We start from the raw sequence: 72,089 nt of genomic DNA, 5'->3' as shown, positions 1-72,089 counted from the left end.
CAGCCTCTTGAGGGTAGGTGAACCTTCTCTGACTGAACCCAGACCTGGGAGTCCTCTGCTGTACATGTGTTGGAGGCCTCATCTCCGCTAGTGTTTACTGCCTGGTTGGTGATCCAGTGTCTACAAGATCTCAGGGCTAGACGCTAATTTGGTCTGTTGGTCTTTTTGGTTTTTTTAATAATGACTAGTTGCTCTGGTATGAGGATGATTACCACACTTATTACCTGTCTTCCTCCTGTGTGCTACAAAAACTTTTGTCTCTGGCAGGTCTCTAGTAAAATCATTCCTTCCATCCACCTCCCTACAAATACATTACCCCTGCTTTACACTGTGACAGAGATTTCATGAGCAAAGTCCATGATTCATGACCAGAGGGTCTCAGTTCTCCTGAAAGAGGGAACTTCCACCCTACAGGAGCCTACTCTTGAGAGCTAAGAAAAGAACATTTTAGAGCACCTTTCCTGCAAAGGGGTGTTTGCACAGTGATCGTCTACAAGCATCTCAAATGTTAGAGTTTTCAGGGGATCCTCTTATTGTGGCCCCAAAAACACCAGATACAGTCACTGATGCTCATAGTTTGAGATAAGTCTAATCCAGAAATAAAAAATAAAAATCAATCTACTATTGAGAGAAGCAAACTTGGAGCAAGATATACAGGAGAGCCAGGAGCTGCTGAAGTGATTGAATCACTGAAATTGTTTCTGTGTCTTCTATGCTGTGAATTCTCACTAAGACATGACAAACTAGAGAGAGGAGAGACCTAGGTAGAATTTTACCTGTCACTTTACATAAGCACAAACATCACAAACCCCACTCTATGATATCTGTTCAATATATGCTGCAGACCTTGGAAAACAGAATACTCTCTCCCTTTCAGGACCAACAGAGCAAGCACTGCAGTTCCAAGTCTGAAGAGGTCAGAACTCACCTGAAGAGTATGCAGACTATGAGGTACTGATGAGCTGAATCCTGCCAGTTAAAGTGATTGAATCGAAAAGCACTTAGGATATTCCTAAACCACATGCTTAGGTGAATCTGGGAAAGGATTTTTAAGGAAGATTTCCTGAGAGGGAATTACAAGACCCCCAATCAAATTTGGGAGAGTCACCACAGGGCCTGTGGGTCTGATTGGATTAATATACAAGATAGAAGAAAGCCACCTTCAGAGGTTTGGGGCTGTGCTTTCTTCCCACCATGTAGGAGTTCTTCCACCTGCCCTCCATTTTGTGAACACTTAGACTTCTGACAAATTAAGACCCCTTCTCTGATGATATTTGTGGGAGGAATTAGTGTAAGACCACCACAAGAATAAATACTACCTGTGCAGAAAATGACATGATCCCTTCATTTATGGATGATTGACCACAATTCCCAAAGTACACTGATGATGGCTACTCTTAGTCCCATCTGGAGTAACACTGGAATTAAGTCAAGTCCCATACTAGACTGCATACTTAACTTTTATTTTTTCTCTTAATTTGAAGAACATAGAGCCAGTTCACTTAGAGACTCTGGATAGAAAAAACACACCTTTAATCTGATTCCTGTGTCAGGAAATTACACACCTTTAATCCCGATTTTGAGACCAGAAGACTGGGCCACACCTTCTGCTGGAGGTCTATATAAGCTCATGGAAGAAGGAAGCTTTGTATTTTTGCCTGCTTGCTTTCATCTTACTAGCAAGCCCATTTTTCATAGGTGTTAGAGCCCACTTCTTCCGAATTCCAGCATATACTGAAGAACGTGAATACCACAGACTTCAAACCTTGTGGACTAAGTAAGTACTGGCTTTAGACATTGTTGGTAGCTGGACCCCACCCTTAAGTTTTTCTCATATATCCAGTTTCTATTCGTGCAGAGGAACTTATTCTGTACATTCTCTATAGGCCCCTGACTAATACAACATGTTTGAAATCAGAATGTTGAACATTATTGAAACTAATCGATAGTTTGATATTATAACTCTTTTATTTTATGAAAAGAGAGCCAGGATATGGTTGTTAGAACTAGGTATGATGTGGGTGGGAGGGGCTATCTGTTGTCAGGGCCATTCTGAGGCATCACTTCCCCTGGGAGTATCACCCATTGTATAGAATATAGTTTATTATATAGTTTAGAATATAGTTTATTTATGATATAGATAGTATAGATAGATGATAGATCAGTAGATAGATGAATATAGAAAAAATATATATATAGCTTTAGTATAGAATCAAGGTTATTTTGAGCATAGGAAGGGGAGTTAAGTAGGGAAGAGCAGGGAGTAGAGGCAGAAAAAGTCATACATACAAATAGAGTATAGAGAGACTGTGTGACTCAGAGAGAGAGAGGAAGAGAAGAGAGAGAAAAAGAATCAGAGTTTGTGGCCAGGAACACACGGAGAAAGAGGGGCAGTGGGGAAGGTGACAGAGAGACAGAGAAAGGGGTTATAATCAGGGAGAGGAAGAGGAAGAGAGAGTAAGAGAGTAAGGAGGGGGCAAACAGCCTTTTTTACAGTGAGTCATGCCTATCTGGTTGTTGCCAGGTAATTGTTAGGTGAAGCCTAGGAGGAATGCTAAAATTCCATCATTATGAATTAATTTAAAATTAGAGGAATAATTTGATAGAGACTATGGTGGAACAGGAATAGGTTCATCATGATCTTTAACTACTTCTTGCTGATTTTGAGGTGATGTGTCTCTGGGAAACCAAAGAAAATATGGATGTTGTTGTTGATCCAGTCTTAGGAGAGTTGGCTGTTTCCTTGCTATTAAGGGTCTGTGGAACCATCTGTAGGTAGAAGCAGTAGGTCCAGTAGAAGCGTCTGTGTCTGTGAGAGTAGATTGGAGTATGTGGGTTGCTTCTCTGGAACTGACATGGATGTTGATTTGAGTAAATTCCTGGAACTGACAGGATGTTGAAACATTATGTGTGTGTGGGTGGGGGTGGAGGTGGGTTTAATAGTAATAGTAGTATTAGTATATGATATATAGTAGAGAACAAAGTTCAGCGTGTTTGGGAGGAAAGAATTATTCTTGGGTGTACATTTGAAACCCTTAGGGCTTGGCTGTTTGGATGAGGGGCATTCCAATCCCAGGAAACAGGAGAGGAATCCCACCCTCTGGAATAGGTCCCAAGAGGGAACTTAGGCTATTGATTGATAGTTTACTTATGCAACTGGCATCTGACTGACCCATGGGAGGTGGGTCTGATTGTGTTTCTTGGAGCTTATAAGTTTACATAAGTGATAGATACATTTGTTGCCAGAGTGAACAGTCTATAAAATGAGCATAGGGATTACAAAAACCTTTCCTGGAACAGAAGGAGCAAGAAGGGCTTTCACTTCTGTTTAGGAAACTGAATATATATAAATTCATTATAATGAGAATCATTTTGAAGTATATATTGAAAAGACAATTTAAAAACTGGAAAATTTGAGAACTTTGTGAAGATAATTGATCACATAATTTAGCCTGGGAAACATCTTAAGTCTGTAGTTAAAAGGTAACCAAAAAAGGATACTTATATTTGTAAATATGTCAGCTGATAGTATAGATTTAGCACAAGACACACTTTATACTTGTAGATTAAAGACAGTCAAAGGAAACAAATTTGAACTTGAGATATACAATTTAGATTGTATCATGGAATGTTTTATTAGGATTAGGCTAATTTATAAGAACTCTATTGGTTCATGTTAGGACAGTGGCATGACAAGCACAGGAAATATGAAGCATTAGTCACTGGAATCTGAGTTTAGAAAAGAAAGTAAGAGAAGGTTATATCCGTGAAAGGTTACATTTGAACATGTGTACCGTTCATCCTAAGCCTGTGACTAAGGCAAACCTGTCTGTTTTTGCCAAGAGATCTGGTAGTCTTAACCAGTTAATGAATTGACTACTGAGCTAACAAGGTGGTAGATTACCGTGGGGTGAGGAACTAGATATCTGTTTTCTAGCTGTAGTTATCTTAGCTACCGATGTAGTCAGAAATTTGGGGAAAATAAATTTTAACCCAGATGTCATTAACTAAAATGAGAGTGGTTGGTCAATACTCTACTACCTAGACATTTTTCCCAGGTCCACGTGGTCTCCATCACAGCTCGGGCAGATCAGTGTGGTCATTAGGCCGAGAAGAGGAGAAGCTTTTTCCTGTGGAATAGGAACTTTGGAAAAGTGACTCACCCTGTCCTAGGCAATATGAGACATTTAACTCTCTGGGTATCCTCAGTTTGACAGCAGTGTAGGCTGAGCCCTGGTAGCAGCAAGGCAATGGAGTACTGTTTCTCAGTGGTTATCATACCACAATCTAGGCAGTCTTATCACTGTGCCTATTTCTTCTCAGAGACCTTGGTAGGTAGGGGTGGGGGTAATTGTACCTGTTATGCTTTGGGATTCTCTGTCCTAATAACTTTAAATATGTGAGGTCACATTTATCAGATTTCTGAAAAGATTGAGAGCTAATGAATATTAAACATATCTGAGTTATGCAATCATTAAGGCAGTGATCTTTAACTTTTTACTGTTGTAAATCTTTAAATTAATATTAAATAATGACTTACCAAGTCAGCATAGCAATTAGAGACTCGAAGATTGTTCTAAGGTGAGAAGGCTGTGTGTTTGTAACTGTCTATAACAAATATGGCGGATGGTTGTGGGACTGTCATTAACTAAGATGGCAATGAAGCTACAACCAGTCATGTCACCTGCCTTAAGCGAAGATGATGCTGAAGCAATAGCATAGGCAAACCTCATCTGCCCATAACAAAGATGGCAGTCATTCAGAAAACTGACCCCAACCAAGATGGTGCTGAAGCTACAGCTCTGTCTGAAGGAAAGTCAAATGTTTGTTAGATTTTGCAATGGCAGAAATGGACATAAAAAAGACATAAAAAAGCAGAGAAAAGACATAAAAAGAGAAATTATATCTGTCTAGGTAGAAATTATTTAGTGAGATAAGTGGGCAGGTTTTGTCTGAGGGACAAGTGGTCCTTGCTTCCCTGAAGTCATTCACCCTCTGTTCCTAAATGCAGGAGCAGGTCTGAACTGTGCATGGAGCAGCTCAGCTGTCTACCTGGTATAGAGCTACTGCAGACTTTGTAGTGTTCTTATTGTAAAAATAACTATTATTCATCTGTATTTATTGTCGTCTCTGAGGCTTTCTGCCTCCACTTGATAACATATGCCTAGTCCTGGAAGCTTCTAACCTTTTAAAATCTATTCTAGGCCTAGAATCATTTTAGCCTCTGGCACTTTTAGGTGCATGATTCACTCCTACCTACTTCTTTCTGAAGTCTGGCTGGGTGGTTTAAAACCCCTCTCCATTGTAACTGATTCAATCTGTGTTCTTTCAGTTTTTCCTGAACTGCTCTGCCTTGCCTCAAACTAACTTAACCAACTATTGTACTCTTCTGGCTCCTTTTTTGTTCTCTGAATCATTCTGTTTTCCCCCCATATCTCCATTTCTCTCTTTTCAACCTATCTCTGAAAAACTCTCCTGGAAAAACTGCATCCTCTCTTACTTTTCTCTCTGTACTTGCTTCTTTTTCTTCATCATTTATTTGTTTATTTACAACACAAATGTTGCCCCACTCCAGTTTATTCTTGCAGAGCTCCCCCCACAAATAACAGTTAGGAGCCTATCTGACAAATCTCATAGAAGGGTCTTTAATTTCTTTTCTAGATCAGGCACCCCCCACCCCTCCTGACAGCCCAATGCACCACAGTCATGAAACATCACTTTGGTGGTGAAGGAGTACTGAATTTCTTCATGTTTAGACTATCTGTCGACTTAAGTAACCTAAAATACTGGAGGGGATGCATTTTAACATTTTGTGACTTATGTTGAAGTAGATAGATCCAGTTAAACTACAGACTGTTTGGGTAGAAAAACACACTTTTAATCTGAGTCTTGAGGCAGTAAAACACACACCATTAATCCAGATCTTAAGACTAGAAGACATTCACTTAACTGGGCCCCACTTCTATTGCAGGCCTATGTAAGTATATAGGAGAAGTCAATTGTGAGTCTTTGCTTGCTTGCTCTCATCTTACTAGCAAACTCATTTCTTCACTGGCATCTGAATCTAATTCTTCAGGATTCTGTTCGATACTGAAGAAGACCTGAGACTTCAAACCTTGTGGAATAATTGCGTATTGACTTTAGCCATATTTATATTAGCTCAACCTCTGCGTACAGATTTTTCTCATACATCCACTTTCTATGTATATAGAGAAATTCATTCTTTATGTTTGCTACAGGACCCCAATTAATACTACACAATTGAAATGAGATTGTTTGTACACTTCCAAACTCTTCCAACGTTAGATAGAATAGTCAAAAGTAGTTACAATTGACATAAGATTCAATAAACACACACAGAGTCAGACGCATGGCTGGGATGAGTGAGAATATTGGAGACTGAGAGAGACACAAACACAGAGAGACAGACAGAGACAGAGACAGAGAGAGAGATATTTATCAGTTGTAGTGAGTCTGTTTTATCTTCAGTAGAACAAATATGGAAACCTACAGAAACTGAATAGAAATACAAGTTTCCAAGAATATAAAGGGACAATTTAGCAGACAGAGAAAATAAAATCTAAAGGGTATCTATAATTGTATCCTACAGAGTGAATAGTAACTTCTATTACTTCTTTCAGATCAACTTTAACCTCCAAACTACCTCCAGAAGACATGTCAAGGGACCTGGAAGTCAAGAGCTGTGGCTACACACACATCAGTGTTCAGAATTTCTGCTATGAGTGGGCCATTAGAAACTTTTCATTTTGCATGGATGGAATTCGGGAAAATATTACAAGCCCAGGGTTCTCATTAGAGGCCAGTGAAGAAGTACAATGGTGTTTGAGAATATACCCAAACAGTGTTGATGAAGAAAGCACAGATTACCTGTCTGTTTACCTGGGTTTGCTCAGTCGTCCAAAGAGCGCAGTTTGGGCAAAGGTACAGTTCTGGGTCATAAATGCCCAAGGAGAGAAATATATTATTACAAAGATCTCAGATGTTTTAAGGTTTCTGCCAAATCGATACTGGGGATGCAAAAATTTCATCCTTCGAGATTTCCTCCTCTACCATAGTCATTGGCTTCACCCCGAAGACAAGCTTACCCTGTGTTGCAAGGTGAGCATATCAGGACCCTTCTTTAGCAGGCCTGGACAGAACATGATACCTGCAATCAGGGATCCAATGCAAATATTGGCAGAAGACCTAGGAGAGCTGTGGGAAAATTCCCTCTTCAGACTGCAGCCTGGTGGAAGCTGGCCAGGAATTCAGATCTCACAAGGCCATCCTAGCAGCTCGCTCTCCAGTTTTTCAGAGCCATGTTTGAACATGAAATGCTAGAGAGCTTAACAAACCGCATTGAAATCCATGACATTCATCTGCAAGTCTTTAAGGAAATGATGCATTTCATTTACACAGGGAAGGCACCACACCTCCACAGCCACTCAATGGCCACTGGTTTGTTTGCAGCTGCTGATAAGTATGCCCTGCAGGGCTTGAAGGTCATGTGTGAGGATGCCCTGTTCAGCAACATCTCTTTGAAAAATGCTGTACCCACTCTCATCCTGGCTGACCTCCACAGAGCAGAGAACCTGAAGAGTAAAGCTATGGATTTCATTATACTTCATGCTTCTGAAGTCTCTGAGACCGTGGGGTGGAAGTCAATGGTGGAGTCACATCCCTACTTGGTGGAGGAAACATTTCGCTCCTTGGCTTCTATACATTGTCCTTGCTTGGAGCCCTCACTCAAATGCTGAAAGATATTTTAGGAGCTTGACAGCTATGACCTACACCTGTCTTCCAACAGCAACAACCACTCATTTTACCAATGATTTCTGTTTCGACTACAGTATTGCTGGAGCATTTACAGTGAATCTGGGCAAAGGCAGCCTGGATTTACAAGAGCTGTAATATGTCAAAATGGTGTGTGGGGAAAGGGCAGCACTAGGGTCTTGGACACTCTACCGGATATCTACCCTGCTGATGTTTTATTCTTGTCTGATGTCTTGAACCTGGGATTCAACTGGCCTGAAACACAGCTCAACTGACTCTTTGGAAAGACCTGTCTGCATTATACTGGGCAGAATAGATGACCTAACTTAACTGGCATGTAAAAATTTTCACCTAATTTATGTGTATTATATATCTGCAAATAAAAATCTTTCAACCTTAATGTATTTATCCTGTTAATTACCAGTTGCCTTATTGTTCTAATTAAGACTTCAACTGCTGTATTGAGTAGATTTAAGAGAATGAGAAACCACTACTTGCCTTTGCTTTTGTACAGTGGCTTTGAGTTTCTCCCCATTTAAGTTGATGTTGACATGGGCTTCTTCTATATTACCATTATTATATTTAGCTCTATCATCTGTGTGGCAACCTCTGAAGAACTTTTATCATTAACGGGTCGCTTCTTAAAGACCTTTCCTGGATCCAGTTTAATGAGCATGTTTTTTGCTTTTTTTGTTTGCACTTGATTTGCTGTTTTTTCTGTCAGTTGGTTTACATGGCCAATTAAAGTTTGATTTTTGTATATCGAAGCACCCCTATTCACCTGAGACAAAGCCTACTTTGTTTTTGTACATGATATTTTTTATGTGTTCTTGGAATATGTTTTTAATTATTTAATGATTATGTTTGTATGAGAGTCCATAAGGGAAATTGATTTTTGTTTTAGATATCAGGGTAACTGTAATCTCTCATAAAATAGAGTGGGAAATATTCCTTCTGTTTTTGTTTTATGGAATGATTTGAGGAGTATAGGCCATAACTCCTCTTAGAATGATAGAATTTTGTGTGAAAATTATCTGGTTCTGGGCATTTTTTTTGATAGTGAGAATTTTAATGGCTGCTGCTATACTTACATGCCTTTGATTTGGTGCACACACGGTAAGATCGAAATGGCATCTTGGGCCTTTTTCCTTTGATGAGTATTGTTGCCCTTACCTAATGTGAGTCTAACTCACATTCAGACTATTTTGCACAGAGGAATTGACTCTACTATGTCCATACTCCTCTCCTCTTCTGAACACCCAGATGTACAGGGGAGACAGTTATGTCCTATGTACCATTGGCCAGTAATGACCTTTATAATTGGAAGTTATAGACCCCTCTCTCCATTTTCAAAAAGACCCTCAGATCTCCTAGGTCTTTTAGATTCAATCATGTTGACTCATAAACCCGTCTGTGATGACTGTCAACAACTGCTTCACGTTCTTTTTCACAACTGAAGAATGTAAGAGAATTGTGGGAGTAGCTTAGAAATTGGATCTAGGGGTAATGGACTGCTCACACAGGTACAGCCTTTACTTTGAACATTCCCAACTGGTATTGTAAGGCTGTTGAAGGTAGGGAGAGGATATGTGCCTACCTTCAGATTCTGTTGGGTGAGCCTAAGAGAAGCTTCTATCAATTTGGCCTATAAATTTATCTAAGGTAGACAGGTGAAATAATGAGAGTCCTAGAGTATATATATAAAAAGAATTTTTTGAAGACTATAAAACCTACATTCTTTTGGACCCAGAAACAAGAGAACATTGTCAGTGGGAAGTATGGCATTTTAAAAACAAACTGCACCTGATATCTGTCAGGAACTTCAGTGCCTGGATGGTTTTGTTGGTAAGCAACTTCCTATAACTTTATATAGGAAGGATATATGACTAAGAGCCTTGGAGTTCAGCTACATTCCATGCCCTGGTTAAACCTAAAGGAGGAGGGGAAAGCCAGACACTTTTGGTGGACATAGGGCACAAAATTCTTGAAACAAGCACTGGGGCCAATTTCAAATAAAAAACATGGGTACAGGGGAACAGAAAGCAACAGAAACCAAGATTACTTGGCATCATCAGAGCCCAATTCTCCAATCAAAGCAAATACTGGATATTCAAACACACCAGAAAAGCAAGATCTAGATTTAAAATAACATTCTATCATGGTGATGGAGGACTTAAGAAGGTCATAAATAACTCCTTTAAGGAAATACAGGACAACACAAACAACTAGAAGCCCTTAAAGAGGAAACACAAAAATCCCTTAAAGAATACTGGGGAAAAAATGAAAAAGGACAAGGAATTGACCAAAAACATCCAGGATTTATAAATGGAAATAGAAGCAATAAAGAAAGTATAAAGGCAGACAACCATGGAGATAGAAAACCTAGGGAAGAGATTAGGCGTCATAGATGAGAACATCACAAGCAGAATACAAGAGATTGAAGAGAGATCTCAGGAACAGAAGATACCATAGAAAACATCGACACAACTGTCAAAGATAATGGAAAATGGAAAAAGCTCCTAGCCCAAAACATAGAGGAAATCCACGACACAATAAGAAGATCAAACCTAAGGATAATAGGTATAAAAGAGAGTGAAGACTCCAAACTTAAAGGGCTATTAAATATCTTCAACAAAATCATAGAAGAAATTTTCCCTATCCTAAAAAAAGAGATGCCCATAAACATATGAGAAGCCTACAGAACTCCAAATAGATTGGACTAGAATAGAAACTCCTCACACCACATAATAGTCAAAACACCAAATGTGCAAAACAAAGAAAGAATATTAAAAGCAGTAAAGGAAAAAGGTCAAGTAACATAAAGGCAGACCTATCAGAATTACACCAGACTTCTCACCAGAGACTATGAAAGCCAGAAGATCCTGGACAGGTGTCATACAGACCCTAATAGAACACAAATGCTAGCCCAGGCTATTGTATCCAGCAAAACTCTCAATTAATATATATGGAGAAACCAAGATATTATATGAGAAAACCAAATTTACACAATATCTTTCTACAAATACAGCGCTACAAAGGATAATAAATGGCAAAGCCCAAAAGGGGGAGGCAAGCTATGCCATAGAAAAAGCAAGAAAGTAATCTTTTAGGAACCAAACCAAAAGAAGACCAAACACACAAACATAATCCTACCTCCAAATTTCAAAATAACAGAAGCAACAGTCAACATTCCTTTATATCTCTCAAAACAATGGACTCAATTCCCCAATAAAAAGACACAGATTAACAGACTGGATATGTAGAGAGGGCCCAGCATTTTGCTGCCTACAAGAAACACACCCCAGAGAAAAAGACAGATACTACCTCAGAGTAAAAGCCTGGAAAACCACTTTCCAATCAAATGTTCTGAAGGAGCAAGCTGGAGTATCCACTCTAATATAGAATAAAATCAACTTTTGAAAAAAGAAAGTTTCATAGATATGAGAAACAAAGTTATGAAAACAAGGTTTTGAGAAATACCTCTGGTGGTCAGGATGCCTATGACAAACTTGTGACTTTTCTGAGAGATACATCTGACATCAGGATGTCCAAGTGATATGAAATAAGTTTTGGTGATCAAGATTCTGACTAAGTTAATTAAGACAAAACAAAAAAAATCTGTTCTCAGAAAGAGCCTCCCACCCCTTCCTGTGGTGAATCTGGAGAACAATAAGAACTTCAAGTCTCTGAAGAAAGAAATTGAAGAAGACCTCAGAAGATGGAAAGATCTCCCATGCTCATGGATTGGCAGGATTAACATAGTAAAAATGGCCATTTTATCAAAAGCAAGCTACAGATTCAATGCAATACTCATCAAAATACCAATCCAATTCTTCAGAGAGTTAGACAGAATGATTTGCAAATTCACCTGGAATAACAAAAAACCCAGGATAGCTAAACCTATCTCAAGAAGAAAAGGACTCCAGGGGAAATCTCTATCCCTGAACTCAAGCAGTATTACAGAGCAATAGTGGTAAAAACTGCATGGTATTGGAACAGAGACAGACAGATAGACCAGTGGAATAGAATTGAAGACCCAGAAATGAACCCATACACCTATGATCACTTAATTTTGATAAAGGAGCCAAAACCATCAAATGGAAAAAAGATAGCATTTTCAGCAAATGGTGCTGTTTCAACTGGAGGTCAACATGTAGAAGAATGCAGATCGATCCATGCTTATCACCCTGTACAAAGCTTAGGTCCAAGTGGATCAAGGACCCCCACATCAAACCAGATACACTCAAACTAATAGAAGAATAACTGAGGAAGCACATGGGCACTGGAAAAAATTTCCTGAACAAAACACCAATGGCTTATACTCTAAGATCAAGAATCGACAAATGGGATATCATAAAACTGCAAAACTTCTGTAAGGCAAAGGACACTGTGGTTAGGACAAAACAGCAACCAACAGATTGGGAAAAGATCTTTACCAATCCTACAACAGATAGAGGGCTTATATCCAAAATATACAAAGAACTCAAGAAGTTAGACTGCAGGGAGACAAATAACCCTATTAAAAATGGGGTTCTGAGCTAAACAAAGTATTCACAGCTGAGGAATACCGAATGGCTGAGAAACACCTAAAGAAATGTTCAACATCTTTAGTCATAAGGGAAATGCAAATCAAAACAACCCTGAGATTTCACCTCACACCAGTGAGAATGGCTAAGATCAAACACTCAGGTGACAGCAAATGCTGGTGAGGATGTGGAGAAAGAGGAACACTCCTCCATTGTTGGTGGGATTGCAGACTGGTACACCATTCTGGAAATCAGTCTGGAGGTTCCTCAGAAAATTGGAGATTGAACTACCTGAGGACCCAGCTATATCTCTCTTGGGCATCCAAAAGATGCCCCAACATATAACAAAGACACATGCTCCACTATGTTCATAGCAGCTTTATTTATAATAGCCAGAACCTGGAAACAACCCAGATGTGGGCTGGAGAGATGGCTCAGTGGTTAAGAGCACTGACTGCTCTTCCAGAGGTCATGAGTTCAATTCCCAGCAACCACATGGTGGCTCAGAACCATCTGTAATGGGATCTGATGCCCTGATCTGGTGTGTCTGAAGACAGAGACAGTGTACTCACATAAATAAAATAAATAAATCTTTAAAAAAAAAAGAACCCAGATGCCCTTCAACAGAAGAATGGATACAGAATATGTGGTATATCTACACAATGGAATATTACTCAGCTATCAAAACAATGACTTTATGAAATTCATAGGCAAATGGATGGACTTGGAAAATATCTTCCTGAGTGAGGTAACCCAATCACAGAAAAACACACATGGTATGCAGTCATTGATAAGTGGCTATTAGCCCATATGCTCGAATTACCCTAGATGCACAGAACACATGAAACTCAAGAAGGATGACCAAAATGGGAATGTTTCACTCATTCTTTAAAAGGGGAACAAGAGTACCCTTGGCATGGAATAGGGAGGCAAATTTAGAACAGAGGCAGAAGGAACACCCTTTCAGAGCCTGCCCCACATGTGGCCCATATATATACAGCCATCCAATTCGATAAGATGGATGAAGCAAAGAAGTCCAGGCAAAGAGGAACCGCATGTAGATCTCTCCTGAGAGGCACAGCCAGAATACAGCAATAAAGTTATGAAGTGTGAAAACTTAGTTCAACGGTAGGGAACTTGCCTATCATGTTGAGGTCCCCAATTCTACCTCCTGCTAACACACAGATGCAACTATCCTGCCTGTATATGTGGATTGATTAAAGAAAAAATTTGCCTGGAGACCAAGCAGAGGATGCCAGAGCACACTGAACATTTGCATTGATTGTTCTCTGGGGCATTCTTTAATGGGGTCACTGAGTCAGGGTTTGTGGTACTCATGACTAATCCTTCCTGGGAGACAGAGATAGGATAGGAGGATGAAGGCTAGCCTGGAGTGCAGAAAGATGTTACAACAGTAACAAACTGAGAATGTATACATATAAGGAGATGAAGGGAGCATGAGAAAGAACTCCTTCTGCATTTGCCAGAGGAAATAATCATATCAAACAAATTTTGGGGTGGGAAGATATGCATTGTTTTTCCTTCCATCTCTTTCTGCTGTGGTTGAGATCTGTGTATAGCCCAGGCTACAGGACACCTATTCCTCTTCCTCTGTCTCTGCACTGATAGTGCCCACTTGCAGCATGATATCCATGTACATTCCATACATATAACATACTTTTACATTATATATTTTTCATTTTTCATACCCTTTCCCATTCTTAATATTGTGCCTAATGAATTAAGAAGTTAAACATTTAAATTCCAGACCTCAGGGAGAGTGGTAGGAACATCTCTGTGTTATTTTTAGATCAGCATGCTCTATAGAGTTCAAAACAACCCAGGCTATATAAAGATACTATGTTTCAAATGAGAGAGAGAGAGAGAGAGAGAGAGAGAGAGAGAGAGAGAGAATATCAACCTGAAATTGGTCTGTGGTTATATGTGGAGTGATTAATGTTTTAGTTCACAATTGTCTTGTGATTGTCAGAGGAAATTGCTTGTATACAAGAAGGTCATTGTGAACAATGATTCAAAATTCTGCCTAGAAGTGATGAAAATCTCTGTTTTCTCTATATGCAGAAAAGGTGTATATTCTGAGGGGCCTGCAGTGGAAAATTAATAAAGTCGGACTCCTGGGTATTTGATAGGTGTGTCTGTCACATATATGTTGATTCTCTCTCTCCAAAACAAAAACAAACTCACAAATTCCACATGAATATCCGCACCCTTATATATAACTCCCCAAAAGATCAACTCTGAATCTGAAGTTAGAGGTGTCTTCTGAAAATTATAGTCAAGAGGTAGAAGCAGAAGGACCTAAACTGAAGTGGTGGCATGGAATACACGGTGAGTAAGGCTGCCATGGGAAACTAGTTTATTTGAATTGATGTCATTCTTCTTAAGCAAATTAATATCTAAAAAACAAAACAAAAACAGCCAACCAAATATTAAATAGAAGAAACAACAAAAACAGGTTGATCAATTATTACAACAGTTGAGCAGGCCCATCATCATCAAGGAGAATGTGCACATGATTCATAGTAAAGTCAAGGGATCTCCAGCTTTACTACACATGCTGGCCTGTCTTATATTAACTAACAGCACAAACTAGAGGTATCTGATTGAAGGGAACCTTAATTGAGAAAATGCCTCCAGGAAATCCAGCTGCAAGGCATTTTCTATATTGACTGATGGGGGAGGGCCAGACCATTGTGCATGGTGTGTTCCCTGTTCTGGTAGTCTTGGGTTCCATAAGAGAGCAAGCTGAGCATGCGAGGAGAAGCAAGGCAATAAGTAACATTTCTCCATGGCTTCTGCATCAGTTCATGCTTCCTGCATAAATTCTAGTCCTGATTTCCTTCAGTGATTAACAGCAATGTGAACGTGTAGGCAGATTAATTTCTTTCAGGTCATAGTGTTTCTCACAGCAATACAAGTCCTTTCAGTGACACAAAACAACAGGGAAATGAAAATCACAAGTTAATCATCTATCAAAATTATCCTTAAAATCTGTCAGAACCAGTCACTGGTGACCATGTGGAGAAATGAAGTTTTCCATTGTCTGGTCTGGAAAAAGTCTGAGTTGACAAAATTACTTATTTGCCATTCCCTCCAACCTGAATAATTCAGGATGCTCTGGCCCTAATGTTTCCACTCCTAGGATATCTGCAACATAAATGAGTAAATAAAAAAGCAAAGAGGACCCTCACCTGTGTGTCCCTCACAGTTACCACACCACTGAAGTACAATCAAGCCAGGTGCCTGTGAGCAGAAGCCTCTATTTGCTGTCAACTTAATGAATGTGTTCCTTACTTCAAGGATGGAGAAAGGCCCTCCCCTCAACTCAGCCTGTGTGAATCTCACACCCCAGTGTAGAGAAGAATCCCAACATACAGGAGTCCATTGATGTTTCATTTATACATTATTCTAACACTGGACAAAAATAATAAATGTGATGGCAATGAAAACAGTGTTTGCTACAGTTGTGGGTGTCCACCAGCAAGATCCCAAAATCCTACAGTACACAAGCTTATTTTCCTTCAAATACAAACTGTTGAAAGGTCAGGAATTTGTTATAAAGTCATAGAACTGTGCCCTTAGGAAGACACTTAGTTCCTCATCTTGTTTAGCTGTTCATACATTACAGCCTATAATTACATCTTCTAGATGAAAAGCTAGAAGATTAGAATGTAGGCCCACATTTACTGTTTTAAAAATTATATCAATGTTGGCTAGATCAAATGTTAATTCTATTTTGTTAAACTTAGTTTACCTTGAGAGTTTTTAAACCTGGCAAGCTGCCTACCAATATTCATTTCTCCCTCAGTTCCCATAGATGCTATACCACAGTCTCGCCTCCTAGTATGCATCAAACCCCTGTGGCTTTCTACCTGCCCCATCCTTTCCTATCATCAGTGGATCCTAAAGAGTTTCCCTTTGGTTCTCCCTCTCCCCACTTGTTGCTTTGTCCCAACATACAACCACAGCTCCCATTCCTGCTTATTTCAAAGGTCACTACTGCCAGGGCTACATGTAGGGCAATGTTGGATCCATAGAATTCTTTCTACTTCTCCAAACACAAACCATGAGTCCCATCCCCAGCTCTGTAGAATAAAACCCACTGCAGTCTCCATTTCCCTGCTATATTAGATGGGTTCACATGGATCACAAAGATCTCCAACCTTACCTCCTCCTACTGACCCCATGATCACAGTCTCTGATGCCAGCAGGCATAGGCTGGAAACATTCAAGCAGCGCAGGCCATGAGAACAGGTGCATACAAAGTTCTCTACAATGCACCAGACAGCCACCACACCCTCCTAAAATCCAGGAAGCAGAGAAAAAGAACAAAATACTTATCCTGGAGATACAAAAGCAGATCTCATCACCCAGACCTATAATCTTCACAGCCTCAGGAGCATCGATGTCAGCGTCAAGAGCACAACCAATAACATCCAGGACAGCATGTACCCATTGTAACCCAGCAACCCTACCCTAGCTGACACTGAATATTCCAACATAGCTAAAGAATGGGACAAGACCTTAGACCAGCCTTATGAAAATGATAGAGGCCCTTAAAGAAAAATCAGAGACTTTCTAGAATTAAGAGAAAATGGATATACATCATTCCCAAATTTATGTGACACAGTGAGTGTAGATATAAGTGGAAAGTTCATAGCAATAAGTGACTAATTAAAAAGTGGAGAGATATCATACTAGAAACATAAGAGCACTCCTGAAAGCTCTAGATAGAAATGTGAAAAAACTAAAACAAACGAACAAACAAAAAAACAGAAACAAATCCAAAGGAGTAGGCAGAAAGAAGTAGTCAAACTTAAGGTTGAAGTCAATAAAGTCGAAACAGTACAAATTATCAATAAAACAATTGTCTCTGAGGAAGAAATCCACTCCCCAAAGAGTACAAAGGACAGACCCATGGCTCCAGCTGCATATGGAGCAGAGGATGGTCTTGTTGGTTACCAATCAGAGAAGAAGCCCTTGGTTCTGTCAAGGCTGGGCTCCAACAGGACAGGGGAATGTAAGGAGCAGGTCGGACAGGGGGATGATTGGGGAAGGAAACACCCTCATAGAAGAAAGAGAAGGGGGATTGGAGAGGGGGGCCTACAGCTGGGAAACTGGGAAAGGGAATAACAAATAAAAATATTCAATAAAAATAAGTGTAATTTAAAAAAAACAAGTAGAGAGGCTGAGATTACAAATGTTAGAAATTAAAAATATAGGAATCCTAGTTACCATGAATTGGTCATTACACAGTATGCACTCTGCATACCGCCCCCACACACATACATACTGAACAATCAGGGAGACATTAGGAAGGGAAGCATTCCAGGGAGAATGAAGGGGGATAAGAGAGGGGTACGGAGGCTGAATATTGTGAAAACACATCACAGACACATAAAAAAGTAAAATAAAACAAAGACTTGGTTCTTTGAGAAAATCAGTAAGATCAGCAATTCCTTATCCAAATTAATTAAACGTTGGAGAAATCCAGATAATCCCTTGGACATATTTAAAAGCCTGCACTCCACTAAAGTGAAATCTCTAAAAGATAGGATTAAATTCCTCAATAGGTCCCACTTACCACAGTAAAATCAGGATCGTGGGGGAGGGGGAGGGGGACAGGAAACCAGGAAGGTGAATAACATTTGAAATGTAAGTAAAGAAATATAACTAATACAAAATTTTTAAAAAGGAAAAACAAAAGACTTATACCCCCTAGTGAAATAGAACCTGCCATTATAAATCACTTCTCCACAAGAAAAAAAAAAAATCTCAGGTTAAGATGACTTTAGGACAGAATTCTACCAGAATATCAAAGAGGAGCTAACATCAGTACTCCTCAAATGAGTTCACAAAATGGAAGTAGAGGAAACAATTGACAATACATTCTAGAGGGCCACAGTTACCTAGATACTCAAATCACACAATGACCCAGAAAACCAAGATTACAAACCTATTTCATTTATGAACACAGATGCAAAAACAAGCAGTAGAGTATTTGCAAACCAAATCCAAACCACATCAAGAGAATTATTTACGAGTATAAAGAAAATTTCATCCCGGAGATCAGGGATGGTTCTACAGACAAAATTCAATACATGCAATCTACCATATAAAAGAACTGAAAGAAATAGCCACATGACGATCTAATTACATGTGGACAAGCCTTTGACAAAAATCAGCACCCTGTGATAACTAACACAAGTCCTAGAGAGATTAGGGATACAAGGGACAGAGGAATGGATACAGAAAATGTGGTACATCTACACAATGGAATATTACTCAGCTATCAAAAACAACGAGTTTATGAAATTCGTAGGCAAATGGTTGGAACTGGAAAATATCATCCTGAGTGAGCTAACCCAATCACAGAAAGACATACATGGTATGCACTCATTGATAAATGGCTATTAGCACAAATGCTTGAATTACCCTAGATCCCTAGAACAAACGAAACTCAAGACGGATGATCAAAATGTGAATGCTTCACTCCTTCTTTAAATGAGGAAAAAGAATACCCTTGGCTGGGAAGGGAGAGGCAAAGATTAAAACAGAGACTGAAGGAACACCCATTCAGAGCCTGCCCCACATGTGGCCCATACATATACAGCCACCCAATTAGACAAGATGGATGAAGCAAAGAAGTGCAGACCGACAGGAGCCGGATGTAATTCTCTCCTGAGAGACACAGCCAGAATACAGCAAATACAGAGGTGAATGCCAGCAGCAAACCACTGAACTGAGAATAGGTCCCCTATTGAAGGAATCAGAGAAAGAACTGGAAGAGCTTGAAGGGGCTCGAGACCCCAAAAGAACAACAATGCCAAGCAATCAGAGCTTCCAGGGACTAAGCCACTACCTAAAGACTATACATGGACTGACCCTGGACTCTGACCCCATAGGTAGCAATGAATATCCTAGTAAGAGCACCAGTGGAAGGGGAAGCCCTGGGTCCTGCTAAGACTGAACCCCCAGTGAACTAGTCTATGGGGGGAGGGCGGCAATGGGGGGAGGGTTGGGAGGGGAACACCCATAAGGAAGGGGAGGGGGGAGGGGGATGTTTGCCCGGAAACCGGGAAAGGGAATAACACTCGAAATGTATATAAGAAATACTCAAGTTAATAAAAAAAAAAAATTGAGCAAAAAAAAAAAAAAAAGAAAATTCTGAACAGAGGAATCTGAAATATCTAAGAAGCATTTAAGCAAATGTTTAACATCCTTGGTTCTCAGAAAAATGCAAATCAGAATGACTCTAAAAATCCATCTGATACTTCTCCGAATGGCTAAGTTCAAAAACACAAGTGAGAGCTCATGCAGTTAAGGCTATGGAGTAAGTGCTGGTAGAAATGGTAACATGCACAGACACTATGACAATCACTATGACCGTTTGTCAGATAACTGGGAATCCATCTCTAGGACATATAACCAAAGGACATTCTATCCTACCACAAGGTCATTTGCTTAAATATGTTCATAGCTTTTTTAATCATAATACCTAGAAACTGGAAACCTACATGACACTCAAAAGAAGGATGGATAGGGAAAATTGCACATTTACTCAATAGAGTATTACAAGGTTGATATAAAAATAACATCATGAATTTTGCAGGCAAATGGATTGAAATATACTTTTGCCTTAATGAGGTAATCCAGTCCCAGAAATTCATACAGAAATGAATTCACTTGAAATTGGTTATTAGCTGTAATGCAAAGAACAATCATACAACAGACCCATGGGATCAATACCAAGAGCGCTCAAGTGTGGAATGCAGGGACCTCTCCAGGGAGGGACAACAGAATAGATTCCCTGGGGACAGTGGGCAGGTGGGGATGGATAAAGCAAAGATGAGGGAACATTATGGAAGCAGAGAGTACTGGGAGAGATCAGTGGAATTTAGAATCATTTCAGGGGTGAGGAAAGAAATCCAGTGCAATAGAAACTCCCTGGAATCTACAAGATCAATCCTAGCAAAGACCCTTAGTAGGGATTTGAAGCCTGAACTGGCCATTTTCTGTAACCAGGCCTGGCATCCAGTGGACGGAATTGGAACACCAACGCAGCTACTCAAACTTCAACCTAGAGTCTATTCCATATAGATGGTGTCCTAGGATAATAATCACACAGAAATTGTGAGTGTGGATACCAAGTGACTGGTACAACCTGAGCCCATGCCTCAAGCAGGAGCCCATTCCTACCTGGCAGTGCCTGGAGGGCCAGGACCCAGAGGATGGATAATCCAGAGATGTTAGGTAGAATCAAATACAACTGGGGAAAAAGTCAATGGAGCTGTGCCTAATGACCCTCTGCTATACTTGTAGAAAGGAGTCTAGCATAACTGTTACCAGAGAGTTTTCATCCACCAATAGATTGGAGTAAAGGAAGAAACCTAAAACCAACTATTATGCAGAAGTCAGAGAATCCTGCAAAAGAGGGGGAAGAAGGAGTGCAGAAGGCAGAAGTGTCAAGGACACCACAAGCTCAGGACTCAAACAATCAACTGATGTAACCTAGTCCCATGGAGCTCATAAAGCCTTAACATAAAATCAGGGAGCCTCAATGGGTTCAGACATGCCCTGTGTATATATTTCATAGTTGAGTAGCTTGGTGTTCTGTTGGGATTCATAACAATGGGAAGACAGCCTGTCTCTATTGTGGATTGCTGTGTATATGTTCTGCTTTCTCAAGAGTGCCTCTATTCAGGTGCAGTCAGGTAAAATATTTATTAGTCAGAAAAGGCTACAGGCTGTGATTGGAGAGTGGGAGGAGGGGCAGAGCTGAAGTTTCAGAGAAGGGAGAGACAGAGGTAGATAGAGGGGGAGATGAGACAGGATATTGAGAGAAATGTTTAACCAGAACCGCATGGCCTTAAAGAGCCCCAAGTTGCTTTCAAAGGGTAGTAGAGAAATGTAGGGTCCATTTGCCCCATCTGGGTATGCAGCTTGTATTTATATCAATTGAGTTTTCAGTTCTTTGTTTGGGCTTTATCGGAGTTGAGGACTTTTTTTTTTTTTTTGAAAACTTTTTTTTATTATTATTAACTTGAGTATTTCTTATATACATTTCGAGTGTTATTCCCTTTCCCGGTTTCCGGGCAAACATCCCCCTCCCCCCTCCCCTTCCTTATGGGTGTTCCCCTCCCCACCCTCCCCCCATTGCCGCCCTCCCCCCCATCAATCACGTTCACTGGGGGTTCAGTCTTAGCAGGACCCAGGGCTTCTTCTTCCACTGGTGCTCTTACTAGGCTATTCATTGCTACCTATGAGGTCAGAGTCCAGGGTCAGTCCATGTATAGTCTTTAGGTAGTGGCTTAGTCCCTGGAAGCTCTGGTTGCTTGGCATTGTTGTACATATGGGGTCTCGAGCCCCTTCAAGCTCTTCCAGTTCTTTCTCTGATTCCTTCAGCGGGGGTCCTATTCTCAGTTCAGTGGTTTGCTGCTGTCATTCGCTTCTGTATTTGGTGTATTCTGGCTGTGTCTCTCAGGAGCGATCTACATCTGGCTCCTGTCGGTCTGCACTTCTTTGCTTCATCCATCTTGTCTAATTGGGTGGCTGTATATGTATGGGCCACATGTGGGGCAGGCTCTGAATGGTGTTCCTTCTGTGTCTGTTTTAATCATTGCCTCTCTATTCCCTGCCAAGGGTATCCTCGTTCCCATTTTAAAGAAGGAGTGAAGCATTCACATTTTGATCATCTGTCTTGAGTTTCATTTGTTCTAGGCGTCTAGGGTACTTCAAGCATTTGGGCTAATAGCCACTTATCAATGAGTGCATAATATGTATGTCTTTCTGTGATTGGGTTAGCTCACTCAGGATGATATTTTCCAGTTCCAACCATTTGCCTACGAATTTCATAAAGTCATTGTTTTTGATAGCTGAGTAATATTCCATTGTGTAGATGTACCACATTTTCTGTATCCATTCCTCTGTTGAAGGGCATCTGGGTTCTTTCCAGCTCCTGGCTATTATAAATAAGGCTGCGATGAACATAGTGGAGTACGTGTCTTTTTTATATGTTGGGGCATCTTTTGGGTATATGACCAAGAGAGGTATAGCTGGATCCGGAGTTGAGGATTTACTGATATAAATCTGGCTGATAAATTACAAGACTCTGTACATTTGATTCTATGGGGCTATGAGGACTTATTCCAGCAGGATCCCTCTTTCTCCAGGCTGGCCTGGGAAGATCTGGGCATTTCCTAACCCTGCTATCCATGGGAACCAAGGGGGAAGAAAAGATCACTGTTGTTGGCAGCAGGATATAGCATGGACCGTTTTTTATAATCACCAGGTATGTGTCTCTCACTGTTTTGCCTGCTTTTGGGACCTCTTTCATCCTACTGGTTTGCAGTGTCCCACCTCAGTATGATGGCATGTGCCAGGCTTAATGTAACCTGTCCTGTTTGGTTGACATCCTTGGGAGGCCTGCTCTCTTTTGGAAGGAACCAAAGGAGTTGATATGAAAGAGGGAATATTGGGGTTGGGGTGGTATATGGAGGAAATGAGGGAGGAGAAACTCTTGCTAAGGTGTAATATATAAGAGAAAAAAATCAATAAATATAAAAATACCACAAAAAATGAATTCATGTACAAGACTTGATTTGTGGAGGCTCCACAGTAATTCTAGAAACCTCACTTTGTGATGCTAGGGTCTAACCCCTTCAGAGCAAGGAAGAGAGGGCAGTGATCAAGGGATTCCAGAGTGTGCTCAACCTGAGTTCCAGATTGGGAAGATTTTGTTTGATCCACTTTTTCCTAAAACACTTACAAGGAGCCTGACACCTCTACCACAAAAAAGGAAACTGTTACAGCATACTTGATCATAATTGTCTTACTTCCTGAAAAAAAAAACAACAAGCAAACAAACAAACAAAAGCTTTGACTAGCCACCAGAAAGCCGGTTGCCAGTCTGTACAAGTACCTGTGACCCCATAAAATCAAATCTTCACCAGCTTGTAATTTATTAGCCAGATTTATAACAGTAAATCCTCAACCCCAAAATGCCTACACAAAGAACTCAAAACTCCATTGATATAAATAAAATTTTTAGTTGTGACGTGGCTCAGCTTTGGGAGACAACTTTCATCCCTCTGGTTGTAATACAGACAAACCCTTAGTATCCACCATTAGTTCCAAACACTGAAGGTAAAGTTAGTTTGTAGAAAGAAGCACCAGTGTGAATGGAAAGTGAAAAATCAGAGAGGTATTAGACAGAAAAGGATGTGCCCAACTTTGACAAGAAGATATAGGAAGGGAAGCTATTCAAGAAGTCAGTGGTATGAGTAAAGGATAGAGAGTCCAGTTTAATGGGACAATGGTACAGAGAGAGGTTGAAGAGAGTACAAGAGAGACACAGGTAAAGACAGAACAAATCAGATAGTGAGGTGGAGACAGAAGATTAGAACTGATTTCCAAAGTTAGTATGAGACCAAATGAGCAATTCACAGGAAGCTGAGAAAAGCCAAAATGAATCAGTTACAGTGGAGGGAAGCCAGAGATCAGAAATCACTAGAAAGTGGTGAGCTTATTCCACCATAAATATCAGAAGCTGAGAACATTCTAAGCCTAGTTTGATTGGACAGAGGCTAGAACCTTCCAGGACTAGTCCTATGTCAGCAGACCAAGGCAAAAAGCCTCAAAGATGACAATTAATATGTGTAAATAAAAGTGACTTTTACAGGAAAGTATTTGACTGCTGCCTGGACTGAAACCTCTACAGGTAAGTATGGTTAAAGCTTATTCATTTTAGATACCAGTTTCTAGAGACTGTGAAAGACATCACCAGATTCTCCTCTTTCTAGGAGTGTGGACTTGTGCCAGCCACAACTCGTTGTCTGTGTAGTGTCACTGTGTCTCTCTTTATCTCTCTGTGCATCTTTGTTTCTCTCTACCTCATTCTCTCTCTCTCTCTCTCTCTCTCTCTCTCTCTCTCTCTCTCCTTCTCTCTCTGTCTCTCTCTCCTCTTCTCTTCTCTCTGTCTCTGTCTCTGTCTCTGTCTCTCTCTCTCTCTCTCTCGCTCTCTCTCTCTCTCTCCTCCCTTTCTCCTGCTCTGTCCACCTCTCTCTTGAGCTTTCTATGTACATTTGTCTGTTTTCTAAATATCTCTCAATATTCTTATTTAGTTATTTATTTTTAAATTCCAGATTTTATTCCAGTCCTGATTCACCCTCCCATCCAGGGTTCCACATCCCATAACTCCCAGCCCTCCATTATTCCACACCCTCCAATCTCCACAAAGTTGTCCCCATCTCATCCACTCCACCAGAACTCTAACCTTCCTGGGGCCTCCAGTCTCTTGAAGGTTATGTTTGTTTTCTGTGAATGAACCCAGACGCAGGGGTCCCCTGCTGTACACGTGTTGGAGGCCTCATCTCAGCTAGTGTTTACTGCCTGGTTGTTGATCCAGTGTCTACTAGATCTCAGGGGTAGAAGCTAATTGAGTGTGCTGGTCCTCATACAATCAGTTTGGATTTTTATATTAACTAGTTGCATTCTTTGATATGAGGATAATTACTACCATTATCACCTGTCTTCCTACTGTGTGGTACAAATTCCTTTTGTTTCTGGCAGATCTCTAGTAAATCACTTCTCCCATTCACTGCCCTACAAATACTTTACCCCTATCTTACCCTGTGACAGAGATTTCATTATCAAAGCCCATGATTCATGCCCAGGGGGTCACACTTCCACCCTACAGGAGCCTACTCCTGAGAGCTAAGAAAGGAACAATTTAGAGCATCTTTCCTGCAAAGGGGAGGTTGCACAGTGATCATCTACCATCATCTCCAATATTAGATATCTATCTGGGTATCCTCTTATTGAGGCCCCCAAAACACCAGATACAGAGTTGCTGATGTTCATAGTTTTCAATAAGTCTAATGTAGGAATAAAAACTGAAAATCAATTGATTGATTTATCTAGTATTGAGAGATAAAGAAACTTGGATCAAGATATACAGGAGAGCGAGGAGCTGCAGAAGTGATTGAATCACTGAATATTTTTCTGTGTCTTCTCTGTCATGGATTCTTCCTAAGACATGACAAAGTAGATAGATGAGAGACTTAGATAGAATTTTACCTGTCACTTTACATAAATGCAAACATCACAAACTTCAATATTTGATATCTGTTCAATATGTGCTGCAGGCCTTGGCAAAAAGAATACTCTCTCCCTTCTTAGGACCAACAGAGCAAGCACTGCAGTCCAAGTCTGAAGAAGCCAGAACTCACCTGTAGAGGATGTAGACTATGAAGTACTAATGAGGTGAATCCTGATAGTTAAAGTGATTGAACTGAAAACCAATTAGGATATTCCTAAATGACACCCTTAAGTAAATCTTGGAAAGGAATTTTAAGTAGGAATTCTTCAGAGGGAATTACAACCCCCGCAAACAAATTTGGGGGAGTCACCACAAGGTCTGTGGGTCTTATTGGACTACATGATAGAAGAAAGCCACTATCAGAGGTTTGGGGCTCTGCTTTATGCCCACCATATAAGAGTTCTTCCACCTGCTCTCCATTTTGTGAACACTCAGACTTCTAACAAGTTCAGATCCTGTCTCTGATGATGTTTGTGGAAGGAATTATTGTAACACCAGCGCAAGTGTACATAGTAGCTCTGCAGAAAATTCCATTCATTTATGGAAGATTTACCACAGTTCCTGAAGTACACTGGTCATGGCTACTCATATTCCAATCTGGACTAACTCTGGAATTAATTCAAGTCAAAAACTAGTTTGCATACATAATGTTTAATTTTTTTCATAAGTTGAAATACATATAGCTGGTTCAAATAGAGACTCGCTAGAAAAACATGCCTTTAATCTGAAAGCTGAATCAGAAACTTACCCACCTTTAATCCAGATTTTGGGACTACAGGACTGGGTCACATCTTCTGCTGGAAGCCTATATAAGCACTTGGAAGAAGGAAGCCTTGTGTCTTTGCCTGAGTGCTTTCATCTTACTAGCAGCCCATTTCCTCACCAGCATTAGAGCCCACTTCTTCAGAATTCTATTATATATTGAAGAAGAAGACCTGATACTTCAAACCTTGTTGACTAGGTAAGTACTGGCTTTAGCCATTGTTGGGTAGCTGGACCTCACCCTTAAATTTTTCTCATATATCCAGTTTCGATTCATATAGACAAACTTATTCTGTACATCCTCTAGAGGCCTCTGACTAACATAACAAATTTGAAATCAGAATGTAGAACATTTTTGAAACCCATTGATAGGTCGGCATTACAACTGTTTTGTTTTATGGAAATAGAGCCAGGATAGATTTGTTAGAACTAGGTATTGTGTGGGTTGGAGGGTTGCACTTTCAGGCCCATCCTGAAGTATCCTTTCCCCCAGGGTTACCAGCCATTGTATAGAATATAGTTTATTATATGGTTTAGATGTCGTTTATTTTTAATATAGATAGTACAGATAGATGATAGATCAGTAGGTAGATGGATACACAAATACTTTTATATACATACATATGAGGAGACTGTGTGAGTCAGAGAGGGAAGAAGACAAAAAGAGAGACAAAAAGAAACAGAGTTTCCAGCCAGGAACACATGGAGAAAGAGGGGGAATGGGGAAAGGGGGAAAGAGATAGAGAAAGGGGTTAAAGAATCAGGGAGATTAGGAGTAGGAGAATGAGAGAGTAGGAAGGGGGCTAGCAGCCTTTTTATAGTGAGTCATGTGTATCTGTCTTTTGCCAGGTTATTGTTAGGTGGAGCCTAGGAGGAATGCTAAAATTCCATCATTATGAATTAATTTAAAATTAGAGGAATAATTTGATAGAGACAATGGTGGAACAGGAATAGGTTCATCATGATCTTTAACTATTTCTTGCTGACTTTGGGATGATATGTGTCTGGGAAACCAAAGAAAATGTGGATGTTGTTGATCCAGTCTTAGGAGAGTTGACTGTTTCCTTGCTATCAAGGGTCTGTGGAACCATCTATAGGTACTAGGAGCAGGTCCATTTGAAGAGTCTGTATCTGTGAAAGTAGATTGGAGCATGTAGCTTGCTCCTCTAGAACTGTCATGAATATTGATTATGAGTAAATTCTTGAACCTGACAAGATTTTGAAACATGATGTGTGGGAGGCTGGGGTGTGGAGATGGATTTAATAGTAATAGTAGTAGATTATATATAGTATAGTATAAAGTTAAGTGTATTTGGGAGAAAAGAATTTTTCTTAGCTGTACATTTGAAACCCTTAGTTCTTGTTGGTTTGGATGAGGAACATTCCAATCCCAGGGAACAGGAGAGGAATCTCACCCTCTGGAATAGGTTACAATGGGAATTAGGCTCTGATTGACAGGTTACTTATGCAGATGCAGTCTAATTGGTTTGTGGGATGTAGGTCTTATTGTGTTTCTTGGAGCTTATATGACTACAGAAGAGATAGATAGATTTGTTAACAGGGTGAGTAGTCTTTAAGTTGAATTTAGGGATGACAAAACCTTTCCAGGAACAGAAAGAAGCAAGAAGGGCTTTTACTTCTGTCTGGGAGACTGAATGTATATAAATTTAGTATAATGGGAAATATTTTTAGTTATGTATTGAAAAGAAAATTAAAGGACCTTGAATATTTGACAACATTTTGAAGATAATTGATCATATAGTTTAGCATGAGTATATCTGAATATGCGTATCCATTGTCCTGAAGCCTGTGACTCACGCAAGCCTTTCTGAAATCTGGTAGTCTTAACTAGTTAATGAATGACTACTGAGGTAATAAGGTGGTAGATTACCTTGGCTAAGGAAGTAGACTTATGTTTTCTAGTTGTAGTTAGCTTAGCTACACATGCAGTCAGAAAGTTGAAAAACATGAATTTTAATCTAGATGTCATTAATTAAAATGTCAGAGGTTGGTCAATAGTCTACTACCTAGACAGTTTTCCCAGGTCCCTGTGGTCTCCATCACAACTCTGCCAGATTTAGTGCGGTCATTAGGCCCAGAAGAGGATAAGATTTTTCCTGTGGAGTAGGAACTTTGGAAAAAATGACTCATGTTGTCCTAGGCAATATGAGACATTTAACTCTCTTGTATCCTCAGTTTGACAGCAGCGTAGACTGATATCTGGCAGCAGCAAGGCAACTGAGCACTGTTTCTCAGTGGTTCTCATACCACAATCTAGGCAGTCTTGTGAGGATGCCTATTTCTTCTCAGAGACCTTGGTGGGTGCGGGTGGGGCAGCTGTAACTGCTATGCATGGGCTTCTCTGTCCTAATAACTTTAAACATGTAAGGTTACATTTAGCAGATTACTGAAAAGATTGATAGTGAATATCTATTAAGCATATGAGTTATGCAATCATTAATGCTGTGATCTTCAAGTTTTTACTGCTGTAAATCTTTAAATTAATATTAAATAAAGATTTCCCAAATCAGGATAGAAATTAGAGATTCTAAGGCTGTTCTAATGTAAGGAAGCAGTGTTTAAGTAAGTGCCTATAGCAAATATGGTAGATGGCCATTGTCATTAACTAAGATGGCACTGAAGCTACAACCAGTCATATGATCTGCCTTAGCTAAGATGGTGCTGAAACAATAGCATAGGAAAACTTTACCTGCCCACAACAAAGATGGCAGTCACTCAGCAGACTGCCCTTAATGAAGATAGTGCTGAAGGAAAGTCACAGCTTTGTTATATCTTGAAATTGGCAGAAATGGCTGTGTATCAGCAAAAAAATAAATAGATAAATAAATAAATAAATAAATAAATAAATAAATAAATAAATGAAAAGAGAAAAACACAAAGAGATAAATTGGCATGTGTTCTTTGAGGGATAAGTGGTCTTTCCTTTCCCTGTGGTCATTCATCCTCTATTGCTGAATGCAGAGCAGACTGTTTGACCTGTTCTCAGAGCAGCTCAGCTGTCTCATCTGGTTTAGAGCTGCTAAAGACTTTCTAATGTTTTTATAGTAAAAATACCAATTATTATCTGTATTTATTGTCATCTCTGAGGCTTTCTCCCTCTACCTGTCAATTTGGCTTAGAGCTTGAAGCTTCTAGACTCTTATTCTATTCTAGGCCTAGAGAAAATTTAGCCTCTGAAACTTATAGGTGAATAAGTCACTCCTATTTAGTTTTTTCTGAGGTCTGGATGGGTAGTTTAAAACTCTTCTCCATTGTACCTGATTCAATCTGAATTATTTCAGTTTTTCCTGAGCTGCTCTTCTTTGCCTCATACTAACTTTCACCAACTGTTGTACTCTTCTGACTCCTTTCTTGTTCTCTGAATCATTCTGTCTTTCCCTGTGTCTCCATTTCTCTCTCTTCAACCTGTCTCTGAAAAACTCTCCTGGAAAAACTGCATCCCCTCTCACTTTTCTCTCTGTACTGGTTTCTTTTCCTTCATTATTTATTTAATTTTTTACATCCCAAATGTTACCCCATTCCAGTTTATCCTTGCAGAGTTCTTCACCACTCCCTTCCCCCAAATAAATAAATAGGAGCCTATCTGACAAAAATCATAGCAGGGTCTTTATTTTCTTTTCTAGCTCAGGCACCCCCACCCCTCTCACCACCCCAATGCACCACAGTCATGAAACATCATTTTGGTAGTGAAGGAGTACCAAATGTCTTCCTGTTTAGACTAACTGTGGACTTAAATAACCTATAAAGCTGGAGGGGATGACTTTTAACAGGTTTTGGCTTAAGTTGAAGTAGATAAATCCAGTTCATCTACAGACTCTTTTGGTAGAAAAACACACCTTTAATCTGAGTCTAGAAGATACACCATTAACTGGGCCCTACTTCTATTGCAGGCCCATAAAAGTACATAGAAGGAGGAAGCTGTGAGTCTGCCTGCTTGCTCTCATTTTACTAGCAAGCTCATTTCTTCACTGGCATCTGAACCTGCTTCTGCAGGATTCTTTTTAATTCTGAAGAGGACCTGAGACTTCAAACCTTGTGGAATAAGTAAGTATTGACATTAGCCAATTTTATATTAGTTTGACTTCTGCCTACAGATTTTTCTCATACAACCACTTTCTATTTATATAGAGAAATTTATCCCTTATGTTTAGTAGAGGACCCTGATTAGTACAACACAGTTGAAATGATAGTGTTTACACATTTCCAAACAGTTCCAAAGTTGGATACAATAGTCAAAACCAGTTAACATTGACCTAAGATTCAATAAACATACACAGAGATATTCAGAACCACAGTAGGTTTGGGTGGGGGTAGTGTAGACTGAGAGAGACAGGAACACAGAAAGGAAGAGACATACAGACACAAACAAACAAGGAGAGACAGAGAGAGAGGGTGGGGGAGGGAGAGGGTGAGGGAGAGGGAGAGAGAGAGAGAGAGAGAGAGAGAGAGAGAGAGAGAGAGAGAGAGATATTTAACAGTCATAGTGGTCTGTTTTATCTTTGGTAGAACAAATATGAAAACCTACAGAACCTACATAGAAATAGACATTTCCAAGTGTATAACAGGGGAAATTTAGCAGAAAATGAAAATAAAATCTAAATCTATCTATCTAAATCTGTCTAAATTATATCTATAATTGTATCTTACAGAGGAAAGAGTAAATTCTATTACTTTCTTTCAGATCAACTTTAACCTCCAAACTACCTCCAGAAGACATGTCAGGGGACCTGGAAGCCAAGATCTGTGGCTACACACATATCAGTGTTCAGAGATTCTGCTACAAGTGGACCATTAGCAACTTTTCATTTTGCATGGATGGAATTCGGGAAAATATTACAAGCCCAGTGTTCTCATTAGAGGGCAATGAAGAAGTACAATGGTTTTTGAGAATATTCCCAAATGGTGTTGATGAAGAAAGCAAAGATTACTTGTCTGTTTCCGTGGGTTTGTACAGTTGTCCAAAGAGCCCAGTTTTGGCAAAGGTGCAGTTCTGGATCATAAATGCCCAAGGAGAGAAACATCAAATCAAAGAGATCCCAAATATTTTAAGCTTTAGTCCAAAACAACAATGGGGATTGAGAAAGTTCATCCTTCGAGATTTCCTCCTCTCCCTTAGGCATTGGCTTCTCCCTGAAGACCAGCTCATCCTGTGTTGTAAGGTGTCCATAGTAGGACCCTCCTTTAGCACGCCTGGACATAACATGACACCTGCAAACAAGGATCCAAGGCAGAAGTTGGCTGATGACATAGGAGAGCTGTGGGAAAATTCCCTCTTCACAGACTGCAGCCTGGTGGTAGCTGGCCAGGAATTCAGGGCTCACAAGGCCATTCTAGCAGCTCGCTCTCCAGTTTTCAGAGCCATGTTTGAACATGAAATGCTGGAGAGCCTAAAAAACCGCGTTGAGATCCATGACATTCACCTGCAAGTCTTTAAGGAAATGATGGCCTTCATTTACACAGGGAAGGCACCACACCTCCACAGCCACTCAATGGCCACTGATTTGTTGGCAGCTGCTGACATGTATGACCTGCAGGACTTGAAGGTCATGTGTGAGGATTCCCTGTGCAGGAACCTCAGTGTGAAGAATGCTGTACCAACTCTGATCCTGGCTGACCTCCACAGCACAGAGCACCTGAAGACTAGGGTCATGGATTTCATTATACTTCATGCTTCTGAAGTCTCTAAGACCTTGGAGTGGAAGTCAATGGTGGAGTCACATCCCCACTTGGTGGAGGAAGCATTTCTCTCCCTGGCTTCTATACAGTGTTTTTCCTCGGAGCCTTCACTCAAACACCTAAAGATATTTTAGGAGCTTGACAGATATGACCGACACCTGGCTTCTAACAGCTACAACTAGTGTTTTTAACAATGACTTCTGTTTAGATTACAGTTTTGCTGGAACATTTACAGTGAATCTGGGGCAAGGTAGCATGATGGCTATGGATTTCATACAGCTGTAATATTTCAAAATGGTGTGTAGGGAAAGGGCAGCACTAGGGTCTTGGACATTCTACCTGACATCTATCCTGTTGATGTTGTCTTATTCTTGTCTGATGTCTTGGAACTGGCATTCAACTGGCCTGAAGCAGAGCCTAACTGACTTTCTTTGGAGAAACCTGTTTGCATTGGACTGAACAGAATAGCTGACCTAACATATGCATTAACTGACATGTAAAGTTTTCCACCTAATTCATGTGTATTATCTATCTGCAAATAAAAATTCTTTCGACTTTACTGTATTTGTCCTCTTAATTGCCAGTTGCCTTATTGTTCTAATTAAGACTTCAATTCTTGTATTGAGTCTACTTAAGAGAATGAGAAACCTTGACTTACCTTTGCTTTTGTATACTGTCTTTGAGTTTCTCCCCATTTAAGTTGATCTTGATACGGGATTCTTCTATATTACCATTATTATATTTAGCCATATAATCTCTGCGCCAATCTCTGGAGAAGTTTTATCATTAAGGGATCGCTTCTTAAAGTCCATGTCCTGATCCAGTTTAATGATCATGTTTTTTGCTTTTTCTTTGTTTTCTTTTTTTTTGCTTTTTTTCTTTCAGTTAGTTTATGTGGTCAATTGAATTTTATTGATTTTTGCATATTGAACCACCCTTACTCACCTTGAGACAAAGCCTACTTTGGTTTTGTTAATGATATTTTTTAATGTGTTCTTGTAATTATTTAATGATTATGTTTGCATGAGTCCATAAGTTAAATTGATTTGTGTTTTAGATATCAGTGTAACTGTAGTCTCTCATAAAATAAAGTGGGAAATATTCCTTCTCTTTTTATTTTGTGAAATGATTTGAGGAGTATACGCCATAACACCTCTTAGATTAACAGGTGAAAATTATGGTCCTGGGCATTTTTTGATGGGGAGATTTTAATGGCTGCTGCAATACTTTGATGCCTTTGATTTGGTGCACACATAGTGAGAATTGAAATGGCAGCTTAGGCATTTTTAATTTGATAAGTATTAGTGTCCTTAACTAATATGAGTTCAACACACATTCATGAGATACTGCCCAGGGAGATTGACTCTACTATGACCTTACTCCTCTAGTCTTCTGAACACCCAGATGTACAGGGGAGACAGTTTGTGTCCTATGTACCATTGACCAGTACTGACCTTTATAATTGTAAGTCATAGATCCCCTCCCTCCATTTTCCAAAAGACCCTCATATCCCCTAGGTCTTTTAGATTCAATCAGGTTGACTCATAAACCCACCTGGGATGAGTGTCAACAACAGTTCCAGGTTCTTTTTTTTTTTTTTTTTATTAACTTGAGTATTTCTTATATACATTTCAAGTGTTATTCCCTTTCCCGGTTTCCGGGCAAACATCCCCCTCCCCCCTCCCCTTCCTTATGGGTGTTCCCCTCCCAACCCTCCCCCCATTGCCGCCCTCCCCCCATAGTCTAGTTCACTGGGGGTTCAGACTTAGCAGGACCCAGGGCTTCCCCTTCCACTGGTGCTCTTACTAGGATATTCATTGCTACCTATGGGGTCAGAGTCCAGGGTCAGTCCATGTATAGTATTTAGGTAGTGGCTTAGTCCCTGGAAGCTCTGGTTGCTTGACATTGTTATACTTTTGGGGTCTCGAGCCCCTTCATGCTCTTCCAGTTCTTTCTCTGATTCCTTCAACGGGGGACCTATTCTCAGTTCAGTGGTTTGCTGCTGGCATTCGCCTCTGTATTTGCTGTATTCTGGCTGTGTCTCTCAGGAGCGATCTACATCCGGCTCCTGTCGGTCTGCACTTCTTTGCTTCATCAATCTTGTCTAATTGGGTGGCTGTATATGTATGGGCCACATGTGGGGCAGGCTCTGAATGGGTGTTCCTTCAGTCTCTGTTTCAATCTTTGCCTCTCCCTTCCCTGCCAAGGGTATTATTTTTCCTCATTTAAAGAAGGAGTGAAGCATTCACATTTTGATCATCCGTCTTGAGTTTCATTTGTTCTAGGGATCTAGGGTAATTCACGCATTTGTGCTAAAAGCCACTTATCAATGAGTGCATACCATGTATGTCTTTCTGTGATTGGGTTAGCTCACTCAGGATGATATTTTCCAGTTCCAACCATTTGCCTACGAATTTCATAAACTCGTTGTTTTTGATAGCTGAGTAATATTCCATTGTGTAGATGTACCACATTTTCTGTATCCATTCCTCTGTTGAAGGGCATCTGGGTTCTTTCCATTTTCTGGCTATTATAAATAAGGCTGCATTGAACATAGTGGAGCACGTGTCTCTTTTATATGTTGGGGCATCTTTTGGGTATATGCCCAAGAGAGGTATAGCTGGATCCTCAGGCAGTTCAATGTCCAATTTTCTGAGGAACAACCAGACTGATTTCCAGAGTGGTTTTACCAGTCTGCAATCCCACCAACAATGGAGGAGTGTTCCTCTTTCTCCGCATCCTCGCCAGCATCTGCTGTCACCTGAGTCTTTGATCTTAGCCATTCTCACTGGTGTGAGGTGAAATCTCAGGGTTGTTTTGATTTGCATTTCCCTTATGACTAAAGATGTTGAACATTTCTTTAGGTGTTTCTCAGCCATTCGGCATTCCTCAGCCGTGAATTCTTTGTTTAGCTCTGAACCCCATTTTTTAATAGGGTTATTTGTTTCCCTGCGGTTTAACTTCTTGAGTTCTTTGTATATTTTGGATATAAGGCCTCTATCTGTTGTAGGATTGGTAAAGATCTTTTCCCAATCTGTTGGTTGCCGTTTTGTCCTAACCACCATGTCCTTTGCCTTACAGAAGCTTTGCAGTTTTACGAGATCTCATTTGTCGATTCTTGATCTTAGAGCATAAGCCATTGGTGTTTTGTTCAGGAAATTTTTTCCAGTGCCCATGTGTTTGAGATGCTTCCCTAGTTTTTCTTCTATTAGTTTGAGTGTATCTGGTTTGATGTGGACGTCCTTGATAAACTTGGACTTAAGCTTTGTACAGGGTGATAAGCATGGATCGATCTGCATTCTTCTACATGTTGATCTCCAGTTGAACCAGCACCATTTGCTGAAAATGCTATCTTTTTTCCATTTAATGGTTTTGGCTCCTTTGTCAAAAATCAAGTGCCCATAGGTGTGTGGGTTCATTTCTGGGTCTTCAATTCTATTCCATTGGTCTATCTGTCTGTCTCTGTACCAATACCATGCAGTTTTTATCACTATTGCTCTGTAATAATGCTTGAGTTCAGGGATAGTGATTCCCCCTGAAGTCCTTTTATTGTTGAGGATAGCTTTAGCTATCCTGGGTTTTTTGTTATTCCAGATGAATTCGCAAATTGTTCTGTCTAACTCTTTGAAGAATTGGATTGGTATTTTGATGGGGATTGCATTGAATCTGTAGATTGCTTTTGGTAAAATGGCCATTTTTACTATATTAATCCTGCCAATCCATGAGCATGGGAGATCTTTCCATCTTCTGAGGTCTTCTTCAATTTCTTTCCTCAGTGTCTTGAAGTTCTTATTGTACAGATCTTTTACTTGCTTGGTTAAAGTCACACCGAGGTACTTTATATTATTTGGGTCTATTATGATGGGTGTCGTCTCCCTAATTTCTTTCTCGGCTTGTTTCTCTTTTGTATAGAGGAAGGCAACTGATTTATTTGAGTTAATTTTATACCCAGCCACTTTGCTGAAGTTGTTTATCAGCTTTAGTAGTTCTGTGGTGGAACTTTGGGATCACTTAAATATACTATCATGTCATCTGCAAATAGTGATATTTTGACTTCTTCTTTTCCGATCTGTATCCCCTTGATCTCCTTTTGTTGTCTGATTGCTCTGGCTAGAACTTCAAGAACTATATTGAATAAGTAGGGAGAGAGTGTGCAGCCTTGTCTAGTCCCTGATTTTAGTGGGATTGCTTCAAGTTTCTCTCCATTTTGTTTAATGTTAGCAACTGGTTTGCTGTATATAGCTTTTACTATGTTTAGGTATGGGCCTTGAATTCCTATTCTTTCCAGGACTTTTATCATGAAGGGGTGTTGAATTTTGTCAAATGCTTTCTCAGCATCTAATGAAATGATCATGTGTTTCTGTTCTTTCAGTTTGTTTATATGATGGATCACGTTGATGGTTTTCCGTATATTAAACCATCCCTGCATGCCTGGGATGAAGCCTACTTGATGATGGTGGATGATTGTTTTGATGTGCTCTTGAATTCGGTTTGCCAGAATTTTATTGAGTATTTTTGCGTCGATATTCATAAGGGAAATTGGTCTGAAGTTCTCTTTCTTTGTTGTGTCTTTGTGTGCTTTAGGTATAAGAGTAATTGTGGCTTCGTAGAAGGAATTCGGTAGTGCTCAATCTGTTTCAATTTTGTGGAATAGTTTGGATAATATTGGTATGAGGTCTTCTATGAAGGTCTGATAGAATTCTGCACTAAACCTGTCTGGACCTGGGCTGTTTTTTGGTTGGGAGACCTTTAATGACTGCTTCTATTTCCTTAGGAGTAATGGGGTTGTTTAACTGGTTTATCTGTTCCTGATTTAACTTCGATACCTGGTATCTGTCTAGGAAATTTTCCATTTCCTGAAGATTTTCAAGTTTTGTTGAATATAGGTTTTTCTAGTAAGATCTGATGATTTTTTGAATTTCCTCTGAATCTGTTGTTATGTCTCCCTTTTCATTTCTGATTTTGTTAATTTGGACGCACTCTCTGTGTCCTCTCGTTAGTCTGGCTAAGGGTTTATCTATCTTGTTGATTTTCTCAAAGAACCAACTTTTGGTTCTGTTGATTCTTTCTATGGTCCTTTTTGTTTCTACTTGGTTGATTTCAGCTCTGAGTTTGATTATTTCCTGCCTTCTACTCCTCCTCGGTGTATTTGCTTCTTTTTCTTCTAGAGCTTTTAGGTGTGCTGTCAAGCTGCTGACATATGCTCTTTCCTGTTTCTTTCTGCAGGCACTCAGCGCTATGAGTTTTCCTCTTAGCACAGGTTTCATTGTGTCCCATAAGTTTGGGTATGTTGTATCTTCATTTTCATTAAATTCTAAAAAGTTTTTAATTTCTTTCTTTATTTCTTCCTTGACCAGGTTATCATGAGTAGAGCATTGTTCAATTTCCACGTATATGTGGGCATTCTTCCCTTATTGTTATTGAAGACCAGTTTTAGGCCGTGGTGGTCCGATAGCACGCATGGTATTATTTCTATCTTTCTGTACCTGTTGAGGCCCGTTTTTTGACCAATTATATGGTCAATTTTGGAGAAAGTACCATGAGGAGCTGAGAAGAAGGTATATCTTTTTGCTTTAGGATAGAATGTTCTATAAATATCCGTTAAGTCCATTTGGCTCATGACTTCTCTTAGTCTGTCGACATCACTGTTTAATTTCTGTTTCCATGATCTGTCCATTGATGAGAGTGGGGTGTTGAAATCTCCCACTATTATTGTGTGAGGTGCAATGTGTGTTTTGAGCTTTAGTAAGGTTTCTTTTACGTATGTAGGTGCCCTTGTATTTGGGGCATAGATATTTAGGATTGAGAGTTCATCTTGGTGGATTTTTCCTTTGATGAATATGAAGTGTCCTTCCTTATCTTTTTTTTGATGACTTTTAGTTGGAAATTGATTTTATTTGATATTAGAATGGCTACTCCAGCTTGCTTCTTCTGACCATTTGCTTGGAAAGTTGTTTTCCAGCCTTTCACTCTGAGGTAGTGTCTGTCTTTGTCTCTGAGGTGTGTTTCCTTTAGGCAGCAGAATGCAGGGTCCTCGTTGTGTATCCAGTTTGTTATTCTATGTCTTTTTATTGGGGAGTTGAGGCCATTGATATTGAGAGATATTAAGGAATAGTGATTATTGCTTCCCGTTATATTCATATTTGTATGTGAGGTTATGTTTGTGTGCTTTTCTTCTCTTTGTTTTGTTGCCAAGACGATTAGTTTCTTGCTTCTTCTAGGGTATAGCTTGCCTCCTTATGTTGGGCATTACCATTTATTATCCTTTGTAGTGCTGGATTTGTAGAAAGATATTGTGTAAATTTGGTTTTGTCATGGAATATCTTGGTTTCTCCATCTATGTTAATTGAGAGTTTTGCTGGATACAGTAACCTGGGCTGGCATTTGTGTTCTCTTAGGGTCTGTATGACATCAGTCCAGGATCTTCTGGCCTTCATAGTTTCTGGCGAGAAGTCTGGTATGATTCTGATAGGTCTGCCTTTATATGTTATTTGACCTTTTTCCATTACTGCTTTTAATATTCTTTCTTTATTTTGTGCGTTTGGTGTTTTGACAATTATGTGACGGGAGGTGTTTCTTTTCTGGTCCAATCTATTTGGAGTTCTGTAGGCTTCTTGTATGCCTATGGTATCTCTTTTTTTAGGTTAGGGAAGTTTTCTTCTATGATTTTGTTGAAGATATTTACTGGTCCTTTGGGCTGGGAGTCTTCACTCTCTTTTATACCTATTATCCTTAGGTTTGATCTTCTCATTGAGTCCTGGATTTCCTGTATGTTTTGGACCAGTAGCTTTTTCCGCTTTACATTATCTTTGACAGTTGAGTCAATGATTTCTATGGAATCTTCTGCTCCTGAGATTCTCTCTTCTATCTCTTGTATTCTGTTGGTGAGGCTTGTATCTACAGCTCCTTGTCTCTTCTTTTGATTTTCTATATCCAGGGTTGTTTCCATGTGTTCTTTCTTGATTGCTTCTATTTCCATTTTTAATTCCTTCAACTGTTTGATTGTGTTTTCCTGGAATTCTTTCAGGGATTTTTGTGTCTCCTCTCTATGGGCTTCTACTTGTTTATTTATGTTTTCCTGGAATTCTTTCAGGGATTTTTGTGATTCTTTCAGGCATTTTTGCGATTCCTCTCTGTAGGCTTCTACTTGTTCTCTAAGGGAGTTCTTCACGTCTTTCTTGAAGTCCTCCAGCATCATGATCAAAAATGATTTTGAAACTAGGTCTTGCTTTTCTGGTGTGTTTGGATATTCCATGTTTGTTTTGATGGGAGAATTGGGCTCCGATGGTGCCATGTAGTCTTGATTTCTGTTGCTTGGGTTCCTGCGCTTACCTCTCGCCATCAGATTATCTCTAGTGTTACTTTGTTCTGCTATTTCTGACAGTGGCTAGACTGTCCTATAAGCCTATGTGTCAGGAGTGCTGTAGACCTGTTTTCCTCTCTTTCAGTCAGTTATGGGGACAGAGTGTTCTGCTTTCTGGCGTGTAGTTTTTCCTCTCTACAGGTCTTCAGCTGTTCCTGTGGGCCTGTGTCTTGAGTTCACCAGGCAGCTTTCTTGCAGCAGAAAAGTTGGTCTTACCTGTGTTCCCGGGGCTCAAGTTCGCTCGTGGGGTGCTGCCCACGGGCTCTCTGCAGCGGCAGCAACCAGGAAGACCTGTGCCGCCCCTTCCGGGAGCTTCAGTGCACCAGGTTCCAGATGGTCTTTGGCTTTTTCCTCTGGTGTCCGAGATGTGTGTGCAGAGAGCAGTCTCTTCTGGTTTCCCAGGCTTGTCTGTCTCTCTGAAGGTTCAGCTCTCCCCCCCACGGGATTTGGGTGCAGAGAACTGTTTATCTGGTCTGTTTCCTTCAGGTTCTGGTGGTGTCTCAGGCAGGGGTCCTGCCGCTCCTGGGCCCTCCCCCACGGGAGCCCAGAGGCCTTATACAGTTTCCTCTTGGGCCAGGGATGTGGGCAGGGGTGAGCAGTTTTGGTGGTCTCTTCCGCTCTGCAGCCTCAGGAGTGCCCACCTGACCAGGCGGTTGGGTCTCTCTCTCACAGGGTCAGCGCTGCACGGCGATTGATCGGCTCTGAACCCGGCTCCTAGGTTTCGCAGTCCGCTGAGCGCCCGGATCAGCTGCGGGCTGCAGCACGTGAGCTTCCTACTTAGAGCAGCCCAGTTCCAGGTTCTTTTCACAACTGAAGAAAGTGAGAGAATTGTTGGAAAAGTTTGGAAATTGGTTCCAGAGGTAAATGGTCTGCCCACACAAATCCAGGCAAATGTTGATACAGCCTTAACTTTGACCATACCCAACTGGGATTTTAAGGCTGTTGAAGGTAGGGAGAGTATATGTGTCTACTACCAGATTCTGTTGGATGAGCCTCAGGGAAGCTTCAATCAAGTTGGCCCATAAATTTGCCTATGGTAACCAGGTGAAATAATGAGAACTCTAGAGAATATTTAAAAAGAATTGTTTGAATCCCATAAGATTTACATTCTCTCAGACCCGGAAATGAGAGAAAATTGTCAGTGGGAAGCTTGGCTTTTTTTTTTTTTTCAACAAACCGACCCTGATATCTGTCAGGAAATTCAGTGCCTGGATTATTTTGCTGGTAAGCAATGTCCTATAACTTTATATTACAAGAACGATATGACTGAGAGCCTTGTGGGTCAGCTCCATTCTATGCCCTGGGTAAACTTAAAGAAGGAGGGGAAAGCCAGATAGTTTTTGGTGGGCACAGCGCACAAAATTCTGTCTTTTAACAAGCACTGGGACTAATTTCAAAAAAAAAAAATATGGGTACACGGGCAACAGCCACCACGACCTATCCAGGTCTAGCCAAAGAAAGATTGATTTTGTAATAAATCGGATTCATTCTTGGTTATTTCTCAATGCCCATACTCCCAGGTGGAAAACATTTCTTCACCAAAAAAGAGCACAGTTCCATTTTGACCCAGAGGGTGTGAAAGTGCTGGATAAAATATTTCCATTTGTGATGATTTGCATATGCTTGGCCCAGGGACTCTCACTATTAGAAGGCATGGCCTTGTTGGAGGAAGTGTGTCATCATGGGGTTGGGCTTGGATGACCTCCTACTAGTTACCTGAGGATGCTGAGTGTGTTCCTGGCTTCCTTTGGTTAAAGATGTAGAACTCAGCCCCTCCTGCACCATGCCTGCCTGGATATTGTGACGATGACATGCTCCCTCATTGATGATAATGGACTGAACCTTGGAAACTGTTAGCCAGCTCCAAATAATTGTTGTCATTTATAAAGCTTACATTGGTCATGGTGTCTGTTTACAGCAATATGACCCTAACTAGGACAGAGGTTGGTACCAGGAGCTGGGTATTGTGATAGGCCTGACCAAGCTTTTGTTAGGGGGAATATAGATGTGGAGACTTTGGATTTAGAAAGCCATATAATGTTTTAAATGGGGCTTAATGGACCATCTTAGTAGAAATGGGGAAGATTTTGTTACTGAGAGTAATTTGAATTGTGCAGGCCTGGCCCAAGAGGTTTTTTTTTTCTTTTTTTTCTTTTTTTTATTAACTTGAGTATTTCTTATATACATTTCGAGTGTTATTCCCTTTCCCGGTTTCCGGGCAAACATCCCCCTCCCCCCTCCCCTTCCTTATGGGTGTTCCCCTCCCTACCCTCCCCCCATTGCCGCCCTCCCCCCAGCAGTCTAGTTCACTGGGGGTTCAGTCTTAGCAGGACCCAGGGCTTCCCCTTCCACTGGTGCTCTTACTGGGATATTCATTGCTATCTATGAGGTCAGAGTCCAGGGTCAGTCCATGTATAGTCTTTAGGTAGTGGCTTAGTCCCTGGGAGCTCTGGTTGCTGTACATATGGGGTCTCGAGCCCCTTCAAGCTCTTCCAGTTCTTTCTCTGATTCCTTCAACGGGGGTCCTATTCTCAGTTCAGTGGTTTGCTGCTGGCATTTGCCTCTGTATTTCCTGTATTCTGGCTGTGTCTCTCAGGAGCGATCTACATCCGGCTCCTGTCGGTCTGCACTTCTTTGCTTCATCCATCTTGTCTAATTGGGTGGCTGTGTATGTATGGGCCACATGTGGGGCAGGCTCTGAATGGGTGTTCCTTCAGTCTCTGTTTTAATCTTTTCCTCTCTCTTCCCTGCCAAGGGTATTCTTGTTCCCCTTTTAAAGAAGGAGTGAAGCATTCACATTTTGATCATCCGTCTTGAGTTTCAGTTGTTGTAGGCATCTAGGGTAATTCAAGCATTTGGCCCAAGAGGTTTTAGAGGAGAATTTCTGTATCTGCTATAAAGGCTGCTTGTGTAGTATTTTAGTGAAGAATGTGGCCACTTTTTGCCCTTGTCTGAAGTGTCTGCCTGAGGTTAAGGTGAAGAGATTTAGATTAATTTCCTTGAAAAAGAAAGACTCAAAACAGCCTAGTGTAACTTCTCTTGTACGGTTACTAAAATTCACTGTTATGAAGAGCATTTTAATGAGAAAAGGAAGTTGAAAAAGGAGGAAACAAATTATGTGATTGAGTATTAAAGGGATACCAGGAAGTGAAATAAAGCTGAATCCTGTGTTCAAGGATATTAAGTTTAATTAAGGAAGTAATGACCTTGGAGAAAGATCCCACCCAACTAAGTTAGCTCCAGGCAACCTACTACAAACCTTTAATCCTGGTAGGCAAGGACAAGCAGAGCTCTGATTTCAAGGCCAGAGTAGAGCAGAGCAAGTTCTAGGTGAGGCCAAGCTTAAATACAAGTGTGGTGGTACACACTTTTAATCCCAGGAGAGTGGCATGTAGATGTCTAAATTCATGGTCATCTACAGAGCAATATCCAGGACAGCCATGTTTAGACAGTGAAGGAGTTAGAAAAGTGGAAGCTAGTGATAGTATAATAGAGTAAGGGGTCCATATTCCAGTTCCTGCAAGCAGAACTCAGCAGCTTTAGCCATGTGTCTCTGGCTTTATATTTAAGAGGAGAAGAAGAGAATTGATGCTGATGAATTAAAGTTTCATAGTTTCAGAGATATGAGAAACAAAGCTGTAAAAACAAGGTTTTGAGAAATATATCTGGTGGTCAGGATGCCTATGACAAACTTGTGACCTTTCTGATAGATACATCTGATGTCAGAATGCCAAGTGCTATGATGTAGTTTTGGTGATCAAGGTATTGAGTCAAGAATAACCAGGCCTTACAGTCCAAGGCCAAGCTAATTAGGACAAAAAAATGTTCTCAGAAAGACTCCTTACCCCTCCCTGTGGTAAATTCAGAGAACGACCACAGGATGTCATCCTGACCCCTGCCCGACTACCCAGTTCACCTCCCCCCCAAGGGACATGCCAACTTAGCCCTTTCCCAGTGATTCACCAAGGCCAGTTGTAGCACTGGATGAGGAAAATATCTAACTGAGGCAAGGACTGCCCCTTGAGCAGGACAGACAATACCTGACAAGATCCTTTGTCTTGTGTACCACCAATGAGAATAAGCCAGCTAACACTGTTGCTGAAGTCTGCCCTCTGTAATGAATTAAAGTTGTGTGCTTTTTGGGTTTGGGTTGCCTCTCCCTATGTGGATGAGCAACCCCACATATGTGGATTAAAACCTTATACCCTTAGGCTATTGCACTGGTCACTTAGTCAATCTGTGCTCTGTGGGCGGCACTACTGGGGTAAGGCCAGTATAGGGTCTTACACCATTTTGGTGCATTGGCCCAGAATCATGCTCCCTTAGACCACAATAGGCGAAGATATGAGAGGTAAGCTCGAGCAATTCTACAAATGATAGAGGGCTTATAACCAAAATATAAAAAGAACTCAAGAAGTTAGACCGCAGGCAATCAAATAAACCTATTAAAAATGGGGTTCAGATGAAAACAAAGATTTCAGAGCTGAGGAATGCCAAATGACTGAGAAAAACCTAAAGAAATGTTCAACATCTTTAGTCATAAGGGAAATGCAAATCAAAACAACCGTGAGATTTCACCTCACACCAGTGAGAATGGCTAAGATCAAAAACTCAGGTGACAGCAAATGCTGGAGAGGATATGGAGAAAGAAGAACACTGCTCCATTGTTGGTGGGATTGCAGACTGCTACAACCTTTCTGGAAATCAGTCTGGAGGTTCCTCAGAAAATTGGACATTCCACTTCCTGAGGACCCAGCTATTCTTCTCTTGGGCATATACCCAAGAGATGCCCCAAAATATAACAAAGACACGTGCTCCACTCTGTTCATAGCAGCCTTATTTATAATAGCCAAAAGCTGGAAAGAACCAAGATTGCCTTCAACAGAGGAATGGATACAGAATATGTGGTACATCTACTGAATGGACTATTACTCAGCTATGAAAAACAATGATTTTATGAAATTCGTAGGCAAATGGTTGGAAATGGAAAATATCATCCTGAGTGGGGTAACCCAATCACAGAATAACATACATGGTATGCACTCATTGATGAGTGGCTATTAGCCCAAATGCTTGAATTACCCTAGATACACAGAACACATGAAACTCAAGAAGGATGACCAAAATGCGAATGTTTCACTCCTTCTTTAAAAGGGGAACAAGGGGAACCTGAAGGGACCGACAGGATAAACAGTTCTCTGCACCCCAATCCCGTGGGAGGGAGAGCTAAACCTTCAGAGAGGCAGACACGCCTGGGAAACCAGAAGAGTCTACACTCGGCCCACATCTGACTCCAGAGGAAAACACCTAACGCCATCTAGGACCCTGGTGCACGGGGACGCCCGGAAAGGGCGGCACAGATCTTCGTGGTTGCTGCCGCTGCGGAAAACTCATAAGCAAAACCCCACGAGCAAACTTGAGCCTCGGGACCCGAGTAAGATCAACTTTTCTGCTGCAAGCGACCTGCCTGGTGAACTCAAAACACAGGCCAACAGGAACAGCTGAAGACCTGTAGATAGGAAAAACTACACACCGGAAAGCAGAACACTCTGTTCCCATAACTGGCTGAAAGAAAACAGGAAAACAGGTCTACAGCACTCCTGACACACAGGCTTATAGGACAGTCTAGCCACTGTCAGAAATAGCAGAACAAAGTGACACTAGAGATAATCTGATGGCGAGAGGCAAGCGCAGGAACCCAAGCAACAGAAACCAAGACTACATGGCATCATCGGAGCCCAATTCTCCCACCAAAGCAAACACGGAATATCCAAACACACCAGAAAAGCAAGATGTAGTTTCAAAATCACATTTGATCATGATGCTGGAGGACTTCAAGAAATATGTGAAGAACTCCCTTAGAGAAACATAGGAAAACATAAATAAACAAGTAGAAGCCTACAGAGAGGAATCACAAAAATCCCTGAAAGAATTCCAGGAAAAAACAATCAAACAGTTGAAGGAATTAAAAATGGAAATAGAAGCAATCAAGAAAGAACACATGGAAACAACCCTGGATATAGAAAACCAAAGGAAGAGACAAGGAGCTGTAGATACAAGCATCACCAGCAGAATACAAGAAAAGGAGGGAGAATCTCAGGAGCAGACGATTCCATAGAAATCATCGACACAACTGTCAAAGATAATGTAAAGTGGAAAAAGCTACTGGTCCAAAACATACAGGAAATCCAGGACTCAATGAGAAGATCAAACCTAAGGATAATAGGGATAGAAGAGAGTGAAGACTCCTAGCTCAAAGGACCAGTAAATATCTTCAACAAAATCATAGAAGAAACTTCCTGAACCTGAAAAAAGAGATACCCATAAGCATACAAGAAGCCTACAGAACTCCAAATAGATTGGACCAGAAAAGAAACACCTCCGGACACATAATAGTAAAAACACCAAATGCACAAAATAAAGAAAGAATATTAAAAGCAGTAAGGGAAAAATGTCAAGTAACATATAAAGGCAGACCTATCAGAATCACACCAGACTTTTCGCCAGAGACTATGAAAGCCAGAACATCCTGGACAGATGTCATACAGAAACTAAGAGAACACAAATGCCAGCCCAGGTTACTGTATCCAGCAAAACTCTCAATTAACATAGATGGAGAAACCGAGATATTCCATGACAAAAACAAATTTACACAATATCTTTCTACAAGTTCAGCACTACAAAGGATAATAAAGGGTAAAGCCCAACATAAGGAGGCAAGCTTCACCCTAGAAAAAGCAAGAAACTAATTGTCTTGGCAACAAAACAAAGAGAAGAAAAGCACACAAACATAACCTCACATCCAAATATGAATATAACAGGAAGCAATAATCACTATTCCTTAATATCTCTCTACATCAATGGTCTCACCTCCCCAATAAAAAGACATAGATTAACAAACTGGATACGCAATGAGGACCCTGTATTCTGCTGCCTACAGGAAACACACCTCAGAGACAAAGACAGACACTACCTCAGAGTGAAAGGCTGGAAATCAACTTTCCAAGCAAATGGTCGAAAGACACAACCTGGAGTAGCCATTCTAATATCAAATAAAATCAATTTTCAACTAAGATTCATTAAAAAAGATAAGGAAGGACACTTCATATTCATCAAAGGAAAAATTCACCAAGATGAACTCTCAATACTAAATATCTATGCCCCAAATACAAGGGCACCTACATACGTAAAAGAAACCTTACTAAAGCTCTAAACACACATTGTACCTCACACAATAATAGTAGGAGATTTCAACACCCCACTCTCATCAATGGATAGATCATGGAAACAGAAATTAAACAGAGACGTAGACAGACTAAGAGAAGTCATAAGCCAAATGGACTTAACAGATATTTATAGAACATTCTATCTTAAAGCAAAAGGATATACATTCTTCTCAGCTCCTCATGGTACTTTCTCCAAAATGGACCATATAATTGGTCAAAAAACGGGCCTCAACAGGTACAGAATGATATCTGATGCGTGCTATCAGACAACCACGGCCTAAAGCTGGTCTTCAATAATAATAAGGGAAGAACGCCCACATATACGTGGAAGTTGAACAATGCTCTACTCAATGATAACCCGGTCAAGGAAGAAATAAAGAAAGAAATTAAAGACTTCTTAGAATTTAATGAAAATGAAGGTACAACATACTCAAACTTATGGGACACAATGAAAGCTGTGCTAAGAGGAAAACTCATAGCTCTGAGTGCCTGCAGAAAGAAACAGGAGAGAGCATATGTCAGCAGCTTGACAGCACACCTAAAAACTCTAGAACAAAAAGAAATAAATAAACCAAAGAGGAGTAGAAGGCAGGAAGTAATCAAACTCAAAGCTAAAATCAACCAAGTAGAAACAAAAAGGACCATACAAAGAATCAACAGAACCAAAAGCTGGTTCTTTGAGAAAATCAACAAGATAGATAAACCCTTAGTCAGATTAACCAGACGTCACAGAAAGTGTATCCAAATTAACAAAATCAGAAATGAAAAGGGAGACATGACAACAGAATCTGAAGAAATTTTAAAAAATCATCAGATCCTACTACAAAAGCCTATATTCAACAAAACTGGAAAATCTGGAGAAAATAGACAACTTCCTAGACAGATAACAGGTACCAAAGTTAAATCAGGAACAAATAAACCATCTAAACAACCCCATAACTCCTAAAGAAATAGAAGCAGTTATTTAAAGTCCCTCAACAAAAAAGAGCCTAGGTCCAGATGGGTTCAGTCCAGAATTCTATCAGACCTTCATAGAAGACCTCATACCAATACTGTCCAAACTATTCCATAAAATTGAAACAGATGGAGCACTACCGAATTCCTTCTATGAAGCCACAATTACTCTTATACCTAAACCACACAAAGACCCAACAAAGAAAGAGAACTTCAGACCAATTTCCCTTATGAATATCGATGCAAAAATGCTCAATAAAAATCTGGCAAACCGAACCCAAGAGCACATCAAAACAATCATCCACCATGATCAAAGTAGGCTGCATCCCAGGCATGCAGGGATGGTTTAATATACAGAAAACCATCAACGTGATCCATCATATAAACAAACTGAAAGAACAAAACCACATGATCATTTCAATAGACTCTGAGAAAGCATTTGACAAAATTCAACACCCCTTCATGATAAAAGTCCTGGAAAGAATAGGAATTCAAGGCCCATACCTAAACATAGTAAAAGTCATATTCAGCAAATCAGTTGCTAACATTAAACTAAATGGAGAGAAACTTGAAGCAATCCCACTAAAATCAGGGACTAGACAAGGCTGCCACTCTCTCCCTACTTATTCAATATAGTTCTTGAAGTTCTAGCCAGAGCAATCAGACAACAAAAGGAGGTCAAGGGGATACAGATCGGTAAAGAAGAAGTCAAAATATCACTATTTGCAGATGATATGATAGTATATTTAAGTGATCCCAAAAGTTCCACCAGAGAACTACTAAAGCTGATAAACAACTTCAGCAAAGTGGCTGGGTATAAAATTAACTCAAATAAATCAGTAGCCTTCCTCTACACAAAAGAGAAACAAGCCGAGAAAGAAATTAGGGAAACGGCACCCTTCATAATAGACCCAAATAATATAAAGTACCTCGGTGTGACTTTAACCAAGCAAGTAAAAGATCTGTACAATAAGAACTTCAAGACGCTGAAGAAATAAATTGAAGAAGACCTCAGAAGATGGAAAGATCTCCCATGCTCATGGATTGGCAGGATTAATTTAGTAAATATGGCCATTTTACCAAAAGTGATCTACAGATTCAATGCAATCTCCATCAAAATACCAATCCAATTCTTCAAAGAGTTAGACAGAACAATTTGCAAATTCATCTGGAATAACAAAAAACCCAGGATAGCTAAAACTATCCTCAAGAAGAAAAGGACTTCAGGGGAAAGCACTATCCCTGAACTCAAGCAGTATTATAGAGCTATAGTGATAAAAACTGCAAGGTATTGGTACAGAGACAGACAGATAGACCAATGGAAGAGAATTGAAGACCCGGAAATGAACCTACACACCTATGGGCACCTGATTTTGACAAAGGATCCAAAACCATTCAATGGAAAAAAGATAGCATTTTCAGCAAATGGGGCTGGTTCAAGTGGAGGTCAACATGTAGAAGAATGCAAATCAATCCATGCTTATCACCCTGTACAAAGCTTAAGTCCAAGTGGATCAAGGACATCTACATCAAACCAGATACACTCAAACTAATAGAAGAAAAACTAGGGCAGCATCTCGAACACATGGGCACTGGAAAAAATTTCCTGTACAAAACACCAATGGCTTATGCTCTAAGATCTCATAAAACTGCAAAGCTTCTGTTAGGCAAAGGACACTGTGGTTAGGACAAAATGGCAACCAACAGATTGGGAAAGGATCTTTACCAATCCTACAATGGATAGAGGCCTTATATCCAAAATATACAAAGAACTCAAGAAGTTATACTGCAGGGAGACAAATAACTCTATTAAAAAATGGGGTTCAGAACTAAACAAAGAATTCACAGCTAAGGAATGCCAAATGGCTGAGAAACACCTAAAGAAATGTTCAACATCTTTAGTCATAAGGGAAATGCAAATCAAAACAACCCTGAGATTTCACCTGACACCAGTCAGAATGTCTAAGATCAAAAACTCAGGTGACAGCAAATGCTGGCGAGGATGCGGAGAAAGAGGAACACTCCCCCATTGTTGGTGGGATTGCAGACTGGTAAACCATTCTGGAAATCAGTCTGGAGGTTCCTCAGAAAATTGGACATTGAATTACCTGAGGATCCAGCTAAATCTCTCTTGGAAGTATACCCACAAGATACCCCAACATATAAAAAAGACAGGTGTTCCACTCTGTTCATAGCAGCCTTATTTATAATAGCCAGAAGCTGGAAAGAACCCAGATGCCCTTCAACAGAGGAATGGATACAGAAAATGTGGTACATCTACACAATGGAATATTACTCAGCTATCAAAAATAATGCCTTTATGAAATTCATAGGCAAATGGATGGAACTTGAAAATATCATCCTGAGTGAGGTAACCCAATCACAGAAAAACACACATGGTATGCACTCATTGATGAGTGGCTAGTAGCCCAAATGCTTGAATTACCCTAGATGCCTAGAACAAATGAAACTCTAGACAGATGATCAAAATGTGAATGCTTCACTCCTTCTTTAAAAGGGGAACAAGAATCCCCTTGGCAGGGAAGAGAGAGGCAAAGATTAAAACAGGCACAGAAGGAACACCCATTCAGAGCCTGCCCCACATGTGGCCCATACATATACAGCCATCCAATTAGAAAAGATGGATGAAGCAAAGAAGTACAGGACGACAGGAGCCGGATGTAGATCGCTCCTGAGAGACAAAGCCAGAATACAGGAAATACAGAGGCGAATGCCAGCAACATACCACTGAACTGATAGTAGGACCCCCGTTGAAGGAATCAGAGAAAGAACTGGAAGAGCTTGAAGGGGCTTGAGACCCCATATGTACAACAATGCCAAGCAACCAGAGCTTCCAGGGACTAAGCCACTACCTAAAGACTATACATGGACTGACCCTGGACTCTGACCTCATAGATAGCAATGAATATCCTAGTAAGAGCACCAGTGGAAGGGGAAGCCCTGGGTCCTGCTAAGACTGAACCCCCAGTGAACTAGATTGTTGGGGGGAGGGCGGCAATGGGGGGAGGGTGGGGAGGGGAACACCCATAAGGAAGTGGAGGGGGGAGGGGGATGTTTGCCTGGAAACCGGCAAAGGGAATGACACTCGAAATGTATATAAGAAATACTCAAGTTAATAAAAAAAAAAAGAAAAGAAAACAGACTGAGCAAGCCACAGAGAGAAGCAAGAGAACAGTACCCTTCTGTGGCCTCTGCTTCAGGTTCCTGCCTTGAATTCCAACCCTGGCTTCCATCAGCGATGGGCTTTGACTGGGAGGTATAAACCAAACCAAACTTTCCTCCCAAGTTGCTTTTGGTCAGAACGTTTTATCATAACAATAGAAAGCAGACTATGATAATATTATATACATTTAAATCTTCTGCACACCACAATCCTATACAACTAATGCAAACGAATGCTGGTCTCATTTTACACATGGGAAAACACACAGAATGGAGACAGGGCTTGTTCATAGCCACACACATAGGAAAGCAAAGAATCAAAATTCCACGCAAATCTGACTAACTCTGAAGTCTGTGTGTCTCTCAGGACTGCCCTGCCTTTTCCCATGTGAGTCATGATGACTCTTTTCTCCTGGACATTGTCTGAGGGGAGAAGGACAGATAGGAAGTCATCTATAAGAAGACTCCAGGCTGCTTTTGTGAGATTTGGTTACTGGTACAGTTTGACTATGACATACTTCCCAAGGTCCACATGCTAGAGACTTGGTCTTGGTTCATGATGCTTCTGGGAGGTGGCAGAAACTTAAGAGGTGGGGCTTACAGGAATAATGTTAAGCATTGAGAGTGTCCCCTTGAAGGGGACAGTGGGACCCTGGTCTCTCTGCATGTCTCGAGCAGCTTCTTCCGGCACAGCTTCCACTGAGCTGTATTGCCTTACCACAGGCCCAAAGGCAATGGGGTCAAATAAGCATGAACTGAAACTTCTTAAAGTGTAAATGAAATAAACCTTTCCCCCTCAAAACTTTGTCATCTCAGGCATTCTGTCATAGTACCGCAAAGCTGACTAACACAGTTCCATACTCTTATTGCTCTGGTTGCTTCCTGTTTCTTTGACAGAATCACTGCTTGGGAATACCAGGAAGGTGAGGAGAGTGTCCAGAGTCTATAACCAGCATCGGTAGCAGCTAACTTCGGCTAGCTGGTCAGAGGCATGGTAGGAGAGACAAGCTGCTTCAACACTATCCCAGAATTCCAAGGAGGCCTTGTGAAGGAAGACGGAAAGCCAGCTGCACACCCAGATTTGTTGTAATGTGGGAGCAGCAGGGTCTGTACCTCTGTTTCCTCATCTATAAGGCAGAAGAGACTGAATAACAACATGGTTTCCTAATGTGAAGCCCTGAGGATTCACAAGGCACAAACTAAATGCCGCTCACAGGTGGCCTGAAGTAGCCTTTCGACCGCATACAATGTTATTACAGAATAAAAAATGTCATTCTAGTCAATTCTCCTGATCAATGCAAAAAGAAAGTTTTGTATTGGTTGTTTTTCTCAATTACTTTTGGTTAGCTCGTAATTTCTTCTTAAAACTTTAAAAAAATCTGCGTTTATTTTATCAATATATTATTACATCCAAATTTTTACCATTACCTTCCAAGCAACTGATGTTTCCCCCCAATTACTATAACATTAATTTCTTTTTAAAGTTTTAAGTCTAAGTTGGTTTAAATACAGAACAAACGTGTGGGGTTTTGTTTTCTGAGTAGCTACTATAGACCCTAAACTTCACACATGTTGTCTAACAAATTTAAGAATCATGGTGTGTAAATGGTTAACAATACAACTGCAGACAAAGTAGTTTGCACGAAGTCAGATGCCTGCTTTGGTTTGTGAAGCAAATCTTTCTGATTCTCAAGGCAAAGCTCTGTCTACAGTGTACTCAGCCCCACCCCCCATCTCCTCTCCGGGTTCTAACACCTGAGCTACATTCACTCAGGTGAAACCACCAGAGCCACATCAGGGAACTTGCTCAGACTTGGGCTTGCAGGCTTCTGGTGCATGGGTGTGGCCTGTGACTTTCTCTCTTGGTGTGGCTTTATCCAAGGTCTCCTCTACTCTCCCTAACCTTGATGTCTGCCTCAACTTCTGGGCCCTCGTCTTTCCTTTCATTCTGCTCTAGACGACAGGAAAGTCACACCCATCCGTGTTAGATCTTGAGTACTAGTCTAGATGTAGTCTAGAGCAGGGCAGTGGAGCCCACCTTTAACCCCAGCGCTTTGGAGGCAGAGTCAGGTACATCTCTGAGTTGGACTAAAAAGCACCAAAACTAAGCCTAGATATAGTTTTATGAATAAAGCTTTAAAGTTTGCCCCTGATGTTTGACACTATGTATTGAAACTTTCCATTGTGTGTCTTTTAAAAACAGAACAAACACCTAGGAATACATGTACAGACAGTGTTGAATATCCTAACCCAAGGAAATCACAAACACCTGCCCTGTATGAATATGTGTGTGTGTTATTCTGTATCCTAAAATATGTAAATTTATTGTGTAACAAAGTTAAAATGTATTTTTAAAGGGAAAGGAAAGGGCCAGAGAGATGGCTCAGCTCACTTGCTGCTCTTCCCGAGGTCCCAGGTTTGTTTCCCAACACCTACATGGCCGGTATCAACCATCTGTAACTCCAGTTCCAAGGGATCCAATACCCGTTTTTGGCCTCTGTGACGATAAGGCATACATAGGCATACATAGGCATACATAGGCATACATACAGTACACTGACATATATGTAAGCAAATACCGACACATATAAAATAAAATAAAAATAATTATTTTCTTTCAAAAAAAAAAAGACACGTGTTCCACTATGTTCATAGCAGCCTTATTTATAATAGCCAGAAGCTGGAAAGAACCCAAATGCCCTTCAACAGAGGAATGGATACAGAAAATGTGGTACATCTACACAATGGAATATTACTCAGCTATCAAAAACAATGCCTTTATGAAATTCATTGACAAATGGTTGGAACTGGAAAATATCATCCTGAGTGAGGTAACCCAATCACAGAAAAACACACATGGTATGCACTCATTGATAAGTGGCTATTAGCCCAAATGCTTGAATTACCCTATATGCCTAGAACACATGAAACTCAAGATGGATGATCAAAATGTGAATGCTTCACTCCCTCTTTAAAAGGGGGAACAAGAATACTCTTGGCAGGGCATAGAGAGGCAAAGATTAAAGCAGACAAAGAAGGAACACCCACTCAGAGCCTGCCCCACATGTGGCCCATACCTATACAGCCATCCAATTAGACAAGATGGATGAAGCAAAGAAGTGCAGGCCGACAGGAGCCAGATGTAGATCTCTCCTCAGAGACACAGCCAGAATACAGCAAATACAGAGGCGAATGCCAGCAGCAAACCACTGAACTGAGAACAGGACCCCCGTTGAAGGAATCAGAGAAAGAACTGGAAGAGCTTGAAGGGACTTGAGACCACATATGTACAACAATGCCAAGCAGCCAGAGCTTCCAGGGACTAAGCCACTACCTAAAGACTATACAAGGACTGACCCTGGACTCTGACCTCATAGATAGCAATGAATATCCTAGTAACATCACCAGTGGAAGGGGAAGCCCTTGGTCCTGCTAAGACTGAACCCCCAGTGAACGTGATTGATGGGGGGAGGGCGGCAATGGGGGGAGGGTGGGGAGGGGAAAACCCATAAAGAAGGGGAGGGGGAGGGGTTAGGGGGATGTTTGCCTGGAAACCGGGAAACGGAATAACATTCGAAATGTAAATAAGAAATACTCAAGTTAATAAAAAAAAATAAATAAAAAAAAGGGGTGGGGGACAAGAATACCCTTGAGAGGTAATAGGGAGGCAAAGTTTAGAACAGAGTCAGAAGGAACACCCATTCAGAGCGTGCTCCACATGTGGCCCGTACATATATAGCCACCCAATTAGATAAGGTGGATGAAGCAAAGAAGTGCAGGCTGACAGGAAGTGGATGTAGATGTCTCCTGAGAGACACAGCCAGAATATAGCAAATACATAGGCGAATGCCAGCAGCAAACCACTGTACTGAGAATGGGACCCCTGTTGAAAGGTCTGGAAGAGTTTGAAGGGGCTCGAGGCCCCATATGAACAACAATGCCAACCAACCAGAGCTTCCAGGGACTAAGCCACTACCCAAAGTCTATAGATGGACTGACCCTGGGCACCAACCTCAAAAGTACCCCTGAATAGCCTAGTAAATACACCAGTGGAAGGGGCAGCCCTTGGGCCTGCCAAGACTGAACCCCCAGTGAACGTGATTGTTGGGGGGAGGGTGGTAATGAGAAGAGGATGAGGAGGGGAACACCCATATAGAAGGGGAGAGGGAGGGGTTAGGAGGATGTTGGCCCGGAAACCGTGAAGGGGAATAACAATCAAAATGTATAGAAGAAATACTCAAGTTAGTGAAGATGGAAAAATAAAAGAATTCACTTGTCACATGACCTCGTGCTGAGAACAACCCCAGGTATGTAATCAGACCAAGTGTGGCAGGGTGTGAAGATTTGACTGAGTATTTAGGAGAACTGGCTGCCTGCCATTCAATAGAACCCAGGTTTCATCCCTAATAGCAAAGGCCAACTCATAACCATCTGGATGCCAGTCTCATGGGATCTAATGCCTTCTTCTGGTTTCTGTAGGCAACACACCTGGCAAGTAGTGTACAGGTACACACGCAGAAACAACACTATACATATGAGGTGAACCAGTTTTCTAAAATACGATTGAGACAATGAAAACCAAAACGAGAAAGATAAGGTTTTCATCGCAATTGGAGAAACAGTGAAGTATCTCAAACATCAAGCTTCTGTATTATATTTTACTCTCTTTTTCTTGTGTTGTGTCCTGTTACATAGTTACTGCTGTATTTAATGTTCGTAATGACATTACACTAAAACAAATTGTGAGGGGCTCTACTTAGTCACACTTCTTATCTCATTCTGAAAGTTCTGGACAACTACTGTATTTTCTCCTCCCATGCATCTCCTCCTTCTGCCCCTTGTGCAATTAAAAATAGATTCTATATTAATACTCTATCATCTGAGTGAGTAGTGGTTCCCTCAATACTTCTCATTCTTTCCCATTTCCTCTCCCATATAGATCATCTAACTCTCTGTCTCTCATTACGAAAGGACAGCTTTCTACAAGATAACAACCAAAATTTGAAATAAAACATAGTAATATAAAACAAAAACCATCATATCCAATTGGACATGATCAACCAACAGAAAAATATAAAAGACCCAAGAAAAGGCACAAGATTTAGAGGCTCACATGTTCACACACTCAGAAGACCCATAAAAGAACTATAGTACAAGCTAAGTTATATATACAGACATCTCTGAAGGCACTGAGACGGCTGCCTCAGTCTGTTAGTTAAAGGGGATTCAAAGGGTTTTCTTTTCCTGATATCTTCCATCTCCTCTGTCTCGCTCACTCATTCTTGTTATCTTCCTTGGGGCTTTCTGAACTCTGAGGGCATGGATTCAATGGAAGCATCTCAGTAAGAGCTGTGTGTTTTAAGATCTCTGTTTTCTCTCTGTGTGTGTCTCTGTCTCCGTCTCTATCTCTCTTTCTGCATAATGTCTGTCTTTTGATCTCTGTATTTGTTCAAAATCTGATATAGGAAGAAACTTCTCTGATGATGACTGAATATCTTTTTGATTAAGGAGATAACAAAGGATTATTGGGAGTTATTTTATTGTTACCTTGTCTTAAAGATCAGTTCTTTTTGCTTTTATTCCAGGCCACTGGTTTATATACTGTCTGATTTGTGATTACCATTTCAGTCAGTATTCTTTTGCTGTGAAGAGACACCATGACCACAGCTCCTTATATGGAAACACTGAATTAGCCCTTGCCTACAGGATCAGAGATTTAGTCCATTTATATAGGATGACGTCATTATGTAGGTAAAAGCAGGTACAAAATCAGGCGAGGCCTGTCTTTGGACGAGATGACAAGAGGATGGGCAGGACGAAAGGTTTAGAGAGGAGGAAGAGATTGGAACCAAGGGAGAAGAGATTGGAACCAAGGGAGAAGCAACCGAGAGATCCTGGAGGAGGATGATAATGTTTTTCTCTGTATATTCACAAGGTTTTATGAATATGCTTAAGGGATGCTTGTGTACAGCGCTTTGTATGTCTAGGTGGGCAGTTACATATTATCAACTGGATCAGAGGTTATTGTGTTGTGTGTTCTGTCATGTGGTGATTTAATTAAATTTAAGAGATTATGTGGTTGCTGGAGACACTGGGCTGCCAGGGAATTGCGATATGTTTGTCTGGCATGGTGGTAACATGCCTTGGGAACTAGATTAGAAGACAGATTGTTGCCAGGCTCAAAGAGTAGCCATTAGCAATGTGATATGAGATAGAGCAAAACAGGTGAGAAGATCTGCTGACTGAGATGAAGATACCTATCAGATATCTTGGGGCACTACTGTGTGGGATCTAGTGCAGGGTAAAAGAAACACACTAATTTATTATTACAGCAACACATTTGTATCAAGGCAGGAAGAAGGATGGCAGGAAAGCAGACATAGTACTGGAGATGTAGCTGAGCATTCCACATCCAGAACAGGCATCAGGAAGAGAGACAGACACTGAGCCTGGCTTGAGATTTTGAAACAAGAAACCCCACACACAGGGATACTCTTTGTTAATCCTGACTTTCACCAGAGCAAATCAAATTAAACATTGAAGGCCAAATTTAAGAGATGAGAATTCTATATCTTGATACAAACCTTGTCAGGATGAGATTCAGTTCTGCAGGCAACCATGGCTCTTTTCCTGACTGGTCAGAGCTTGAGCAGTAGGTGTTGTGACAAATCTCCAACACTTCAATGCCAAAAAGGCTCCCTCAAAGGCCACCTACCTATGACACACTTCCTACAACAAGTCCACACCTCCTTATGGTGCCATTTTACATGGTCCAAGCCTATTCAAACTACCACAGACATCCACGAGATTTCCTACAGCCAAGTGGTCCTTGTACATTTAGATGACTTCCAATGACATCTAAGACCATGGACATCCCCAAGAACATCCAACTTTGACATGGCCTATAGCAGCAGAACACGTATACCGGCACAGGTTCCAATGGCATCACAGAGAGCATAATGGTGGTTTGAGGAGGTCCAATTCAGAAAAAGAAATGTGATTCTTATTGGACATCCTGTCATTGCTCAAATTCCGGGTGATTCTGCAGCTAAGCAGCCCATTTGGGGACTGAGTCTGCACAACCTCCAAGCTGCTATACACCACCCTGATGGCCCTATTCAGCAATGACTTATCCCAACCACTACCACTGAAAGCCTACTCTCACAACTGTCACTGCCATCCCATCTCCAGTTCTGCCTCCCTTCACCATGTATTTACTGCTCTGTTCCTCCATCTTTGCCACCTCTCCATCCCATATTTATTTGTCAGAGGGGCACTGTGCCACACAGTATGTATCTATCTCTACCAATCTCAACGTTCTTTATAAGCAAATATTCATTGCAATGAGTGGTTGGTCTTGTTCAAGTTTTCTGAAACATCCAAAGTATTGGACAATTGCTGAGACTCTTCTCTGATTCTCTGCTGTTGCCCAGTCTCAGGGAGATCCTGTGGCAAGCCAGGCATTTTGGGGGGCAGGTTCTATGTCAGCTGCAAGTGCTGTACACCTCTCTGCCCACCTGAGGCTCATGGGAGTGGGGAATTCACTAGGCTCATGGTATGTGCTTGTTGCCTGAACAAAGCACCAGTGCCCTGTGCTCTGTCTCCCTTCAGGATAAAAAATGCTAAGTGAAGCTGCAGCTGTTCTGTAGTAAGGAGCAACAGACAGGTATAGGACAAACTCTAGTTAGTAGAGACATCCAGTTTTGCAGGACTGGCTCTTCCTTGCACTTCATCAGCTCACAAATGAAGTAGATGTTGTGATGGATTAACTCAAAGTAGTGGATCTGGGCCTGCATGATAGTGAAGATTGTTAGTCCAGGGATTTTTACACATGGGCCTTCTGCAACTCATGATAGCACAGCCTTTCAGTTCTGTTTAAAAACACCTGAGTACTACTCCATTGTGTAAATACACCACATGTTAAAAAATATACACTTGGCTATTGAAGGATGTTAAGTTCGTTTGCCATATTTTGGCTATTATGAGTAGAGGAGCAATGAATATGTTTGACCATGTGTCCCTGTGGTAGAATGAAGCATCCTTTGGGAATATGACCAACGGTGGTGGTGATGGATCTTGAGGTAGATTGTTTCCTATCTTTCTGAGAATTCACCATAAGAATTACATAGTGGCTGTAAAAGTTTGCAATCCTACTAGCAATGGAGGACTGTTCTCCTGGGTACACATTCTTGCCAGCATGGCTTGTCCTTTATCTTACTGACCTTGGCCATTCTGATAGATATAAGATGAAAACTCAAAGTAGTTTTGATTTGCATTTCCACTTCTTTAAGTGAATCTCAGCCATTTAAAATTACTGAATTCTCTATTTATACCTATACTCATTTTAAATTGAGTTACTTGGAGATTTGTATAAATATCAAGTGTTTGGTTTCAGACCCTAGGTGAGGGGACTAAGATGCATGTTTTAGATGTCAAAAGAAACCATGCCTCCAGGTTCTTCCAGCGCCCCTCATTTCCTACCTGGCATACTCTGTCCCCAACCTTGTACATTCCAGCCCAGTTTTTAGGTTGCCCTTCCCCCAGATGCTATTTCCTTTATAACACACACATTTCTCATTCTCTCTCTCTCTCTCTCTCTCTCTCTCTCTCTCTCTCTCTCTCTCTCCTGACTTCTTTTAGAGTATGTGCCCTTTCTCTCTCTCTCTCTACTCCCCTCTTCTATGTCAATTTCCCTGGCCTCCTGCCTTGGGGCCAGTGAACTTGCCAGCCTGAGAGCAGCTCCCCAGTAAACCTGCCTTTAATATATTCTATTCTGACTTGAATAGGCTCATTTCACCAGTAAAGAAATCATCTATCATCAGGTTTCTTGATTTAAAAAAATTACATCCTCACTATCAGGCATAGTCAGATGTGCAATTAGTCAAATCATTTCCCATTTTGTACACTCCTGCTATGTACAAATGACAGTGTCTTTTGCCTTACAGAAGTTATCAGTCTTATTAGGTCCTACTTAGTAATTGTTGACCTTAGTGGTAAAACTACTAATGTTCTGTTCAGAAAGTCTTATCCAGTGCTAAAAGATATCCAGAGTTAAAAGATATTCCACACTTTCTTTTTTTAAAATTTTTTAATTTTTTTTATTATTAACTTGAGTATTTCTTATATACATTTCGAGTGTTATTCCCTTTCCCGGTTTCCAGGCAAACATCCCCCTAATCCCTCCCCCTCCCCTTCTTTATGGGTGTTCCCTCCCCATACTCCCCCCATTGCCGCCCTCCCCTCAACAATCTAGTTCACTGGGGGTTCAGTCTTAGCAGGACCCAGGGCTTCCCCTTCCACTGGTGCTCTTACTAGGATATTCATTGCTACCTATGAGGTCAGAGTCCAGGGTCAGTCCATGTATAGTCTTTAGGTAGTGGCTTAGTCCCTGGAAGCTCTGGTTGCTTGGCATTGTTGTACATATGGGGTCTCGAGTCCCTTCAAGCTCTTCCAGTTCTTTCTCTGATTCCTTCAACGGGGGTCCTATTCTCAGTTCAGTGGTTTGCTGCTGGCATTCGCCTCTGTTTTTGCTGAATTCTGGCTGTGTCTCTCAGGAGCGATCTACATCCGGATCCTGTCGGCCTGCACTTCTTTGCTTCATTCATCTTGTCTAATTGGATGGCTGTATATGTATGGGCCACATGTGGGGCAGGCTCTGAATGGGTATTCCTTTTGTGTCTGTTTTAATCTTTGCCTCTCTCTTCCCTGCCAAGGGTATTCTTGTTCCCCTTTTAAAGAAGGAGTGAAGAATTCACATTTTGATCATCCATCTTGAGTTTCATTTGTTCTTGGCATCTAGGGTAATTCAAGCATTTGGGCTAGTAGCCACTTATCAATGAGTGCATACCATGTGTGTTTTTCTTTGATTGGGTTACCTCACTCAGGATGATATTTTCAAGTTCCAAACATTTGCCTCCGAATTTCATAAAGTCATTGTTTTTGATAGCTGAGTAATATTCCATTATGTAGATGTACAACATTTTCTGTATCCATTCCTCTGTTGAAGGGCATCTGGGTTCTTTCCAGCTTCTGGCTACTATAAATAAGGCTGCTATGAACAGAGTGGAGCACGTGTTTTTTTTATATGTTGGGGCATCTTTTGGGTATATGCCCAAGAGAGGTAGAGCTGGATCCTCAGGCAGTTCAATGTCTAATTTTCTGAGGAACCTCCAGACTGATTTCCAGAATGGTTGTACCAGTCTGCAATCCCACCAACAATGGAGGAGTATTCCTCTTTCTCCACATCCTCTCCAGCATCTGCTGTCACCTGAGTTTTTGATCTTAGCCAGTCTCACTGGTGTGAGGTGAAATCTCTGGGTTGTTTTGATTAGCATTTCTGTTATGACTAAAGATGTTGAACATTTCTTTAGGTGTTTTTCAACCATTCGGCATTCCTCAGCTGTGAATACTTTGTTTAGTTCTGAACCCCATTTTTTAGTAGGGTTATTTGTCTCCCTGTGGTCTAACTTCTTGAGTTCTTTGTATATTTTGGATATAAGGCCTCTATCCATTGTAGGATTGGTAAAGATCCTTTCCCAATCTGTTGGTTGCCATTTTGTCCTAACCACAGTGTCCTTTGCCTTACAGAAGCTTTGCAGTTTTATGAGATCCCATTTGTTGATTCTTGATCTTAGAGCATAAGCCATTGGTGTTTTGTTCAGGAAATTTTTTCCAGTGCCCATGTGTTTGAGATGCTTCCCTAGTTTTTCTTCTATTAGTTTGAGTGTATCTGGTTTGATGTGGACGTCCTTGATCCACTTGGACTTAAGCTTTGTACAGGGTGATAAGCATGGATCGATCTGCATTCTTCTACATGTTGATCTCCAGTTGAACCAGCACCATTTGCTGAAAATGCTATCTTTTTTCCATTTGATGGTTTTGGCTCCTTTGTCAAAATTCAAGTGCCCATAGGTGTGTGGGTTCATTTCTGGGTCTTCAGTTCTGTTCCATCTGTCTGTCTATCTGTCTGTCTCTGTACCAATACCATGCAGTTTTATCACTATTGCTCTGTAATACTGCTTGAGTTCAGGGATAGTGATTCCTCTTGAAGTCCTTTTATTGTTGAGGATAATATTAGCTATCCTGGGTTTTTTGTTATTCCAGATGAATTTGCAAATTGTTCTGTCTAACTCTTTGAAGAATTGGATTGGTATTTTGATGGGGATTGCATTGAATCTGTAGATCACTTTTGGTAAAATGGCCATTTTTACTATATTAATCCTGCCAATCCATGAGCATGGGAGATCGTTCCATCTTTTGAGGTCTTCTTCAATTTATTTCTTCAGCGTCTTGAAGTTCTTATTGTACAGATCTTTTACTTGCTTGGTTAAAGTCACACCGAGGTACTTTATATTATTTGGGTCTATTATGAAGGGTGCCGTTTCCCTAATTTCTTTCTCGACTTGTTTCTCTTTTGTGTAGAGGAAGGCTACTAATTTATTTGAGTTAATTTTATACCCAGCCACATTGCTGAAGTTGTCTATCAGCTTTAGTAGTTCTCTGGTTGAACTTTTGGGATCACGTAAATATACTATTATATCATCTGCAAAAAGTGATATTTTGACTTCTTCTTTACCAATCTGTATCCCATTGACCTCCTTTTGTTGTCTGATTGCTCTGGCTAGAACTTCAAGAACTATATTGAATAAGTAGGGAGAGAGTGGGCAGCCTTGTCTAGTCCCTGATTTTAGTGGGATTGCTTCAAGTTTCTATCCATTTAGTTTAATGTTAACAACTGGTTTGCTGTATATAGCTTTTACTATGTTTAGGTATGGGCCTTGAATTCCTATTCTTTCCAGGACTTTTATCATGAAGGGGTGTTGAATTTTGTCAAATGCTTTCTCAGCATCCAATGAAATGATCATGTGGTTTTGTTCTTTCAGTTTGTTTATATAATGGATCACGTTGATGGTTTTCTGTATATTAAACCATCCCTGCATGCCTGGGATGAAGCCTACTTGATCATGGTGGATGATTGTTTTGATGTGCTCTTGGATTCGGTTTGCCAGAATTTTATTGAGTATTTTTGCGTCGATATTCATAAGGGAAATTGGTCTGAAGTTCTCTTTCGTTGTTGGGTCTTTGTGTGGTTTAGGTATAAGAGTAATTGTGGCTTTATAGAAGGAATTCTGTAGTGCTCCATTTGTTTCAATTTTGTGGAGTAGTTTGGATAATATTGATATGAGGTCTTCTATGAAGGTCTGATAGAATTCTGCACTAAACCTGTCTGGACCTGGGCTCTTTTTGGTTGGGAGACCTTTAATGACTGCTTCTATTTCCTTAGGAGTTATGGGGTTGTTTAACTGGTTTATCTGTTCCTGATTTAACTTCGGTACCTGGTATCTGTCTAGGAAATTGTCCATTTCCTGCAGATTTTCAAGTTTTGTTGAATATAGGCTTTTATAGTAAGATCTGATGATTTTTTGAATTTCCTCTGAATCTGTGGTTATCTCTCCCTTTTCATTTCTGATTTTGTTAATTTGGACACACTCTCTGTGTCCTCTCGTTAGTCTGGCTAAGGGTTTATCTATCTTGTTGATTTTCTCAAAGAACCAACTTTTGGTTCTGTTGATTCTTTCTATGGTCCTTTTTGTTTCTACTTTGTTGATTTCAGCTCTGAGTTTGATTATTTCCTGTCTTCTACTCCTCCTTGGTGTATTTGCTTCTTTTTGTTCTAGAGCTTTTAGGTGTGCTCTCAAGCTGTTGACATATGCTCTTTTCTGTTTCTTTCTGCAGGCACTCAGCACTATGAGTTTTCCTCTTAGCACAGCTTTCATTTTGTCCCAGAAGTTTGAGTATTTTGTACCTTCATTTTCATTAAATTCTAAAAAGTCTTTAATTTCTTTCTTTATTTCTTCCTTGACCAGGTTATCATGAGTAGAGCATTGTTCAATTTCCACGTATATATGGGCATTCTTCCCTTATTGTTATTGAAGACCAGTTTTAGGCTGTGGTGGTCTGATAGCACACATGGGTTTATTTCTATCTTTCTGTACCTGTTGAGGCCCTTTTTTTGACCAATTATATGGTCCATTTTGGAGAAAGTACCATGAGGAGCTGAGAAGAAGGTATATCCTTTTGCTTTAAGTTAGACTGTTCTATAAATATCTGTTAAGTCCATTTGGCTCATGACTTCTCTTAGTCTGTCTACGTCTTTGTTTAATTTCTGTTTCCATGATCTGTCCATTGATGAGAGTGTGGTGTTGACATCTCCTACTATTATTGTGTGAGGTGCAATGTGTGTTTTGAGGTTTAGTAAGGTTTCTTTTATGTAGGTAGATGCCCTTGTATTTGGGGCATAGATATTTAGGATTGAGAGTTCACCTTGGTGGATTGTTCCTTTGATGAATATGAAGTGCCTTCCTTATCTTTTTTGATGACTTTTAGTTGAAAATTGATTTTATTTGATATTAGAATGGCTACTCCAGCTTGCTTCTTCTGACCATTTGCTTGGAAAGTTGTTTTCCAGCCTTTCACTCTGAGGTAGTGTCTGTCTTTGTCTCTGAGGTGTGTTTCCTGTAGGCAGCAGAATGCAGGGTCCTCGTTGCGTATCCAGTTTGTTATTCTATGTCTTTTTTTGGGGAGTTGAGGCCATTGATATTGAGAGATATTAAGGAATAGTGATTATTGTTTCCCTTTATATTCATATTTGGATATGAGGTTATGTTTGTGTGCTTTTCTTCCTTTTGTTTTGTTGTCAAGACGATTAGTTTCTTGCTTATTCTAGGATATAGTTTGCCTCCTTATGTTGGGCTTTACAATTTATTATCCTCTGTAGTGCTGGATTTGTAGAAAGATATTGTGTAAATTTGTTTTTGTCATGGAATATCTTGGTTTCTCAATCTATGTTACTTGAGAGTTTTGCAGGATACAGTAACCTGGGCTGGCATTTGTGTTCTCTTAGGGTCTGTATGACATCTGTCCAGGATCTTCTTACTTTGGCGAAAAGTCTGGTGTGATTCTGATCAGTCTGCCTTTATATGTTACTGGAAGTTTTTCCCTTACTGCTTTTAATATTCTTTCTTTATTTTGTGCATTTGGTGTTTTGACTATTATGTGACAGGAGGAGTTTCTTTTCTGGTCCAATCTATTTGGAGTTCTGTAGGCTTCTTGTATGCTTATGGGTATCTCTTTCTTTAGGTTAGGGAAGTTTTTTTCTATGATTTTGTTGAAGATATTTACTGGTCCTTTGAGCTGGGAGTCTTCACACTCTTCTATACCTATTATCCTTAGGTTTGATCTTTTCATTGAGTCCTGGATTTCCTGTATGTTTTGGACCAGTAGCTTTTCCCGCTTTACATGATCTTTGACAGTTGAGTCGATGATTTCTATGGAATCTTCTGCTCCTGAGATTCTGTCTTCCATCTCTTGTATTCTTTTGTTGAAGGTCGTATCTACAGCTCCTTGTCTCTTCTTTTGGTTTTCTATATCCAGGATTGTTTCCATGTGTTCTTTCTTGATTGCTTCTATTTCGATTTTTAATTCCTTCAACTGTTTGTGTTTCCCTGGAATTCTTTCAGGGATTTTTGTTTCTCCTCTTTATGGTCTTCTACCTGTTTATTTATGTTTTCCTGGAATTCTTTCAGGGATTTTTGCGATTCCTCTCTGTAGGCTTCTACTTGTTTATTAATGTTTTCCTTTTTTTCCTCTAAGGGAGTTCTTCACGTCTTTCTTGAAGTCCTCCAGCATCATGATCAAATGTGATTTTAAATCTAGATCTTGCTTTTCTGGTGTGTTTGGATATTCCGTGTTTGCTTTGGTGGGAGAATTGGGCTCCGATGATGCCATGTAGTCTTGGTTTCTGTTGCTTGGGTTCCTGCGCTTGCCTCTCGCCATCAGATTATCTCTAGTGTCACTTTGTTCTGCTATTTCTGACAGTGGCTAGACTGTCCTATAAGCCTGTGTGTCAGGAGTGCTGTAGACCTGTTTTCTTGTTTTCTTTCAGTCAGTTATGGGGACAGAGTGTTCTGCTTTCGGGCGTGTAGTTTTTCCTATCTACAGGTCTTCAGCTGTTCCTGTGGGCCTCTGTCCTGAGTTCACTAGGCAGGTCGCTTGGAGTAGGAAGGTTTGTCTTACTTCTGGTCCCGAGGCTCAAGTTTGCTCGTGGGGTGTTGCTTATGAGGTCTCTGCAGCGCCTGTAACCAGGAAGATCTGCGCCGCCCTTTCCGGGACCTTCTGTGAACCAGCTTTCCAGATGGAGTTTGGTGTTTTCCTCTGGAATCAGTAATGTGTGCAGAGTGCAGTCTCTTCTGGTTTCCCAGGCGTGTCTGCCTCTCTGAAGGTTTAGCTCTCCCTCCCACGGGATTTGGGTGCAGAGAACTGTTTATCTGGTCGGTCCCTTCAGGTTCCGGCGGTGTCTCAGATGCAGGGGACCTGCTGCTGCTGTGCCCTTATCCAAGGGAACCCAGAGGCCGTATACAGTTTCCACTTGGGCCAGGGATGTGGGCAGGCGTGGGCAGTGTTGGTGGTCTCTTCCGCTCTTCAGTCTCAGGAGTGCCCACCTGTCTAGGCGGTGAGGTCTCTCTCCCACGGGGTTTGGGAGCAGAGAGCTGCTGCGGGCAGGGATCCGCCGGTTTGGGACTCCTGCTAAATACCGGGAGTGTCCGGTCCTAGAGAAATTTTGCCTCTGTGTGTCTTGAGTTCACCAGGCAGGTCGCTTCCAGCAGAAAAGTTGGTCTTACCTGTGGTCCCGAGGCTCAAGTTTGCTCGTGGGGTGCTGCCTACGAGCTCTCCGCGGCGGCAGCAACCAGGAAAAATTGATCCATTCTTATTGCCTGGTACAAAGCTCTAGTCCTAGAGGATCAATAACTTCCAAATAAAACCAGATATACTGAAACTAACAGAAGAGATAGTGGAGAAGAGAATCAAATACATGGGCACAGGGGAAATTTTCCTGAACAGAATACCAATGGCATATGCTCTAAGATCAAAAGTAGACGAATGGCACCTCTCAAAATTGCTAAGCTTCTGTAAGGTAAAGGATACTGTCAATAGGAAAATATGGCAACCAACAGATTGGAAATGATCATTACAGATCTCACATGCAATTGAGGGCTAATATACAATATACACAAAGAACTCAAGAAGTTAGACTCCAGAGAATCAAATAACCCTATTAAAAATGGGGTACAGAGCTGAACAAAGAATTCTCAACTTTGGAATATTTAATGGCCAGGAAGCTCTTAAAAGAAATATTCAACATCCTTAGTCATCAGGAAAATGCAAATTAAAACAACCTTGAGTTTATAGCTCACAACAGTCAGAATGGCTAAGACTGAAAACTCAGGTGACTGTAGACGCTGGCAAGGATGTGAAGAAAGAGGACTACTTCTCCATTATTGGGTGATTACAAACTGATATAATTACTGCGGATATCAATCTGGCAGTTCATCTAAATTGAACTGCACGGAGCCATATTGGATTTGGGCCTAGCCGCTTTTTGAACTGCATGGTTCAAAGTGACTAGGTGACTCTGGGCTGTTTGGCCACAGAGACTCACCCCTAAGATGACTGCCATAAGCCTTAAGATTGTTGAATGAAAGCCTCTCCCATGAATTTATGGCACAGGAAGATAACATTCAAGGGATGCCTCAGCTTGAGCAGATACCAGTTATCTCCTCAGTCTACAGCCAGTGTCTCCACCACCTGACCTCATCGCCTGCCTTCTTTGCCTCCAGCTATCACTGCCTATACCCTCATCTCCCCCTCCTTCATGTTTCACAAAGGACACTCCCCCTACCTGAAAGCCTTAAAAGCTGTAACGTTCATCCCAATAAATGAGACCTTGACAACAGAACTTTTGCTTGGTCTCCTTCTTCTCTCGCCCCCCATTTAGGCCCAAGGGTAGCGCTCCTTCGGGACCCTGAATAACTGGCTCCCTGCTGGCGGGGACAAGTGGCGCCCGGACAGGGACCCCAAAGTACGGCCAACTACCGGACGACAGAGAAAGGAGATCCGAGGAGAGATTGAGGACTCTTCAGGCTCCCTCGCTCGTGCATCGCTGGAGAGGGAGGTAAGACCGGTCGAAGAAGTGTTGTCCCATCGCCATGGGGAAGGTATTGTCTAAGGAGGCTTGTTTCATAAGAGAAATCAAGTGTTTACTCAGGGAGAGAGGAATAAGAGTTAAGAAAAAGGATTTAATCAAATTCTTTTGTTTAGTAGATGAAAAATGTCCTTGGTTAATTTTAAGTGGCCCCGATATTCACCCCCATACTTGGGATAAGGTTGGTCAGGAGATTAATAGGCTTTTGAAAGCCGGCGACCCAGTGTCCGTGGCTTTTTTCAGTTACTGGGGTATCATTAGAGACATTATAATAGATGCCGAGGAAGGAGGCAAGAGTGCCCGCCTCCTAGCTGTCGCAGAGGACTTCTTACAAGCCTCGCTTCACGTAACAATGAACAAGAAAATGGGGATCCGCATTCTCCTTGCCCTCCATTGTTATTGATATGCCTGGGGATGAGGGAAATCCCTCATCCAAAGTCTTGCGCTCTCTGGAAGATCCCAAGATATCCAAAAATTCAAAAACCATTTATCCTTCTCTTAAATAATTTTCTGGGAAAAACAAATGCTCTGAGTCAGGTCTAGATCCCGTCTCTGAGGCCGAATTAGAGGAGGAAGCTGCCAGGTATAAGAAAGAGAGATATGGTCCCGAGCCACAGGACACTCGGATCTTCTTCACTCGGAGGTCTGGGCCTGTCTGCCTCCCACCTTATCTACCCCCTATATCGTCAGCCCCACCTGCACCTCTACTGGTCGCACTAGTGGAGGAACTGACTCAGACTAAGACTGCACTTCAAGCACAAATTACTGGGCTTAAACAGATCTTACACCTACAACAGGAATTGGGGGATCTTACGTTAGAAGAGACCATGACTAAGGGACAGTATGCCCAAAAAGGGCCAGCTAAGGCCAGTAGAAAACCCCAACCAAAACTAACTTTCCCAGTTATGACTAGGGCACGCGCCAGACAGGCCAGGGATGAGTCTGAGTTAAACAGTACTAGAACACTAAATAGGTTGGCCAGAGATGAACGTGAGCCAGACAGTACTAATCGTGACCATAATGAGGAACAAGAAAGTGAAGAAGAAAATGACTATGAGGAGGGACCGTCAGATTCGGAAGAGGAAAGCCTTGATCAGGATGAGGGTGAGACCTCGTGTCCCGTATACAAGAAACTTAAACTCAAACACATAAAGGAATTACATTCAGCTGTTAAAAATTATGGTATGAATGCCCCTTTTACCTTGGCTATCCTAGAAGGACTTTCGGGGTCTGGGTATTTCACCCCTAGTGAATGGACCAAGGTGGTACAATCTGTCCTCACTAGAGGACAATATTTGACTTGATAATCTGAATTTATTGATAAAGCAGAGAGCCTTGCTGCTAGAAACAGAAACAATCCCCTAAGTAAATCTGCTTTCTGGACGGCAGATAAGCTATGTGGGAGGGGCTCATTTGCCTCGGAGGAAAAACAGCTAGGGCTGTCTCCCGGTGTGCTCGCACAAACAGCGCAGGCGGCTTTGTCCGCTTGGAGAGCAGTCCCTGCTACAGGGACGCTCACCACCCCCTTAACTAAAATAATCCAGGGGGCACAAGAGCCCTATGGTCAATTTGTAGGGAGACTACAAGAAACAGCTGAAAGATTCCTAGGTCAAAATGAAAGTGAAGGGCTTCTTGTTAGACAGCTTGCTCTTGAAAATGCTAACTCGGCGTGCAGAGCCGCACTTCGAGGCAAGACCAAAGACCTTGATATCTCAGGCATGATTAAACTTTGCAAGGATGTCGACTCTTTTTCTCACCAAGTATCTAAATCTATCAGCCTGGCAATTGGGGCTGTGTTCCAAAGAGCTGGAGATTCTGGTCACCCTAGAGGCAAAACATGTTTCAAATGTGGACTACCCGCTCATTTTGCTAGAGAATGCAACACCCCAGAACCTAGCCAGTCCCCCAACCCTGCCGGATGGCCCACTGCCCCAGGGGTTTGTCCCCGCTGTAAGAGAGGCCTTCACTGGGTCAGGGAATGTCGGTCTAAGACTGATGCTAATGGGCAAATCCTCCCTGCGGTCCAGGGAAACGAGCGGGGGGCCCCACAATGGGGCCCCTATCCACGGGTGACCAGAGGCCCCCAAGTGCAGCATCAAGTTCCTGCAACGCCAACTTATCCCGGGCAACAGCAGGAAGTGCAGGAGTGGACCTGTGTTCCTCCACCACCAGGATTATAACCCCTGAGGAAGGGACTGTTATCATAGAATCTGGAAAGTTTGGGCCTCCGCCACCTGGCATGTTTTTCCTAATAATTGGGCGAGCCTCGAGTGCTCTTCCAGGACTTGTCATCCTTCCCTCTGTAATAGATGCTGATTATTCTGGAGAGATTAAATTTCTAGCCACTGCCATGCAGGGCCCCTTAATGCTTAGAGCCGGACAACGCATTGCACAGGCCTTACTGCTTCCCTTCATGGGGCAGTTCCCTCATAAAGTAAAGGGGTGTGGTTCTTCCTCCCCTGGCTCTTCAGATGTTTATTGGGTTCAAAAATTAACTGATGAAAGACCCATGATGTCTCTTTGGCTTGATGGCAAACAATTTCAGGGCCTTTTAGATACGGGGGTGGATACAACAGTGCTCTCTCTCCTCTAGACACTGGCCCTCAACCTGGCCCCTTAAGGCTACTACCACACATTTAAAAGGGATAGGTCAAACACAGGATACACTCCAAAGTTCAAAGCTCCTGACCTGGAAAGATAAAGAGAATAATACAGGCACAGTTAGGCCATTTGTAGTTTCTGGACTCCCTGTTAACCTCTGGGGAAGGGATATTCTTTCCCAGATGGGGGTGATGATGTGTAGTCCCAATGAGGTCATTACTAACCAAATGTTAAGGACAGGATTCCTCCCTGGAAAAGGATTAGGTAGAAATGAACAGGGAATCACAGAACCCTTGACTCCCACGCCCAAAACAGATAGAGGAGGTTTAGGAGCAGACCTTTTTTCATAGAGACTGCTGTTCCTCCTGCACTCCAGGCTGATAAAATATCTTGGAAGTCAAATGATCCATTCTGGATCGATCAGTGGTCCATGCCTCAAGAAAAGGTTCAAGCTGCCCTACAGTTGGTGAAGGAACAATTATTACAAGGGCACCTTGAACAGTCCACTTTGCCTTGGAACACCCCTATTTTTGTCATAAAAAAGAAAAATGGTTCTTGGAGATTGTTACAAGACCTTAGAGCAGTTAATAAAACTATGGTCCCTATGGGGGCCCTACAACCTGGCTTGCCTTCTCCAATAGCTATTCCTAGAGACTTTTATAAAATAGTCATTGATATAAAAGATTGTTTCTTTTCTATTCCCCTTCATCCGGAGGATTGTGCCCGCTTTGCCTTTCCTATCCCTGTCATTAACCATGTGGGCCCTAATCCCCGCTTTCAGTGGCGCGTGTTACCACAGGGGATGGCTAATAGCCCCACCCTGTGTCAAAGGTATGTGGCCCAAACTATAGATCCAATAAGGCTGCGTTTCCCCTCCACTTCCATCATTCATTACATAGATGATATCTTGGTTTCCTCTGCTTGTTTACAGGAAACTCAAAAACTAGCCCAAATTATTGTTTTGGCCTTACAAAAAAGGGGTTTCACCATTGCCCCTGAAAAAATTCAGACGCAATATCCCTTTTTGCTCCTTGGATTCCAATTAGAACCTACATCCATTTATTCCCAAAAGCTAACAATTAGAAGATCGCAGCTACATACCTTAAATGATTTTCAAAAACTTTTGGGTGATATTAATTGGCTTAGACCTTACCTTAAGCTAACCACCTGTGATTTAAAACCTCTATTTGCAATTCTGAAGGGTAGCCCTGATCCTAATTCCATTAGGGTTCTGACTCCTGAGGCTGAAAAGTCCCTACTAAAGGTTGAACAGGCTATCAGCCAACAATTCATAGGTTATTTCAGCCCCTCCAAGACACTGTATCTGATCCTTTTTGCTACAAGGTTTACACCCACAGGCCTTCTATGGCAAGATAATCATCCACTAATGTGGATCCACCTGCCCGCAACCCCCCCTAAAATACTTCCTACTTATCCCTCCTTGATTTGCCAGACCATTTTCTTGGGGCTTAAGCTGGCTACTCGCCATTTTGGCCGCGATCCCGATATTATTACTTCTCCATATTCACAGGAGCAGCTTGCTTGGCTGCAGCACAGACATGATGACTGGACAGTCCTGCTGTCTATTTATCAGGGAACATTTGATACTCATTTACCAGGAGATAAATTATTACAGTTCCTCCATATTACCCCCTTTGTCTTCCCAAAGGTTACACATCTGAAACCTATACCAAATGCCTTAACTGTTTTCATAGATGGATCTAAGAATGGAAAGGCCTCCTTTGTGGTTAAAGATCAAGCCTTTTTTGTCAATACCCCATATGCTTCTGCCCAATTAGTAGAACTTTATAGTGGTTTAGAAATATTTAAATTAATAAATCAA

General features: G+C 41.1%; 1 protein-coding gene and 1 pseudogene across 1 annotated transcript; both read left to right on the top strand.

The window, feature by feature from the left end:
• Positions 1-6,661: 6,661 nt before the first annotated feature.
• LOC134485797 (TD and POZ domain-containing protein 5-like) lies at positions 6,662-7,757 on the top strand (annotated as a pseudogene).
• Positions 7,758-30,917: 23,160 nt separating this feature from the next.
• Positions 30,918-32,012, top strand: LOC134485751 (TD and POZ domain-containing protein 2-like). The gene has a single exon (XM_087643905.1). The coding sequence runs from the start codon at positions 30,918-30,920 to the stop codon at positions 32,010-32,012; it is 1,095 nt and encodes a 364-aa protein (XP_087500031.1).
• Positions 32,013-72,089: the final 40,077 nt, after the last annotated feature.

This window comes from Rattus norvegicus, chromosome 2, assembly GCF_021556685.1.
Source record: "Rattus norvegicus strain SHRSP/BbbUtx chromosome 2, alternate assembly SHRSP_T2T, whole genome shotgun sequence".
NCBI classification, from domain to species: Eukaryota; Metazoa; Chordata; class Mammalia; order Rodentia; family Muridae; genus Rattus; species Rattus norvegicus.
Note: the sequence above shows the minus strand (reverse complement) of the source record. Positions and strands in the feature narration are given on the sequence as shown.

Bases quoted from the DNA above. Each gene is read 5' to 3' on its own strand.
- LOC134485751 (XM_087643905.1), top strand. From the start codon at position 30,918: ATGTCAGGGGACCTGGAAGCCAAGATCTGTGGCTACACACATATCAGT.